We start from the raw sequence: 72,089 nt of genomic DNA on the forward strand, positions 1-72,089 counted from the left end.
ATTTTAAACATTAAATTTCTCTGTATTTCATCGCATATATTTTATTCTTTTTGTTGATTTTTGGATTATAAATTTTTGGGGAGAACACTAGGTGTCTAGTGGTTCAGGTTATTCTTACCAATCCCGGGACGACCTCGTTCGAGCCCGCTCCGACCCAGGTAATGATTTATCACCAGAACCAATCCTAGACGAGCCTCCACCGCGAATATCCAAGTTCGGGTTCATCGTGGTAAATCCAATTTGGGTCAAATTCAGGTTTTAAAAAGTGGAAAAAAGGAGAAAAATCGCCTGTTACAGCGATACTGAGGGGATTTAACAAGGAAGCTCAAAAGGGGAACCAAAAGGGATAAGAAAGAGGAACCGGGCGGAAAGAGCCTCCCGCGCAATGGGGAAGCTCCTCCAGGGTAGGGAGGTATGTGCCGTTGGACTCATTCGCCCGCTAGCTCTCATCTCCTCCGTCCCCCCTGTTTTTCCCGGACCTTTTCTCCGGAGATTGAGATCTGTGCTGATGCCGTCGGGACTCGTCCCGCCCGACGACTCTCAGATCCTCACTCGCTCCGTTCTCCCATTCCCCCTCGAGTCCCTCTAAGTCCTAGAAAATGGGGAGTGAGACGATCCATCACGTACGGCCGCTCGGTCCGGAGCGCCGATGGAGGACCGCGCCCTATGTCGCAATGCATCTCCTTTTAAAGCCTCGGTCTCCACAAGGGGAGTTTCATAACCGAAAGTCACATGTTTGTTCTCGAATGTTCTATCTCCTCCCAGTCACGAGGTTGCTTAGTCAATGATCTCATTTTCGCGTGATCTCGTGTTGTTCTGGAAAGTTCTGTCCCCTCTCAGGCAAGGAGGGGGGAGGTCGGGCCATCTTTATCTGGTTTGAACTGGTTGAGGGGACCTCAGGTCCCAGGCGAGGTCGAATCAGGACAGGTTGTGCAATCTCTTCTGCTTGAGATGACTTGGGTCAACCGGGGCAGCTCCTGTATCATGGTTCAGCCTCCCAATGATAGACAGTCTTTTTGCGCAGTATTCCAGTATTCTGCAGCTTGGTTATCATGTATACACATTAACACAATGCCTACTCTTGTTCTCCCGTAAGCACTAGGCTCATAACATTTGTTGCACATCATATGACATTACTTGGAGATAAAGCAATAGTCACAAGGTAACATTCTTCACTCAAAGCGGTTTCATAAGCTTTGCTTCAGCATTTTGATTTATATCTTTGGTCCTCTAAATATTGTCATTTTAGGAATGACTGAAAAGTCAAGAAAAATAAAATCACTTCAGCATTACATTACTACTGAAAGCATAATCATCAAATAAGGCTTTTTGTAGAGCATTGACTTTGGTAGGTGTTGTACTTTGGTAGGTGTTGTTAACCATTACGGGTTCTATTAATTTTTGATTACTTCATGGTTCAGGATCTGCGGGGCTGGCTCTTATAGCTTTTGTATTCTCTCTGCTGCTCTCTAGTGTTCGAATTAGGATTTTGCACCAGGACTTTAAACCATCCTATTCCTTCTTCTGACGTTTAATGTTTAATTTTCTGCGTGGCGAGGCGCGTTACCTTGACAGAAGCCAGCTCAATGGCAAGAATAAGACCCAGGCAATAAACAGCTATTCCCTGGCAGTGATCAGATACCCTGCAGGAATAATAAGGTGGCCAAAGGAAGAGATTCAGATCACGGACATTAAGAGCCGAAAGCTCCTAACCATGCATTGAGGGTTTCATCCCAAATCCAGCACCCTGAGACTGTACGCAAGCCGAAAGGAAGGAGGCCGGGGACTAGTGAGTGGGAGAGCCACTGTCCAGGATGAAACATCCAAGCTCCATGAATACATCAAGGAGAAGGCTCCAACGGATGACGTACTCAGAGAATGTCTCAGACAATGGGGAACAGAGGATGAGGCGCTGGAAGAGGGATCATCATGGAAGGACAAGCCCCTACACGGGATGTACCACCGGACCATAACTGAAGTGGCCGATCTCAAGAAGTCCTATCAGTGGCTAGAGAGGGCTGGCCTGAAGGACAGCACAGAGGCACTCATCCTGGCTGCTCAGGAGCAGGCCCTGAGCACCAGAGCCATTGAGGCCCAGATACACCACACCAGACAAGACCCAAGGTGTAGGTTGTGCAAAGAGGCACCTGAGACGATCCAACACATAACTGCAGGGTGTTAGATGCTGGCAGGGAAAGCCTACATGGAACGCCATAACCAGATGGCTGGCATAGTCTACCGAAACATCTGTGCAGAGTATGGACTGGAAACACCAAGGTCTAAATGGGATACACCTCCGAAGGTGCTGGGAATACCAAGGATACTGTGCAGGACCCTCAAGCTTCCTGGCCTCTGGTAGAGGACCCGAGCTGAATGAGGGACAGACACCACCCGAGGGGGGGCGGGGGGGGGGTGAGACGAGGATTTATATATATATATATACACACGGAAAGCCGTTGTAGTGGATGTAGCGGTCCCAAATGATGGAAGCATCAGAAAGAAGGAACACGAGAAACTCGAGAAATATCAAGGGCTCAGAGAGGAGCTGGAGAGAGCCTGGAAGGTAAAGGTGACAGTCGTGCCTGTGGTGGTCGTAGCACTCGGGGCAGTGACCCCCAAACTAGATGAGTGGTTGCAACAGATCCCGGGAACAACATCGGACATCTCAGTCCAGAAATGTGCAGTGCTGGGAACAGCAAGGATACTGCGCAGAACCCTCAAGCTTCCTGGTCTCTGGTAGAGGACCCGAGCTGAATGAGGGACGGACACCACCTGAGGGGTGAGATGAGGATTTTATATATATATATATATATAGACACACACACACACACACAGTAAGCACAATGACTCTGTAATCTTTGTCGTGCACGGTTGCACCACAGATAGTGTCGGGGTTATAAGATCGAACTTTATAATTCTTGTCAGGAGTCTAGCTGCAGCATTTTGCACTAACTGCAGACTTTCAATACAATACCTGTATATGGAAAGACAATATGTTTCAATAGTAATGCATAACAAAGGGATGAATGATGATTCCTGCGTCACTGGCATTGAATGGGACAGATCTTGGTGACGTCTTGGAGGTGAAAGAATGCTGTTCTAGTAATATTCTCAACGTTCATTTTCGATAGGAGATTTGAGTCAAATATCAAAGATTTTTCGCTAGATCCCTTCGGGGCATAATATATTTATTAAGATTCAGAGTAGTGTCCTTAAAGAGGTGCCAATGAGGAATAGGACCAATGATCAACATCTCGGTTTTATCAAGTTTAGTGTAACTGGCGCCAAGACTGAGTTGTTGGTTGCCATGACAACAAAAATACAATTTATTTTAGGCTTGTTGTTTTGCAAAAGTATTTCATATTTCTATGTGAACTTTCATATTTGTTTTTTCTTTAACTCCTCCTATTTGGAATGTTTTGTTATTCCAACAGTAATTTGGTGGGAGTGTAACTGGCACCAAGACTGAGTTGTTGGTAGCCATGACAACAAAAATACAATTTATTTTAGGCTTGTTGTTTTGTAAAAGTATTTCATATTTCTATGTGAACTTTCATATTTGTTTTTTCTTTAAATCCTCTGAATATGTTATTTGGAATGTTTTGTTAAAAATCACTTCCGGGTCACGTGCCGTGGATGGCGAGGAATAAGAGAAAGATCGAGAAGACAACTGGAGAGAGAGAGAGAAACGGAGACACCGTGTGGTCTACGTGATTTACTGTAATTTGATCTACTTTCGGTTTACCAAGGTGCACACGGTATGTCATTTTGTGTTTATTTATTTAATGTCCTGTTCAAGATATTGTAATTTTGATTGTTGTTAGAAAAACGATTAAACGTTTTGGACATCAGTTCGAGGCGTCATCCTAGACCGGGGTAGATACAGTGAAAACGTGTCCTCATCCATCCTTCTGGGGGCTTCGGCGCGCAGGTGTTTCCCCCACGGCAAGCTATCGGCTTCGGCGCACATCACGTAGCAAGCTACGAGCTACATCGAGCGTCGTCGCACTCGACCCGCGTGCCACGCAGCTATCCACGAGCTACTTCGAACGTCGTCGCACTCAACCCGCAGCAAAGTACAGGCCTCAGCATGCATCGTCGCTCCTCAACCGGCAGTAAGGCAAGATTTCAACGTGCGACGGTGCTTTTCATCCTGTAGCAGCTAAAGGTTTCGGTGGACATTAACCAGAGTTGGCAAAGGCCTATACAGCTTCCAGTAGCTCACAAAGTAGATGGATAGAACATAGGCGAAGATTATCATAAATGAGAACTAATGAATGTGAGTTCTTGAATATGTGAAAATATCTGTTGAATGTTTGACAAGCGCATCATTTTATTATTGCTTTGTAAAACTCAGGTTCTGAAGTTTGAAAGCTCCAAAAATGTCTCAAAATAGCGACAGTCAGTGTGATAAGATGCAAGAGCATGAAAATGTGGAAAAGGAGGCTGAGGCAAAAATAAGAAAATCCTCTCGTTTAAGACATTTGACACCTAAAATGCAGGAACTAAAAGAGAAAGAGTTCATTCAAAAGGAAGGCAAGTTGAATGTAACTTATGAGAAATGGAAAAGTCATGTTAGAGAAACCTGAAGAAAGTTAAAACAATGGTGCCCTGAGCAAGACATGTACGACATGATGGATGAAGTTGAGAAGCTTGACGGTGAGATAAAAGAAATATACGACAGTGTCCGAAGCCAGACAACACCAAGTCAAGAATTACGGCGAAAAGTTGATGCATGTTTAGCGGCAACAGCAGACTTACTGCAAGTAATGAGAATCCGTCTAACTGAAGATGAAGATGGTTTTGATGATGTGGCAGAAAACACAAAATTACACATGCTGCTAGATAATGAATATGCCAGGTCCATATATGGTTCCACTGCCTCGATAGTTAGAGCACCCAGTGCCAAGCCTTCCGGGCACCCGTCCGAATCACCAAGCATTTCAGTTAAGCGGGCCGAAATGGCTGCTCTTCTGGCTGCGAAGGAAGCTGAGATTAACATGGAAGAGGCTATTGAAGCTCAACGTCAGCAGTTGAAAAAACTTGAAAATCAGAGAGACAAGGAATTAATTAAGGCACAGTTAGGTGTATTTGAGGAAGAGGAAATTAAGGAAAGGAATGGGACAAGCAGCCCCGTACACACCAACGAGAATGTTGTATTTCCTTCTTCTGACCATGCTCGACGTCACGAACAGCAAACTGTACAAAATGAGACAACCTAGGTTCAGACATTACAGGAATCATTAGCACTCAGTCGCCTTCTAAACCCAGAGCCTACAGTATTCTCAGGTGATCCTCTGAACTTTATAGGGTGGAGTACAGGCTTCAAAGCTCTGATCGAGAGGCGATTCTCAAACCCTGCAGATAGGTTGTTTTATTTACAAAGGTACATAGCAGGGGAGGCAAAATCTTCCTTGAAGGCAGTTTTTATAGAAGAGATGAAAAAGCCTAACAGCAAGCCTGGGATCGACTCAACACCAGATATGGCAATTCCTTCATTGTGCAGAGGGCTTTCAGAGAAAAACTCAACGGATGGCCAAAGATTGGTGGGAAGGAATATTTCAAATTGAGGGAATTCAGCGATTTCCTCCAAACTTGTAGCAATGCTATGCCTTACATAAAGTGTCTGCAAGTTTTGAATGACTGTGAGGAGAACCAGAAAATGCTGGTGAAACTACCAGATTGGGTGACATCCAGGTGGAACCGTCATGTCACAGAGCAGCTAGATGAGGGTAAAGACTATGCACGTTTCCATAACTTTGCGACATTTATATCTAAAGAGGCACGCATCGCTTGCAATCCAGTGTCGTCTCTATACGCATTAAGACAATCTATTGAGATGACAGTAAAGGGAGGTAGTCACTCAAAAGCAAACACATTTGCTACAAAGGTGAGGATCCCAGATCCTCAAACCTCTACAGCTGATAGGGACCCCAATGAAAACAATTTACGAGATGCCGAAAATCCGGGTATATGTATATGCTGTGGAAAAGAACACTCTCTATATAAATGTAAGAAGCTTATGAAAATGTCTTCAGAGGAAAAGAGAAAATACATCTATGAAAATAAGCTATGTTTTACATGCCTGAGAAGGGGTCACAATTCTAAGGCATGTAGAAATAGAGCCATGTGTGGAGTATGCCGAAAGAGTCATCCAACCACATTACATGAAGATCGTTCTCCAACGGAGACAGCCTCAGCACAGAACACCACTGAAGAAAGCACATCCTCACTATCTTGTTGTGTCAAGGGAAGTGATGTTGAGAGTACATCAATGATTGTGCCCGTCTGGATCTCAGCACCTAACGCACCTGAGACAGAGGCCCTAGCTTATGTGCTGTTGGACACAAAAAGTAGCCACACGTTTGTTGATCAAGAATTGTGCGCAAAGCTTTAGGTAGACATGGACCCAGTTAAACTGAAACTCTCCACAATGATGGGAAATGATTCAGTGATGAAATAGAAAGAGTTTGTGGACTTAAAGTAAGAGGATTTTCCTCAAATATTTCCATTGACCTACCCTTCACAAGAGACTTCATTCCTCTTGACCGGACACATTTTCCTACCCGCAAAACAGCCACTTCATGGAAACATCTTGTTAACATAACTCAAGAGATACCCCAACCAATGGATTGTGGCGTTGGATTATTGATTGGCTATGACTGCCGTCTCTTGATTCCAAGAGATGTCATTACTGGAGGTGACTACGAGCCTTACGCTGTCAAAACCGATCTCGGCTGGAGTATTGTGGGTGGAGTAGCACAATGCGTAAATGCAGCCGATGTGACTGGACTTTGTCTTCAAGTATCTGTCAAAGATTTACCACCCGTAACACCATCAGCCGTCATTAAAGCCCTTGAGTCTGATTTTGCAGACACAAAAGCAAGTGAAAAAAGCATATCTCAAGATGACATTCTCTTTCTGCAAATATTAAAAGGAGGCTTCCAACAAAATGAACACGGCCACCTCGAAATGCCACTTCCTTTCAAAGCACGACCTCACCTCCCAAACAATAAGGTGCTCACTTTGGCACGACTGAAACAACTGAAAAGGAGGTTGGACAGAGGTTCACTTCAAAGGTGACTATCTGAAGTTTATGGAGGGCATCATTAAAGATACAATACAATACATGCTGATTTATATAGCGCTTTCACAACAGCGGCAGCTGTAACAAAGCACTTAACAAAACAGTTATGATGGTGATGCAGAGAAAGTAGACAGCCAACCAGAACTCGGCAATCTTTGGTTTATCCCTCATCAAGGTGTGTACCACCTTCGGAAACCGAACAAGATCTGCGTGGTGTTTGACTGTTCTGCAAAGTACAAAGGCACCTCACTGAATGACCATCTGTTAACAGGACCTGACCTTACAAATGGCCTCACAGCTGTACTATGTCGTTTCAGGAAACACTTTGTTGCAATTATGTGTGATGTAGAAAAAATGTTTCACAGGTTTCATGTTAGAAAGGAGGACAGAGATTATCTGCGTTTTCTCTGGTGGGAAAATGGAGATTCACAACCCACAGAATACCGTATGAAGGTGCATTTATTCGGAGCATCATCTTCCCCTGGCTGTGCCAATTATGCCATGAAATGCCTAGCCAACCTTAATGAGAAACAGTTCCCCAATGCAGCTAGTTTCATTCGGAAAAATTTCTGTTGATGATGGACTCATAACCGTGGAGTCGGTTGCTGAAGCGAAAGAGCTTGTGAAAAAGGCTCAAGCTCTGTGTGCAAGAGGAAACCTACACCTCCACAAATTCCTTTCCAATAACCGAGAAGTGCTAGATTCAATCAATGTAGCAGAATGTGCTGTGGACGTGAAGAATGTTGATTTCAGGCCTGACGACTTACCACTGCAAAGTGCGCTTGGGGTAAGACGGAAGATCGAAAGTGACAGTTTCTCCTTCAAGGTGTCACTTGATAAAAGACCCACCACACGAAGAGGGATTCTTTCTGTTGTAGCCTATTTATACGATCCTCTTGGATTTTTAGCTCCATCCATCCTTGAAGGAAAGAGGATACTACAAGAGATGTGTCACAGGATGGGACGATCTACTACCTATGGACTTAAAGTTAAGGTGGGAGATTTGGCTAGAGGATTTGGAGAACCTTGATCAAATCAACATTGCAAGATGTTTTATACCGGACAGGTTTGGCAAGGTACAGAGAGTTGAGCTTCACCACTTTTCTGACGCTAGCAGCCAAGGGTATGGTCAGTGTAGCTACATCAGGTTGTTAGGCAAAGAGAAGGTGAACTGCTCCTTTGTCATTGGCAAAGCGAGAGTGACTCCAACCAAAATACTCACCATAACAAGGCTGGAGCTAAGCGCTGCAGTAACCTCAGAAGTCGTGAGCAAGATGTTACGGGAGGAGTTGGAAGTCAAAATAGATGAAGAATATTTTTGGACAGACTCTCGAGTGGTTCTAGGATATATTAACAATGACGCTAAACGATTCCATGTCTTTGTTGCAAATCGGGTCCAGAGAATTTGAGAAAACAGTAATGCAAAGCGGTGGTACTACGTCGACACAGGAGACAACCCTGCAGACCATGCCTCCAGCGGCCTGAACGTGGCAGGTCTCATCAACTCAAATTGGCTCACCGGTCCAAGGTTTTTATGGGAGAGAGATATAGACATAAACGAGGTGACACCTGAGCTACTGGTGGGAGATCCGGAGGTGAGGATTGTACAAGTCGTAAAGACAGAGGCTGTAAGGCAATTTGACATTCAAGAGCTTCTGTCACAGACTTCAAAATGGGCAACAGCAGTTAATGTCATTGCTCACATCCAACGGCTAGCCAAAAGAATCAAAACCACAAAACCTTTAAATGTAGAAGACAAAAGGCAAGCTACACTGATCCTTGTTAAACTGACACAAAAGGATGTCTTCCAAAAGGAGATGAGCATGCTTAGCGAGAAATCAGGAAAACTGCCTTGTAACCATCAACTTTATCAGCTTGACCCGTGCCTTCAAGACGGCATATTGAGAGTAGGAGGAAGACTAAGAAAAGCAGCTGTGTCGCTTGAATTAAAACACCCAGTAATACTCCCTAAAGACGGTGCTCTCACAAACCTCATCATTAGTTATCATCACAACAAAATACAACATCAAGGCAGAGGACAAACTCTCAATAAGTTACGAAGTAATGGATTTTGGATTGTTGGTGGAAGTAAAGCTGTAGCTCAACACATCAGACGGTGTGTACAATGTAGAAGAATTCGCGCACCACCAGAGGAACAGCAGATGGCAGACTTACCCAGTGACCGTGTTGATGCAACACCACCATTCGGTTACTGTGGTATGGACTGCTTCGGCCCCTTCCACACTAAACAGGGACGGAAGGAGCAAAAAAGGTATGGCCTGCTCTTCACGTGTCTGTGCTCCAGGGCAGTGCATATTGAAATGCTTGAAGATATGACAACTGATGCCTTCATCAATGCCTTGAGATGCTTTGTGGCTATCCGTGGAGCCGTTAGATATATAAGATCTGATAAGGCACTAACTTTGTGAGGGCAAGAAATGAGATGGCCAAGTCGCTAAAAGAATTAAATCAAGAAAGAATAGCCTCCTGCTTTGCAGACAAACAATGTGATTTTCAGATGAACATGCAACACTCAAGTCACACTGACGGGGTATGGGAATGTCAAATCAGGACAGTGAGAAGTGTACTGAGCACTGTCTTGGCCCAAAGCGCTGGAAGGTTAAATGACTCTTCCCTAAGGACTTTCTTTTATGAAGCTATGTCCATTGTAAAAAAACGGCCCTTAACTGTTGACAACATCAGTGATCCCACAAGTTTGGAACCATCCATCCATCCATCATTTACCGCTTATCCGGGGCCGGGTCGCGGGGGCAACAGCTTTAGCAGGGAAGCCCAGACTTCCCTCTCCCTAGCTACTTCTTCCAGCTCTCCCCGGGGGATCCCGAGTCGTTCCCAGGCAAGCTGGGTGACATAGTCTCTCCAGCGTGTCCTGGGTCTTCCTCTGGGTCTCCTCCCGGTGGGACATGACTGGAACACCTCACCGGGGAGGCGCTCAGGAGGCATCCGAATCAGATGCCCAAGCCACCTCATCTGGCTCCTCTCGATGTGGAGGAGAAGCGGCTCGACTCTGAGCCCCTCCCGGATGACTGAGCTTCTCACCTTATCTCTAAGGGAGAGCCCGGACACCCTGCGAAGAAAACTCATTTCAGCCGCTTGTATCCGGGATCTCGACCGGTAAATTGAGAGCTTCGCCCTTTGGCTCAGCTCCTTCTTCACCACGACAGACCGATACAATGTCCGCATCACAGCAGACGCTGCACCGATCCGCCTGTCGATTTCCCGCTCCCTCCTACCCCCACTCGTGAACAAGACCCCAAGATACTTGAACTCCTCCACTTGGGGTAAGATCTCCTCCCCGACCCGGAGGGGGCACTCCACCCTTTTCCGACTGAGGACCATGGTTTCAGATTTGGAGGTGCTGATTTTCATCCCAACCGCTTCACACTCGGCTGCGAAACGCTCCAGTGAGAGTTGGAGAGCCCCGTTTGAAGGAGCCAACAGCACCACATCATCTGCAAAAAGCAGGGATGCAATACTGAGGCCCCTAAAACGGACCCCCTCAACGCTTCGGCTGCACCTAGAAATTCTGTCCATAAAGGTTATGAACAGAATCGGCGACAAAGGGCAGCCTTGGCGGAGTCCTACCCCCACTGGAAACGATTCCGAAACACTGCCGGCAATGCGAACCAAACTCTGACATTGGTGGTATAGTGACCGAACAGCCCGTATCAGGGGGTTCGGTACCCCATATCCACGAAGCACCCCCCCACAGAATTCCCCGAGGGACACGGTCAAACGCCTTCTCCAAATCTACAAAACACATGTAGACTGGTTGGGCGAATTCCCACATACCCTCAAGGACCCTGCTAAGGGTGTAGAGCTGGTCCACTGTTCCACGGCCGGGACGAAAACCACACTGCTCCTTCTCAATCTGAGGCTCGACTTCCTGACGGACCCTCCTCTCCAGCACCCCTGAATGGACCTTACCAGGGAGGCTGAGGAGTGTGATCCCTCTGTAGTTGGAACACACCCTCCGGTCCCCTTTTTTAAAAAAAGGGACTACCACCCCGGTCTGCTAATCCAGAGGCACTCTCCCTGTTCACCACGCGATGTTGCAGAGGCGTGTCAACCAGGACAGCCCCACAACATCCAGAGCCTTGAGGAACTCCGGGCGGATCTCATCCACCCCTGGGGCCTTGCCACCGAGGAGCTTTTTAACCACATCGGTGACTTCAACCACAGAGATAGGAGAGCCCACCTCAGAGTCCCCAGGCTCTGCTTCCTCCAAGGAGGGCGTGTTGGTGGAGTTGAGGAGGTCTTCGAAGTACACTGCCCACCGGTTCACAATGTCCCGAGTCGAAGTCAGCAGCGCCCCATCCCCACTGTACACAGTGTTAGTGGTGCACTGCTTCCCCCTCCTGAGACGTCGGATGGTGGACCAGAATTTCCTCGAAGCCGTCCGGAAGTCAGCTTCCATGGCCTCACCGAACTCTTCCCACGCTCGGGTTTTTGCCTCGGCGACCACCGAAGCCGCGGTCTGCTTGGCCAGACGATACCCGTCAGCTGCCTCTGGGGTCCCACAGGCCATAAAGGCTCGATAGGACTCCTTCTTCAGCTTGACGGAATCCCTTACTGCTGGTGTCCACCAGCGAGTACGGGGGTTGCCGCCACGACAGGCACCAACCACCGTACGGCCACAACTCAGATCGGCCGCCTCAACAATCGAGGCACGGAACATGGTCCACTCGGGCTCAATGTCCCCCGCCTCCCCCGGAACATGGGAAAAGGTCTGTCAGAGGTGGGAGTTGAAACTCCTTCTGACAGGGGATTCCGCCAGACGCTCCCAACAAACCCTCACTATACATTTGGGTCTGCCAGGACGGACCGGCATCTTCCCCCACCATCGGAGCCTACTCACCACCAGGTGGTGATCAGTTGACAGCTCCGCCCCTCTCTTCACCCGAGTGTCCAGAACATGCGGCCGCAAATCCGATTATACAACTACAAAGTCGATCATCAAACTGCGGCCCATGAGCCCATGGGAAGGGGGACCCACGTTGCCTCTTCGGGCTGTGCCCGGCCAGGCCCCATGGGTGTAGGCCCGGCCACCAGGCGCTTGCCAACGAGCCGCACCTCCAGGCCTGGCTCCAGAGGGGGGCTCTGGTGACCCGCGTCCGGGCAAGGGGAACCCAGATCCATTTATTGCAGTCATCATTGGGGTCTTTGAGCCGTGCTTTGTCTGGCCCCTCACCTAGAACCTGTTTGTCATGGGTGACCCTGCCAGGGGCATAAAGCCCCAGACAACTTAGCTTCTAGGATCATTGGGACACACAAACCCCTCCACCACGGTAAGGTGACGACTCACGGAGGGGTAGTTTGGAACCTCTCACGCCAAATCATTTGATTACAATGAAATCTTCTGTACCACTTCCCCCAACTGGCAAGTTTATCCAGGAAGATCTCTACGCCAAAAAACGGTGGAGAAGGATTCAATCTCTTTCCGAACAATTCTGGCACAGGTGGAGGAAGGAATACCTTGCAAACCTTACCCTGAGGCAACGATGGCTTACACCAAGGCGCAACATGGTAGTTGGTGATGTTGTGATCATCAAAGAGGATGATGTCCCTAGCAACGAATGGAAACTTGCTAAGGTTATTGAAGCAAATCAAGATGATGACGGACTGGTGCAAAAAGTAACCGTACAGATAAGAGAACAAAAGTTAGGAAGAAAGGGAGAGCGCCTCAATAAGCCTTCCGTCGTTCAAAGAGCCGTCCAGAAGTTAGTGGTTGTAGTTAAAGGCAACTAGGGAGAAAGCATCAGATGCTGTAAGTTAAGGTGTCAAATATTTAATCTAGAATAGGCCATTTTTTTAGAATATGTAAATTCCATTGTTTGTTTGAATGACATTAAATTTGTCTTGTTTAAGGACACAGAACAGGGGTGAAATTAATGTTGATAATTTTCAAGGGTGTAAAGTAATTTTTCATTTACAAATGTTATTCCAACAGTAATTTGGTGGGAGTGTAACTGGCACCAAGACTGAGTTGTTGGTAGCCATGACAACAAAAATACAATTTATTTTAGGCTTGTTGTTTTGTAAAAGTATTTCATATTTCTATGTGAACTTTCATATTTGTTTTTTCTTTAAATCCTCTGAATATGTTATTTGGAATGTTTTGTTAAAAATCACTTCCGGGTCACGTGCCGTGGATAGCGAGGAATGAGAGAAAAATCGAGAAGACAACTGGAGAGAGAGAGAGAGAGTCAGAGACAGAACTACGATACCGTGTGGTCTACGTGATTTACTGTAATTTGATCTACTTTCAGTTTACCAAGGTGCACACGGTATGTCATTTTGTGTTTATTTATTTAATGTCCTGTTCAAGATATTGTAATTTTGATTTTTGTTTGAAATGTGTTTTAGTTTTCACGGTGTTCCACGATTAAACGTTTTGGACATCAGTATGAGGCGTCATCCGTGACCGGGGTAGATACAGTTAGAAAACAAAGAGTTGAAAGACATCCATTCTTTTTTGGCAAGGCACACCTCTTAGGAAGTGCTAAGACAGTTGTACACAGCAGTCATCGAATCAATCCTGTGTTCTTCCATCACGATTGGGTTTGGGGCTGCCACAAAAAAGGACAAAATCTGACTGCAACGGACAGTTAGGACAGCGGTGGGTAAAAAAAAACATTGGCACCGCCCTACCCACTCTTGAGGACTTGCACACCTTAAGAACCAAGACAAGGGCACGGAAAATCAGACTGGACCCCCCACACCCTGCCCACCACCTTTTCCAGCTACTCCCCTCAGGAAATCGCTACCAATCCATGCGCACCAAATCCAGCAGACACTCAAACAACTTATTCCCTCTAGCCATAAACTCCCTAAACCAGGGTTCTCCAGGTCTCCCTGTTGCAACACAGCTGAGTCAAATGATCAGATCATCAGCAAGCTCTGCAAAGTCTGACATTGAACCTGTTCATTTGAATCAGGTGTGTTGCAACAGGGAGACTTGGAAAACATGCTCTCCCTAAACCAGGGGTGCCCAAACTTTTCGATCAACTAACATCTGCCCTCACCGGCGCGTGCGCGCGCACACACACACACACACACACACACACACACACACACACACACACACACACACACACACACACACACCATGATGAGAAACAGCCTGAAACTGAGGCGTGCTTTTGCAGCCTGTTAACTATCGTCGCTCACACGTACCGTTTTAAAGTGCTTCCCTGGGCCCTCCTAGATTCCTATTCTTTGCCCATGCCCTTGGTAAATTGTACACTCTGCAAACTCTGAATGAGAATAATGACGATAAAAGATGGAGCGCAACAGATCTGATCACACGCAGCAATTGCAGACTGCTGAGCGCTAACAACTTCCCGTGACGTAATCACGCACCACCGGAAATTCAAGATTTACCTGCTTTGTTTTATTTATTTATTCAAGGACATTTGCACAATTGGGCACTTGTTGTCCTACAAATACTGCTACTGGTCACTTTAAAATGGTGTAATGATTTTCTGCACCAACTGCACAACTGTTATAGTATTGTATTGTACCGCGGATCACTTTAGCTCTGCTTGATACTTTGCACATTATCTCACAGCTGTCATTGGGTGTTACCAACAACACTACCCTTACATTACGGAATGTCCTTCCATAATTATTTGTCATATTCTTGTTTATGATGATACTAGTGTAGCCTGTACTACTGGAGACAAATTCCTTGTGTGTTCTACATACTTGGTCAATAAAGTGATTCTGATTCTATATTATAGAAACTGGGCAAGTTTTTTTTTTCTGATGGCATACCTTATTGGCCCGAATATAAGATGGCCCTGATTATAAGACGACCCCCTTTTTCAAGATTCAAGTTTGAAAAAAAGACTTTTTGAAGACCAGATTAATTTTTATACAGAAAATAATTACAGTACATCTGCAACAAATGATAATAACAATATATTTGAGAGAAAAATCATGTTATTTTGCCTCATTCAAATCTAAAGTGCAATCATATTCATAAATGAATGGCTTCTGGTTCTTGAAATGTAAATTACATCATAACTACTCCTCAGCTGCCGGTTAACCCGGCTGATATTCGACCCACTTTTCTACAGATTGTCATTACGTTTCTCCATTTTCTGTGATCTCTTCTATTATTTCTTCTCTTTTCCTTCTTACCACTATTTTTTATTTTTCTTATTCGTGCTACCGCTATTTTTATTTTTATTTTCTTTGGCCTAGGGAGTCAAGTTCAGCCTCGCTTCATTGATATCTGGCGCCATCTACTGAATGGGGATAATGTCTAGACCCGTCTTCCTCAACTGACGGACCGCGATCCACGACCGTACCGCCGACCTCCTCTGTCCGGAACTCCTCGGACCCTCGGCAAATTGTATAAAATAATTAATTATAAAGTGATTTTTACGTTATACATTTTATATTTTTGGACTATAATCTGCGCATTACCGCGATCGCTAGTTAAAATTATTCGTTTTATTATTTATGTGCACGAACAGATGTATTGCAGAGGACGCAGCAGCGCGACTGTGTGTGTATAATGTTTGACGAAATGACTCATGCTCATGGCTGAGCAGGGCATGTCGGCGATAACGATGCGCTGATTGGCTCCTCTGAACTTAAGGTGTGCCCATACCTCAATCAATATTCTGACATTGAAGTCATTGAACGCATCACATGCTAAAGTGTGAGTTGCAACGCATTGCCGAGCGGAAAGAAGGAGCAGCAACAGCAAAGTCAACATTTCTCTCGTGTGAAGCTTTCCCACATTTGAAAGTGAAGAACAGAGCGAAACATGGTGGTAGCGCATGTGTCGAAATTGGCGACGTGAAGAGGGTGTTGGACGAAACGCTAGCTCGTTAGCACCGAAGCTAACCGCGGACGTTAGCACGGAAGCTAACTGCGAAAAGTCGCTACGCAGCTGGAAACCCACCACCAGAGACCAACCAGCCGAACGCCAGCGAGCGTGAGGGAGCCGGTAAACCCACTTGCCACTTTAGAAACACCCAGCAGCAAGCCCACTGGACACGTCACAAACTAGCATACCACCGGCTAGCAACGAGACCCGACAAAATGCCACCCAAAAAGAAGCAAGACACAAAGGAGGAAGAGGATTCCCTGACCCTCACTCAAGTAAACGAATTACTCCAGCAACAAAAAGAGCTTTTTACGGCGCTCTTGCAACAACAACAGGAACATTTCAAAGGATTTGTAAAGATGATAATAGACTCAACAAACTCACGACTTGACACTTTTACCAGGGAAGTCCAAGAAATAAAAACCAGCATCAACTTTACCCAAAAAGGGGTAGACAACATTAAAAAAAATCTAATCTGTCAAACTGGCCATTCCAAAGACATGCAAACAGAATTCTACAAAATATGTGACGGCATGCTTGTATTAACAGACAAGGTTGACTACTTGGAAGGACAGTCAAGAAGAAACAACTTAGTAATTGATGGAATTGAGGAAAAACCGGGAGAAACGTGGACTGAAACAGAGGAAAAAGTTCAAAAAATCCTCAAGGAGAAGCTGCTGATACAGGGGCAAATTGAGGTGGAGAGAGCTCACCGCACAGGAAGACAAGACCGTGGAAGACCTCGACCGAGGCCAGTTGTGGTGAAATTTCTAAGATACAAGGACAGATCAAGGATCCTACGAAAAGCAAAATACTTAAAAGGCTCCAAGATCTACATCAACCAAGACTTTACAGATGCTGTACAACAAAAAAGAAAAGAGCTCCTCCCAAAATTAAAAGCTGCATGTGACGGAGGGGAAACTGCCTACTTAAGACGTGACAAACTTATCGTCCACCCACGCACCAGTATTCCAACACAACAGGCTCGAGTTCAACACCATCAAGCAGCATACTGAGAATTATTCACCACCCGACGATAAAAACTCTGACCCTTCTGAAGCAGGAAATTCACATACCAAAAAACAGGGACTTCGAACCCTTTGATGACCCTTCCAACCCTTTAATGACTTCCAACCCTACTGACCACAAGACATTTGACCGTGAGAACAACTTGGACCCGGACAATAACTTTTTCAAGACCGACCGATCGCGAGGGAGCCGTTGACGACCGACCGTGAGGGAGCCAGTGATGACCGCGAGGAAGCCAGCGAAGACTGCAGGGAAGCCAGCGACTGTGAGGAAGCCGGAAGACAACCAGCCTGCGACCACCGCGAGGGAGCCAGCGACGACTGCAAGGGAGCCAGAGACGACCGAGAGGAAACCAGCGACAACTGCAGGGGAGTCAGTGACCGCGAGGGAGCCGGGAGACAGCGAGCCTGAGCCAGCCGGGAGACGGCGACCCTGAGGCAGCCGGGAGACAACCAGCCCACGCGTGTGAGACTGCCAGGAGGCAGCCAGCCAGCGAGCGTGAGGGAGTCGGCGACGACCGCAAGGGAGCCAGCGACCACGAGGGACCCAGTGATGACGGCGAGAGAGTGAGCGACGACAGCGAGGGAACCAACAACGACCGCGAGGGAGCCATCGACGACCGCGTCGGAGCGGGAAATTTACATCCCAAAAACATGGACTTCCAACCCTTTAAAGATATTGACTATATGCCATTCGATCCCGAGAACAATTTGGACCCGGACAATAACTTCTTCAAGAACAAACAAAGGGTAACAAACTCTGACTATTACACGGATGAACAATTCAACACTAATATAAAATTGGAAAATGCACTTTCAGTAATACACTTAAACAGTAGAACTCTCTATAAAAACTTCACAAAAATCAAAGAAAACCTGACTAAATTCAATAAATTTAAAATAATTGCCATATCAGAAACTTGATGAAGACAAAACAACTGAAATGGAAATAGAAGGTTATGAAATGTTTGCAACTAATAGAGAAAACAAAAAAGGAGGGGAGGGGTTGAATGCAGTTAAATGCAGTAAAATTGAGAGATTGACAAACAATAGAAAACCTAATGGAATGTCTAACCATTGAAATATATAATAAAAAGGCATCAAATATCATCATAAGTTGCGTCTATAGGACACCAGGATCATGTATTGACACATTCAATAAAAAACTAACAGATATGCTCAGTTACTACAACGATAAGAAAACATGAATAATATGTGGTGACTTTTACATTGACTTATTAAACCCAAATGGACACAAAAAAACAACTGACTTCATAAATAGTATGTACAGCAACAGCTTTTTCCCAGTAATCCTGAAACCTAGCAGAATAACAGGTGACACGGCCACATTAATGGATAACATATTTATAAGTAAGATTGAGCATAAAATGGAAAGTGGACTTCTCATTAATGACATAAGTTACCACATACCTGTTTTTGCAGTTTTTCATAATTATTTTGATGGAAAAGTTAAATCAACAACTCGTGTTACAGAAATAAGACCCATATAAACTGTTTTTAAAATTGAGAACTGAAGAAGCAGAAAAAAATATATGACCTATAAAAATAAACTAGTAAATATAAGAACCAGTAAAAGAGATCATTATCATGCACTATTAGAGCAGAATAAAAGTAACACACACGAAATATGGAAAATACTTAACCAAGTAATCAGAAATAGTCCTAAAAAAATGGATTATCCTGAGTATTTTATCAAAGGCAAAAATACTATTTTGGAAAAAACTGCAGAAATAGCAACTGAATTTAATGAGTATTTTGTCAACATCGGCAGTAACCTAGCAAAACAAATTCCCGATCCAACAAACTTGTTTGAAATAGATAGATACGTAGTAAAAAAAACTCCTCCTAGATGTTCCTTACTGCTGTAAAACAAGAAGTATCAAATATTATAAAAACTTTTAAAAATAAAAAGTCAACCGATTGCTTTAATATTGATATGACAATAATCAAGCAGATTATAGAATATTTAGTGCGACCTTTCACGCACATATGCAACCTGTCATACAAAGCTGGTATCTTTCCATCAAAACTGAAAATTGCTAAAGTTATTCCAATCTATAAAAGTGCAGAAAAACATCTGTTTACAAATTATAGACCAATATCACTACTACCACAAATTTCAAAAATATTAGAAAAACTATTTTCTCGCAGACTTGATAGCTTTATACAAAAGGATGCGCTGTTAAGTGAGAATCAATATGGCTTCAGGGAAAAACGGACCACCTCAATGGCAGTAATGGAGTTTGTGGAAGCAAAAGCCACGAATGAAACAAATTAAAAAACTGTTTCGACAGAAATAAATTGTCACTTAACCTGAAAAAAAAATCGAAGTTAATTGTTTTTGGCACAACACCAAACACCAAGCTAAAATTATGGTAAACTCAATTGAAATAGAAAGAGCGTATGAAACCAAGTTTCTCGGATTAGTAATAGACTCAAAACTATGTTGGAAACCACATATCGATAACGTAAAAAGAAAAATACCCAAGACCGTAGGGATCCTCTACAAAACCAAGGAAGTGCTAAATAAGAGATCTTTGTACACATTATACACTTCATTATTATTACCATATATGACCTACTGTGTGGAAATATGGGGAAATGCCTGCAAAGCAAACACACTCCCTATTGTCAAACTACAAAAAAAAAAGCAATTCGAATTATTAATAGATCAAAATATACAGAACCCACAAATCCACTATTTATCAAATTAAATACCGGTACTATGAAATTTTATGACCTGGTTGACTTTAAAATCGCCCAATTAACGTAGAAAGCACACATAACCAGCTCTGCCAAAACATTCAGAAGTTTTTCGAAATTCAAGAAAGCAACTATGAATTCAGAGGTACCAACTTATTCAAAAAACTCAAAACAAGAACAAACATCAAGCAAAGAAGTGTAACAAAGGTGTTAATCTGTGGAATAATCTCGAAACGCACCTGAAAATCAGTAAATCGCTTGCTGAGTTCAAAAACAAATTCAGAAAAATAGTACAAACAACCTACATCAATCAGTTAAAATGATAAATTCTAAACATTAAATATAATGATAAATCAGAACTAAGTTGATAAATAGAGAAAGGTATTGAAATATCCATTATGAATACAAGAGAAAATTGACACAAGAGTGCCAAGGTGTGGATGTTTATAATCCCGATACAAACCAAAAGTTGTAAAAATATCACGGTTAAGGGTAAAGTATGAGCCTTAATGGAGACTTCTTTCTTTTCTGATTGATATAAAAATGATTTAGTAGATATAAACACATAACGGGGTAGGACTAGATACGTTTTTTACTTCTTCCTACACCCTTGAACATAATAACTGTTTTGAATGAAGACTGATTTCTTTCTTTTTACTTTTTTATCTACCTTATTTTCTGTCAAATTATTACTGTATATGTTTTATGTTCAATAAAGAAACTCACAAGATAAGCGTCGGCATATACAATGCGCTGATTGGCTCCTCTGAACTTAAGGTGTGCCCATACATAAGCGTCACTCATTCAAAATAGATGATTGTGTCAGGAAACAGATGCATGCGCGACGCCACAGTGTGCTCACAGCTTCAGCACAGGAGAGCCGCACATAGACAATTAGACAAGACGAATCGCGGGAAGTTTCGATTGTGTGCAGTTTTGCTCTCGTCTACCTGGGGATCTTTGCAGCTGTTTAACAGCAGAACACCGCAACATGGTAAATGAACATCCCAATGGTGTCCTCAAATAATATTTGCATGCCTCAGACATTGCATTTACCTTAAGTGGAACAACAGCACTGCACATTCCTGTGCTCCCTTGTGTCCGTATTTATATATTTCAGTGATATCAGAGGGGATGTGAAAAGGGGAATTGTAAAATTGAAAATAATATTTTTGTTTTCATGTTTAGTATTTATTATGGTAAAATTAGTATTTTGTTTTGCTTTTGTTAAATTAAGGGGAAAAAGACAACTACTGTTTAACAAAGTTAAAGTAAAAATGTCTTATTTCCCTAACAGGGCTATTTCGATTATCAGGCAGGCACAACTTAACAAAATAAAACAATACAATACCACTCATTATTTGCTGTGTACTGGCAAAGTGAATAATTGTTATTTTCATGCACCCCATTATTGGTTGGTTGTGAGGAGTGTTGATTTGTATAAGCTTGGCTTGACCATACTAAATTGGCATATAGCCCTGCTCCCCATGACCGCCGGGACCGGACGTTGATCTTATAAAAAAAAAAAGAAAAAAAAAGTGAAGTGGACCTACAGCCTTTCTAGTTGAGGACCACTGGTCTAGACCCTGAATATAAGGCGACCCCCACTTTTTCAGTCTTATTTCAATGCAAAAAAACCCGTCTTATATTCGGGCCAATACGGTACATAATTGGGTATCATCAGCATAACAGTGAAAATGAATGTTCGATTTAAGTATACTGTAATATCACCAAGCAAAAATATTGTAGAGGGGAAACAAAGGATGAACTACCAATCCCTGGGGGATTCCACATGTAACTACAGTAATTCACAATTCACATTGCCATGGATTAGACAGTGTGTGCTAACTGAGTGGTAAGAACTAAACCAAGTACTGAGGCTAAAATATCAACACATGTTTTGAAGTGTTCTAATAGTATGTTATGATCCATGGTGTTAAAAGCAGCGCTAAGATCGAGTAATTATCGTATTGATGAGGTTTTGGAGTCCATAGCTCGGAGAAGATCATTCGTCACTTCAGCACAGGCCGTATAAGTCGAGTGGTCGGCACTAAATCCTGACTGAAGAGGTAATGTGAATCTGGACTATAATTACAAAGACTCTGTTTGCTTAAGTAGGCGCCAAATAACTGCGGTCTTAAAAGCTTATGGTACAGTACCAGAGGAGACTGATAAATGAATAATATTTAAGATAGAAGGTCCTAAGGGCATAAGCAATTATTTTCCCAGGAAGCAGGTTGAGCACACAGGTTGCCAGCTTTGCCGCACTGCCCAGTTGTGTAAGGATTTCAAGGTATACTTTGGGGAAATTAGAGAGCATTTTCAATACAATATATAATTTGCCAGTGGATTCTCAACTTTCTGATTGGCAGGACACAACAGATGAGGCTGGGGAGATCAACATCAACACGCACCATCAGCACTGACCCCCACAAGGTTGCATCCTCTCTCCACTGCTCTTCTTCCTCTACACGAGCGACACCTCAACACACACTGCAAGAATCAAAACAAGGAGACAGGAAATTCTCCTGGACACCCCACACCTTGGCCACCACCGCTTCCAGCTACTCCCTTTTGGTAAGCACTATTAAACCATGGGCATCAAAACCACCAGAGATTCAAACAACTTCTTTCCTCTTGCCATTAACTCCCTAAACAGAAACTCACATCTATAGTGGCTGTTTGCATTTTGCACACCTCTGGGGAACAGTATTACTGCACAGATCATGGTTGCTGAGACAGTTCTACACAGTCAATGAACCAGTCCTGTGTTACTCTATCACGGTCTGGCTTTGGGCCGCCCCAAAAAAGGACGAAATCCGACTGCAACTGACATTTAGGATGGCGGAAAAAAAAAAAAATTGGTACCACCTTACCCACTCTTAAGGACTTGCACACTGCAAGAACCAAGACAAGGGCACGGAAAATCCTTCTGGAATGTCACATACTGTAGGTGGTGAAGGACCCCAAAAAGCAGGCAGGAACGAGGAGCAGGGTGTACTTGACAAATTGTATTGATAATAACACAGAAAACTAAATCCAAAACAAACAAAGTCCAAAGAACAAAAATAATCCAAAGTATCGAACAAAAACCGTGGCTGAAGCTAAAAAAACTATCAGTGACCGAAACATGACAAACGTGACAGACAATCAATGACCCGACACTGAGCGGTCGTGCCGGGAGTTCTTTTAAACAACGTCTTACTGTTTATTGTATATGTTAAATCGCTCCATGTACAGCACTTTGTATGCAGCGATGGCTGTTTGAAAGTGCTCTATAAATACTGTTGACTTGACTTGACTTGACTAATGACATAATGACGAACAGGTGTGCAGCTACAGGCGGAGCCCTACAGTGCCACCTGTTGGCGACAAACAGAACCATGACACTGGACCCTCCACACCCTGCCCACCACCTCTTCCAGCTACTCCCTTTAAGTGAACCCTAATGAACCATTTGCACCAAAAACAACAGACATTAAAACAGCTTTTTAGCTCTCGCCATTAACTCCCGAAACAGTAGCTTATTATCATATCACATTTTTTACACACCCCTAGCGGACAGTATGACCGCACTGATCATTGTAGCTCCAGCTCTTTACATACTTGAACAATTGTCGTTGATCAATATTCCACAGCATCAGACACTTTAAAGCACTCAAGGACTTTCTGCATACACACCCAAAATTGTTTAACAATGAATGCTACTGGCCACTTAAAAATAGTGCAACGATTATCTGCACCAACTGCTGAACCGACATGGTATTGTATTACACCAGTGATCACTTAATCTCTGCTCGACGACTCTGCACATTGTAGGACAGCTCTCATCGGGTGGTACAATTGCACAATGATACCCTGATATAACAAAGTCTTTATATGTCATGGCTTGATTTATTGCAGTTGCTTGTTATTGTGTGTGGAGCCTATTCTACCGGAGACAAATTCCTTGTTTGTTTTACATAGCCAGTATAGATGATTCTGATTCTGATTATTTTAACCATGCCTCTTTCTCCTTTTCCTCTCTCTGCTGTATCTGTCCATGATCTATCATGGTGCAGTCAGACCAAAGTTAGCTTTCTTTTTCTACTTCTTCTCTTTGTCTTCTCTTTCTTCTTCTTCTACTTAATTGGTAGATTACAGCTCTTTGTTGCATACTGCCACCTACTGTGCAGGAACCGCTAAGAAAGTTGGCAGGCTATGTTATCCACTATAAGTCAATGTTGAGCATTTCCATTGACGCATTTCCATATATAGTCAATGCAGTCCTCTCGAAGCAACTCGTGTCTATATTCACCCCCGCAAATAAACACTCTAGATATGTGGCATGTGTTTCTGTCAGTTGAAAAGAGAGTCTGTTCGTGATGGACTGAGAAAGTCCATTGTCTTGACCCAGTTCGTGATGATTCTCATGACGGATGAAAGCCAGCTTCTTTCAGTGTCATTGTTTTTTTTTTTTTTTTTTTTTTGCCATCATTCATCTTTTACCAGTAAACTAGGTTTCTGTAAGTGACAGACTGACGGACCTCCCGTTAGTGCTGACTGAATGCCTACCTCTGGTCTTATGTCAGACAGGATGTTGGATTTATTATTTTTTAGTAATCATACATTCGCGTATTATTCGACTGATTCTCGCATCGTCAATTTATACACGCAAAGAAGAATGCTTCTGCCTGTCATGATAGTTTGATTTTGCCTGCAATGAAGAACGCTTACGCTTTCAATAAAGATATATCCTTTATTTACTCACATCTATAATCATCATATATGCTTTATTAAATGCTCACTTTTGCTTGCTGTACTGTGTGAAAGGTTAGGGTCTCAACCACCTTTCCGAGGACGTGGTTGGGAAGAGATAACTGTTAAGACTAAACAGTGAGCAAGGGTGAACAGTGAATGGAGACATCAACACCAGCTGCAACGTGATGTTTATGTGACATTTGCACACGTGTACGTAAATTGCACTCACATACACACACATAGTCAAACAAGTTCAGTGTGTGTTCAACAGCCCCCACCCTTTAGGTTGGACACACCTATGTAGTAGCTTTCCCAATAAATGAGGAGGTGAAGGGGGAGATTGTGAGGGTTACGTGCCGAGAACTGAAACCGAACGCTTCTCCTCGTTCCCTCCTGGTACCAGAATCGAGTCTCCTGTCTCCTCCTTTTGGTTATTCCTGAGTGTCAAATTGGACCAACGTGACACAGGAGTTATTTTTGAAATCATAAAATTTTGGTAAATATATCCTGAAAAATGAATGAATTAAGTATTGCGGTGTCAATCCTCTGTTTTTGTGGTTAGGGACCCAGCAATATCCCTGCAACAAACTGCCTCACTAAAATTCTAACGTGTGTCCAAAATATTAATTTCTCCTCGTATTATTATTCTGCAGCTTCTTTTAAGCCCTCACATCACTCATCGGATTTAAACTCAATCATGCCCCCACTTCAGGAGGGCGCAGACACTGTGATGCATTTGTGTGAGTTAGCATTTAGAGCACTGATAATGATGCAGTGTGAAATTTAAGCACATCTTAAGCCTATTGGAGTGCTTGTGGTTTGTGTCATCACTGATGTGAAGACTGGTCTTCTTTTTAAACTTTGGATTCATGGAGTGAAAATTACTTTGTGTGATGGCAGCGACTCATCCTGCAGAATAAAGTATTGCTCTTAGGGTAAGTTTTTCTTTTCAAGAAACCATCATACAGTTTGATTTGTCCAGCTCAACGGCGAATAGGATACTTTTTTTTTATGAAGTACTTTATTCGTGTGGCACGGTGGTTAACTTGTTAACACGTCTTCCCCACAGCGCAGAGGTCATGGGTTCCCGTGTGGAGTTTGCATGTTCTCCCCGTGCGTGCATGGATTTTCTCCAAGTCCTCCAGTTACCTCCTACCCTCCAAAAATGTGCATGGTAGGTTAATTGATCACTCAAAATTGTTCCTGGGTGTGTGTGTGAGTGTGAATGGTTGTTGTTTGTCTATATGTGACTTCTTATTGGCTGGCAACCAATTCAGGATGTACCTTGCCTACTGCCCAAAGACATCTGGGATAGGCTGCAGCACACCTGTGACCCTCATGAGAATAAAGCAGTTCAGATCATGCATAGATGAATGGATGGCTGCAGAGATGGACATTCCGTCCCTGGGACAGAACGGTCCATTTGGCCGTCCCGGATGTACACCCATTTTGGGGATGAAGTATGAGAAGTTTCTGAAAAATGACCGACTAAGCAAGGACAGACATGGGTTTCGTCCATCCCTTTAATCGTCCCAAACCGGGTCAAGGACCTACGGATGCTTGTTTCACTAAAACATGCCCAGCCTGTTACGTGTGTTATATCAGCTAATGCACTACTTCAGAGCAATTGCAACGCGCCACTAGTCTCATGAGTGTTCACCGTGTTTGGATGCAGGAGGGAGTGACTTTACTTCGCTTCAAGCAAACAAGAGAAGGAGCGCTCGTCCTCTGTCCAAAAAAGTTTTCATTACACCAGTGAGTCTGGTGACCGACGGTGGTTGTGTTGGCAGCAAAAAATGATTGACAGTGAAACAGTTGTAAATAATTCAATCCAGCTGGTGAAGAAAGTGTTTTAGTATGTTTCTCGGGGTCTGCCCACCAAGATGCTTATGCACCCTGAAACCATTTTAGGCATGGATTTGTAAAAGTAAACTTTTTAGTATTACTGATTAATTTTATCAAAGTAGCTATTTCTGTGTTGTGAAATACTAATGTCCCTTCCGTGAGCCGTCACCTTACCGTGGTAGAGGGGTTTGTGTGTCCCACTGATCCTAGGAGCTAAGTTGTCTGGGGTTTTATGCCCCTGGCAGGGTCACCCATGGCAAACAGGTTCTAGGCGAGGGACCAGACAAAGGACGGCTCAAAGACCCCTTATGATGATTGAAATTAATGGATCTAGGTTTTCCTTGCCCGGACGCGGATCACCGGGGCCCCCCTCTGGAGCCAGGCCTGGAGGTGGGGCTCGTTGGCGAGCGCCTGGGGGCCGGGCCTACACCCGTGTTTATTTGCTGGTGTGAATATAGACCTGAGTTGCTTCGAGAGGAATGCATTGACTATATATGGAAACACGTCACTGGCTCAGCCCCTAAGAGGCAACGTGGGTCAACCCTTCTCATGGGCTCACCACCCATGGGAGGGGCCAAAGGGGTCGGGTGCAATTTGAGCTGGGCAGCAGCCAAAGGCGGGGACCCTGGCGGTCCGACCCTCGGCTGCAAAAGCTAGCTCTAAGGACGTGGAATGTCACCTCTCTGGCAGGGAAGGAGCCCGAGCTAGTGTGTGAGGCAGAGAAGTTCCGACTGGATATAGTCAGACTTGCCTCCACACACAGCCTGGTTTCTGGTACCAGTTCTCTCGAGAGGGGTTGGACTCTGTTCCACTCTGGAGTTGCTCACGGTGAGAGGCGCAGAGCAGGTGTGGGCATACTCATTGCCCCCCGGCTCAGTTCCTGTACATTGGGGTTCACACCGGTAGACGAGAGGGTTGCCTCCCTCCGCCTTCGGGTGCATATGTATATGTATATGCACCAAACAGCAGCTCAGCATACCCACCCTTTTTGGACTGGGTACCGGCACCCCCGATCGGGAACTTGAGTGGTGTTTTGTTGTTATACTTCTGTGCTCGTCACAGATTGTCTGTGATGAACACCTTGTTCAAACATAAGGGTGTCCATTTCTGCACTTGGCACCAGGACACCCTAGGCCGCAGTTTGATGATTGACTTCATGGTTGTATCATCGGATTTGCGGCCGCATATTTTGGACACTCGGGTGAAGAGAGGGGCGGAGCTGTCAACTGATCACCACCTGGTGGTGAGTAGGCTCCAATGGTGGGGGAAGATGCCGGTCCGCACTGGCAGACCCAAACGTATTGTGAGGATTTGTTGGGAGCGTCTGGCGGAATCCCCTGTCAGAAAGAGTTTCAACTCCCACCTCCGGCAGAGGTTTTCCCATGTCCCTGGGGATGCAGGGGACATTGAGTCCGAATGTACCATGTTCCGTGCCTCTATTGTTGAAGCGGCCAATCTGAGTTGTGGACGTAAGGTGGTCAGTGCCTGTCGTGGCGGGAACCCCCGTATTCGCTGATGGACACCAGCAGTAAGGGATGCCGTCAAGCTGAAGAAGGAGTCCTATCGGGCCTTTATGGCCTGTGGGACCCCAGAGGCAGCTGACGGGTATCGACTAGCAAAGCGAAATGCAGCTTCAGTGATCGCCGAGGCAAAAACCCGGGCATGGGAAGAGTTCGGTGAGGGCATGGAAGCCGACTTCCCGACGGCTTAGAGGAAATTCTGGTCCACCATCCGACGTCTCAGGAGCAGTGCATCACTAACAATGTGTACAGTGGGGATGGGGCGCTACTGACTTCGACTTGGGACGTTGTGAACCGGTGGGCAGAGTACTTTGAAGACCTCCTCAACTCCACCAACACGCCTTCCTTGGAGGAAGCAGAGTCTGAGGACCCTGAGGTGGGCTCTCCTATCTCTGCGGTTGAAGTCACCGATGTGGTCAAAAAGCTCCTCGGTGGCAAGGCCCCAAGGGTGGATGAGATCCGCCCGGAGTTCCTCAAAGCTCTGGATGTTGTGGGGCTGTCCTGGTTGACACGCCTCTGCAACATCGCCTGTTCATTGGGGAGAGTGCCTCTGGATTGGCAGATCGGGGTGGTGGTCCCTCTTTTTAAAAAGTGGGACCAGAGGGTGTGTTCCAACTACAGAGGGATCACACTCCTCAGCCTCCCTGGTAAGGTCTATTCAGGGGTGCTGGAGAGGAGGGTCCGTCAGGAAGTCAAGCCTCAGATTGAGGAGGAACAGTGTGGTTTTCGTCTCGGCCGTGGAACTGTGGACCAGCTCGACACCCTTAGCAGGGTCCTTGAGGGTACGTGGGAACTCGCCCAAACAGGACTTGGAGAAGGCGTTTGACCGTGTTCTGTGGGACGTGTTTCGGGAGTATGGGGTACTGAGCCCCCTGATACAGGCTGTTCGGTCCCTATATTGCCAATGTCAGAGTTTGGTTCGCATTGCCGGCAATAAGTCAGAATCATTTCCAGTGAGGGTTGGACTCCGCCAAGGCTGCCCTTTTTCCCCGATTCTGTTCATCACCTTTATGGACCGAATTTCTAGGCGCAGCCGAAGCGTTGAGGGGGTCTGTTTTGGTGGCCTCAGTATTGCATCTCTGCTTTTTGCAGATGATGTGGTACTGTTGGCTCCTTCAAGCAGGGCTCTCCAACTCTCACTGGAACGTTTCGCAGCTGAGTGTGAAGCGGTCGGGATGAAGATCAGCACCCCCAAATCCGAAACAATGGTCCTCAGTCGGAAAAGGGTGAAGTGCCCTCTCTGGGTCGGGGAGATCTTGCCCCAAGTGGAGGAGTTTAAATAACGTCCTTCTGGATGGCGTCTTGTTCATGAGTGAGGGCAGGAGGAAGCGAGAGATCGACAGGCGTATCGGTGCAGCGTCTGCTGTGATGCAGACGCTGTATCGGTCTGTTGTGGTAAAGAAGGAGCTGAGCGAAAGGGCGAAGCTCTCAATTTACCGGTCGATCTACGTCCCAACCCTCATCTATGGTCACGAGCTATGGGTCTTGACCGAAAGAACGAGATCCCTGATACAAGCGGACGAAATTAGTTTTCTCCGCAGAGTGTCCGGGCGCTCCTTTGGGATAAGGTGAGAAGCTCGGTCATCCGGCAGGGGTTCAGAGTAGAGCCGCTTCTCCTCCACATCGAGAGGAGCCAGATGAGGTGGCTCGGGCATGTAATGTCCCACTGGCAGGAGACCCCGGGGACAACCCAGGACACGCTGGAGAGACTATGTCACCCAGCTGGCCTGGGAACGCCTCGGGATCTGCCAGGAAGAGCTAGAAGAAGTGGCTGGGGAGAGGGAAGTCTGGGCTTCCCTCCTAAAGCTGCTGCCCCAGCGACCTGACCCCGGATAAGCGGTGGGAAATGGATGGATGGATGGAAATACTAATGTTGAGGCGCATGTCACAAAGTAATTAAAAATACAAAGAAACAGTGATGTCATTTTTTATTTGATTGATGGCCAGTCTTTACTGCAAAAGCCAATCACAGCATGATTGAAAATGAGGTTCGGTACGCAGGTGTACATGTGATGAATATGTCAATGTTTGTATGTGAGAATCCTGCACGCAAGTGTAGCATTGTGGAGTATGGCAAGACATGCCATGTGTTTCGTATTTTATGGAAGACATGGTTCTCTCGTGAAGTGACGTAAGCTTTGTAGTGAGCACTTCTATGATGAGGAAAGTACCCTCAAATCCCAAGTATTTGTGCGACCATTGTTAGAGGTTGACGTGAGCATAAGTAAAGATGTCTACATTGACTTTGGTAACCATTGATCACTGTTTTGGCACATTTGACGACGTTGGGGTTCCTATGTCATGGGTTTAGGTGTCTTGGAGAGTCATGCATGTTTTTCAACTCCCCTTGTTGCAAAACACCTGATTGAAATGATCAGCTCATCAACAAGCTCTATAGGAGCTTGATAGTGATCCTGATCATTTCAATCGGGTGTATTGCAGCAGGGACACATAGAAAACATGCATGACACTGGCCCTCGAGGACCGAACTTTGACACCTGTGGTTAGACTGTCAGGGTGCATCAGAATCAGAATCATCTTTATCATCTTTATCAGTGTATGACAAATGAGGAGGGACATATTGCATGAGTGTCGGCACTCTTTCTGCTTGGCTGTCGACGAAGGCGGGCGCTTTTTGCACAGCTCCTGCCCTCACCCCCACCCTCTCCTTGCTCGCCACTTAGTCTTTGTGCTGTCTTTGTCGAACTTTTCCTAGCCTCCTACCGTATTTTCATCCGAAGAACTAACCATGGAATTAGTTGGCTGGTCTCTCAATGCAATCGACAAATGTTTTTCGACAAAAAGAGCAGGCAGTGGGGGGCCTGCTTGCCCTCCGAGGACATTTGCTGCCGGATACGCCCTGGATCCATGGAGAAAGTGGAGCTCGGTGTGTCTGGCAATACTGTCCGTGGAGGATGTGGATGACATCTACATTATTGGCCTTTTGATAACAGGTATGCTCCTGTTTGGTGTTGGCAGCTTTCTGTTCCATCGCAAAATTCAACCGATGGGAGCGGCTTCATTTGAAGTGAAGAAGCTGCCGGTCCTTCTGGATGGTTTGGCGCGAATGTCCAACACTCAGACTCAAGCGGTGACTGAGCTCAACCGGACCATTGATGCGGTTTTAGAGCGACTCCGCGCGATCGACAACATCATGGAGAAGTTGGAATCCGCGCTGCAGAAAGAGTTTTTGGATTCGGCTGATCGGCGCCAGTGAAGAGATACAAGCCACGGACTCAAGGCTGTCTGAAATTGTTGCCGGCCGTCCCTCCAAAACAAACAACGCTATCTGGCCCTTTCCCCTGGATGGAAGTAGGCATGGAATCTAGGGCCCTCACCATCACCCCCCTCCTTATCGGCCATGGACTGATAAGTCGGGACTGTCTTCATGATGAGCAGACCTCGACGAAGCAGCTATGACCTGTACATGCATACACATACACAACTGGACATCCACACGCACACACACACATCTTTATCACCGTCTTCATCGCTCCGATTCTTTTTCCCCCGTGACGTGGTTCGACATGCGGAGCGCTCGTGTGAATCCGTGCAGCTGGTCATTTCGGTCGCGTGGTTACCCCCCCCCCCCCCCATTTCCTATTTATCCTCCCCCTTATTACATGGTATGTCTTGTGACTTGTTGTAACTGTATGCTTATTTATGTGCTAGGGTCTTTTTTTATCCTGGACTTAAATTATCCTCAGAAGAGGATAGTTCGAGCGTGTTTTTTTTTTCCCCTCTCCCAATCCAGCGTTTTTCGTTTCTGAATTCGGATTGTAATTTCCCCATTGCGGGACAAATAAGGGATATCTTAACGAAAGAAGCATTTGAACTGTTTAATACAAGATTCCATGGGAGCTACAAAATCTTTGGAAAAATAAAATGAATATACTAATACAGGTACATATATATATATATATATATATATATATATATATATATATATATATATATATATATATATATATATATATATTGCCCGGGTCTTATTCTTGCCATTGAGCTGGCTTCTTAGGACGTGCCTCACTCGCTGGAGGTATTTGGCTGTAGCCGCTTTCCTTGTTGCCAGTTCGAGGCTGCCATTGGCTTGTGGTATACTGAGGTACTTGTAGCTGTCCTCAATGTCTGCTATTGTTCCTTCGGGGAGTGAGACCCCTTCAGTGCGGACTACCTTTCCTCTCTTAGTCACTATCCGACTACATTTCTCAAGCCCGAATGACATCCCGATGTCGCTGCTGTAGATCCTGGTTGTGTGGATCAGGGAGTCTATGTCCCTTTCGCTCTTAGCATACAGCTTTATGTCATCCATGTAGAGGGGGTGACTGACCGTAGCTCCATTTCTGAGGCGGTATCCATAGCCTGTCTTGGTGATTACTTGGCTTAGGGGGTTCAGTCCTATGAAGAACAGTAGTGGGGAGAGTGCATCACCTTGGCATATGCCACATTTGATGGACACTTGGGGAAGTGGCTTGCCATTGGCTTCAAGTGTGGTTTTCCACACCCTCATCGAGTTTGCAACAAAGGCTCTTAGGGTCCTGTTCACCTTATACAACTCCAAGCATTCTGTGATCCATGTATGTGGCATTGAGTCATAGGCTTTCTTGTAATCAATCCAAGCTGTGCACAGGTTGGTACGTCGGGACCTACAGTCTTGTGCGACTGTTCTGTCAACCAGGAGCTGATGTTTGGCTCCTCTGGTATCTCTACCAATGCCCTTCAGTGCTTCGCTCATGTCTTGATCCATGTGTCCACTTATCTTAGCCGCAATGATGCCTGACATGAGCTTCCATTTGTGAAGAGACAGGTTATTGGCCGATAGTTGGATGGGACTGCACCCTTTGAAGTATCCTTCATGATCAGGATCGTTCGCCCTTCGGTTAGCCATTCTGGGTGAGTCCCATCCCTCAGCAGCTGCTTCATTTGTGCTGCTAGGCGCTCATGGAGTGCTGCGAGTTTCTTTAGCCAGTAGGTGTGGACCATGTCCGGGCCTGGTGCTGTCCAGTTCTTAATATCCGAGACTCTTTCCTGCAAGTCTGCCACTGTTATGGTAACTGGGTTCTGTTCAGGGAGGTTGCTGTGCTCCTCCCTCAGGGTCACCAGCCATTGTGCACTGCTGTTATGTGCAACCTCCTTCTCCCATATGCCTTTCCAGTACCTTTCAGTTTCCAGTCTTGGTGGGTCAGCTCTGTTGTTAGGAACCTGCCACTGAGCGTACACTTTCGCAGGTTGTGTTGCGAACAGCCTGTTTTTCGTCTGGCCTCATTCTCTTTCGTGTACCGCTTTAGGCGGCTGGACAAGGCTTGGAGCCTTTGTTTGGCAGTTTCGAGTGCTTCAGGTATGGTCATCTGGATGTACCTCTCGGGTATCGGCCTTTTCATCACACCTCTCTGGGCCTCCGTCAATTGACTCACATTTTTTCGAGCCGCCTTGATCTTAGCCTCCGACCGTCTTTTCCATGGTGGGTAACGTATCTCATGTCTTCCATGGTTGCTCTTATAGCCCAGAGTCTCCAGGATCACTGATGCTGAAGCGTATATCAGCTCATTGGTTTCTGTGATCGTTATGGTATGGATCCCCCTTAGTGCTGCATTCACACTTTCTATGAGACTTTCAGATGGTACTTCACATAGCCGTTGTAATCGGTTTCTAGGTTGCCCAGCTTTCATTCTCGCCATGATCTTAGCTTTGAGGTCAGTTGCTGCCTCGCTCAGCATTTCATTCATTGGGGCTGGCCTCCCAATCTCATCATCTGCAGTCATTGGGGCTTGCCCCCCAATCTCTGGTCTGACCTCCTCCTCTGATCTGGCAGCCTGGGGCCCTTTACCATGGAACCTGCGTTGTACCTCATCAATCTCAAGTTGTGACAGCAGTTTCCGTTTGTGGACGTTGGAACACTGAGTTACTAGTCGTTTCGTGGGCAACCGTGACTGTGGGTACCAATTTAGCCCACATTCCCTGCATGTAACCCCTCTGACTAGCTTTGCTTGAGTAGTAGAATTCCAACAGAGCCATGTTATCGCATCTCGCCCATCTCCGCTTTGTTCCAGTAGCCCATTTTTCATCAAGGTGCTCTGGTTCCCCAGCACCTGACGCAGACCTTGTTTGGCCGGGCGACGTCTGAGCCAGCATGTCATTCATTTTATTGTCTCTCATCATTGTATGAGGTAGGCATTAGCGTGAAGGATCTTGCCCAAGGACCCACACTAAATGGTGTTATGTGCTCATTTTTGCCCCAAGCGTACCATACCATACCATACCATACCATATATGGTAATATGGTATGGTATGGTACCGCATACCATACCATATATGGTAATATGGTATGGTATGGTAATATGGTAATATGTCGACCCAAGATGGCTTCTTGCTGGAGACATGCTTACAATGTTTTAAGTTGCTGTTGGTTCAGTGAACTGTGTCGCTGCTTTATGAAATAAGTGTTTGTTGCAGCTCTGAAAAAATGAGAGCTGTGGTTGTTGTTTTTTTTAAAACACATTTTATTCATGGTTTTCACAGTCTCAACAAATACAAGTCCGTCTTTGTCCGTCTCAGTGCATTCTCTTCTTCCGTTCGACTCGAGAGGCGTTCATGACCGCCTCCGAAAAACATAAATTAACGATTCCTTCAATGAAACTATGAAAATTGTAAATAATGCATCAAAACAGAAAATCAAGCGAGGAAATCACAAAATAAATTCTCTCGTCCCCCTACAGAATTTGTTTTGTGATTTCCTCATTTGTGAATACACAACAAAGGCATAAATAACGAACACTTCTGAGACAGTGCAGTCTTCTACATTTTAATGACATCTGATCGTTCTGTTGTCGGTATAGAATTTGGTGCCCCCCCCAGGAGGAAGGGGGGGCCACCACCAAATTGCGAATTCTATAGCCCCTTTGGCTGTAGAATTTATTTTGTGATTTCCTGACTTGATTTTCTGTTTTGATGATTTATTTTCAATTTTTATAGTTTCATTGAAGTAATCGTAAATAGCAGTGTGCGAGCATGAATGTGTGTGTGTGAGAGAGATGTTGAAATGTAAGTGGAAAGCAGCAATAAAAAAATAGAAAAATAAAAGTGTGGTAATTGTACATACTTCTATAAATTACAGATTGTCCAACCAGAAGCCAAAAGATGATGACTCCTCGCTTTGGTGGTGGAAAGAAACGATTGCACCTCAACAGATCCAGCTGTCAAACTCATAAAGTTCGCAGACGACACCACGGTCATCCATGATGGTCCCTCTTCCAGAGCCTCATCTTCTGTTCCCCATTGTCTGAGACATTCTCTGAGTACGTCATCCGATGGAGCCTTCTTCTTGATGTATTCATGGAGCTTGGATGTTTCATCCTGGACCGTGGCTCTCACACTCACTTTTCCCCGGCCTCCTTCCTTTCGGCTTGCGTACAGTCTCAGGGTGCTGGATTTGGGATGGAACCCTCCATGCATGGTTAGGAGCTTTCGGGTCTTAACGTCCGTGGTCTGAATCTCTTCCTTTGGCCACCTTATTATTCCTGCAGGGTATCTGATCACTTGGCATATATATATATATATATATAAATAAAAAATCCTCATCTCACCCCTCGGGTGGTGTCCGTCCCTCATTCAGCTCGGGTCCTTTACCAGAGGCCAGGAGGCTTGAGGGTTCTGCGCAGTATCCTTGCTGTTCCCAGCACTGCACATTTCTGGACTGAGATGTCCGATGTTGTTTCCGGGATCTGTTGCAACCACTCATCTAGTTTGGGGGTCACTGCCCCGAGTGCTCCGACCACCACAGGCACGACTGTCACCTTTACCTTCCAGGCTCTCTCCAGCTCCTCTCTGAGCCCTTGGTATTTCTCGAGTTTCTCATGTTCCTTCTTCCTGATGTTTCCATCACTTGGGACCGCTACATCCACTACAACAGCTTTCCTCTGCCCTTTATCTATGATCACGATATCTGGTTGGTTCGCCATTACCATCTTGTCAGTCTGGATCTGGAAGTCCCACAGGATCTCGCTGTCATTTTCCACCACCTTCGGAGGTGTTTCCCATTTTGACCTTGGGGTTTGCAGTCCATACTCCGCACAAATGTTTCTGTAGACTATGCCAGGCACCTGGTTATGGCGTTCCATGTAGGCTTTCCCTGCCAGCATGCCTCCCAAGACATTGGGAGGCAAGCCCCAATAAATGCATATGATGAGATTGGGTGGCCAGCCCCAATGAATGAAATGCTGAGCGAGGCAGCAACTGACCTGAAAGCTAAGATCATGGCGAGAATGAAAGCTGGGCAACCTAGAAACCGATTACAACGGCTATGTGAAGTACCATCTGAAAGTCTCATAGAAAGTGTGAATGCAGCACTGACGGCTATCCCTACCGTAACGATCACAGAAACCAATGAGCTGATATACGCTTCAGCATCAGTGATCCTGGAGACTCTGGGCTATAAGAGCAACCATGGAAGACATGAGATACGTTACCCACCATGGAAAAGACGGTCGGAGGCTAAGATCAAGGCGGCTCGGAAAAATGTGAGTCAATTGACGGAGGCCCAGAGAGGTGTGATGAAAAGGCCGATACCCGAGAGGTACATCCAGATGACCATACCTGAAGCACTCGAAACTGCCAAACAAAGGCTCCAAGCCTTGTCCAGCCGCCTAAAGCGGTACACGAAAGAGAATGAGGCCAGACGAATAAACAGGCTGTTCGCAACACAACCTGCGAAAGTGTACGCTCAGTGGCAGGTTCCTAACAACAGAGCTGACCCACCAAGACTGGAAACTGAAAGGTACTGGAAAGGCATATGGGAGAAGGAGGTTGCACATAACAGCAGTGCACAATGGCTGGTGACCCTGAGGGAGGAGCACAGCAACCTCCCTGAACAGAACCCAGTTACCATAACAGTGGCAGACTTGCAGGAAAGAGTCTCGGATATTAAGAACTGGACAGCACCAGGCCCGGACATGGTCCACACCTACTGGCTAAAGAAACTCGCAGCACTCCATGAGCGCCTAGCAGCACAAATGAACCAGCTGCTGAGGGATGGGACTCACCCAGAATGGCTAACCGAAGGGCGAACGATCCTGATCATGAAGGATACTTCAAAGGGTGCAGTCCCATCCAACTATCGGCCAATAACCTGTCTCTTCACAAATGGAAGCTCATGTCAGGCATCATTGCGGCTAAGATAAGTGGACACATGGATCAAGACATGAGCGAAGCACTGAAGGGCATTGGTAGAGATACCAGAGGAGCCAAACATCAGCTCCTGGTTGACAGAACAGTCGCACAAGACTGTAGGTCCCGACGTACCAACCTGTGCACAGCTTGGATTGATTACAAGAAAGCCTATGACTCAATGCCACATACATGGATCACAGAATGCTTGGAGTTGTATAAGGTGAACAGGACCCTAAGAGCCTTTGTTGCAAACTCGATGAGGGTGTGGAAAACCACACTTGAAGCCAATGGCAAGCCACTTCCCCAAGTGTCCATCAAATGTGGCATATGCCAAGGTGATGCACTCTCCCCACTACTGTTCTTCATAGGACTGAACCCCCTAAGCCAAGTAATCACCAAGACAGGCTATGGATACCGCCTCAGAAATGGAGCTACGGTCAGTCACCCCCTCTACATGGATGACATAAAGCTGTATGCTAAGAGCGAAAGGGACATAGACTCCCTGATCCACACAACCAGGATCTACAGCAGCGACATCGGGATGTCATTCGGGCTTGAGAAATGTAGTCGGATAGTGACTAAGAGAGGAAAGGTAGTCCGCACTGAAGGGGTCTCACTCCCCGAAGGAACAATAGCAGACATTGAGGACAGCTACAAGTACCTCAGTATACCACAAGCCAATGGCAGCCTCGAACTGGCAACAAGGAAAGCGGCTACAGCCAAATACCTCCAGCGAGTGAGGCAAGTCCTAAGAAGCCAGCTCAATGGCAAGAATAAGACCCAGTTTATAAACAGCTATTCCCTGGCAGTGATCAGATACCCTGCAGGAATAATAAGGTGGCCAAAGGAAGAGATTCAGACCACGGACGTTCAGACCCGAAAGCTCCTAACCATGCATGGAGGGTTCCATTCCAAATCCAGCACCCTGAGACTAGCACGGGGACCAGTGAGTGTGAGAGCCACTGTCCAGGATGAAACATCCAAGCTCCATGATTACATCAAGAAGAAGGCTCCAACCGATGACGTACTCAGAGAATGTCTCAGACAATGGGGAACAGAAGATGAGGCTCTGGAAGAGGGACCATCATGAGAAGACAACCCCCTACACGGGATGTACCACCGGACCATAACTGGAGTGGCTGATCTCAAGAAGTCCTATCAGTGGCTAGAGATCGCTGGCCTGAAGGACAGCACAGAGGCAAGGTCAAAATGGGAAACACCTCCGAAGGTGGTGGAGAATGACAGAGCGAAGATCCTGTGGGACTTCCAGATCCAGACTGACAAGATGGTAATGGCGGACCAACCAGATATCGTGATCATAGATAAAGGGCAGAGGAAAGCTGTTGTAGTGGATGTCGCGGTCCCAAGTGATGGAAACATCAGGAAGAAGGAACATGAGAAACTCGAGAAATACCAAGGGCTCAGAGAGGAGCTGGAGAGAGCCTGGAAGGTAAAGGTGACAGTCGTGCCTGTGGTGGTCGGAGCACTCGGGGCAGTGACCCCCAAACTAGATGAGTGGTTGCAACAGATCCCGGGAACAACATCGGACATCTCAGTCCAGATATGTGCAGTGCTGGGAACAGCATGGATACTGCGCAGAACCCTCAAGCTTCCTGGCTTCATGCTTCCTGACCCGAGCTGAATGAGGGACGGACACCACCCGAGGGGTGAGACGAGGATTTTTTTTTAAAATTCCAACCAAGACAATGATGCTCTTAATGGAGCTGCTATACGACTATGTTCAATATTTTTTTAAGCGAAAACCAACCGTTTTGATGAATACCAAAGAGTCACAGAAAATCCAGTGTTTTGCTCATTCATAATAATGGGGTTGAGTGAACGCTGGCACGTTTGGCTGCCGCTGCTCACTCCCAATTTTTTTGCTTTGTAGAGTTTTTTACGGTTTACTGTCACTCCTCGTCCTTCCAGGAGGTGCATCCGCTGCGGATCTCGTCGAGGCTTCCACCTTGATTGCTCCAGGGGCATCGCCTCTTTTTGGTCGTCCTACTGCTGGCCACGCAGAGACAACGGCAGAAACAGCGGTTGGCCCGCGGACCACGACGAGTTGGCCAGCCTGGCTGGGTCGGCTAATGCTCCTCGCGAGGGCGATGTTGCCGCCGTCAACTTCAGACTGCTCGGCATCCATTCGCTTGCTGGGAAGGGTTGTCTTGTCTGGGATATCCTCAAAGAACATCTTCATCCTCCCTCCACCACTTTGCATCCTCTGCCCATCTCAACACGATGGGGTGCAGAGCTTTCAGCCGCTCTGCCCCAAACTCTAGAACTCACTCCCACTCAACATCTGAAATACTGATTCTCTTCCCACATTCAAATCACATCTCAAAACCCACTCAAAATCGCATACTCAGTTCAAATTCATCTCTCCTTTTATTATTTATAATTTTATTTGTGGTATTATTGTTCTTGTTTTGATTGTAAAGTCCATGAGTGTTTTGAAAGGCCCTTATAAATGAAATGTATTATTATTATTGTTGTCATATATTGCTTTTCCTTTTTTTTTTTTTTTTGTGAGGTTCATAAATCTTGCATATGGCTGCAAGAAAATTGAACAATCAAAGAGGGTCCGAATAATGTTAATTCACTGTCTCTACTTTGACTGACTGAAATCCATCAAGGGAAACAAGATAATCCACCCAAAAACCTACTTCACATTCTTCTTCTCCTTTCGGCTTGTCCCTTTTCAGGGGTTGCCACAGCGACACATTAATTTCCATCTTTCCCCGTTCTCTGCATCCTCTACTCTGACTCCAACTACCTGCATGTCTTCCCTCACGGCATCCATGAATCTATTCTCTGTCTCCTACCTGGTAGCTCCATCTCTAACATTCTCCTGCCAATGTATCCACTGTCCCTCCTCTGTAGATGTCGAAACCATCTCAGTCTGGCCTCTCTAACATTTTCTCCAAACTTTCCTGTCTGAGTTGTCCCTCTGATGACCTCATTTCTCATACTGTACATCCTTGTTACTCCTAAGGAGAATCTCAGCAACTTTAACTCTAGCCACCTCTAACTCTGCCTCCTGTCTTTTGCCAATTGCTAGTCTGTGTGTCTCTAGTTTAGACCGTACATCATGGCTGGTCTCACAACTGTTCTGTAAACTTTTCCCTTCACCTTAGCCGACACCCTTTTATCACAAATCACTCCTGACACTTTTCTCCAGCTGTTAATTATTAAACATACAAAAACATACATCACATTGTTTCTTGTCGATGTACAAATACAATAAAACTGGCTATTCCGCCTATTAAGGATATGAAAATGTTGTCATGTTATGGTGACCACTGTCCCTTACCGTTGTTTAGCATGCATACGCTGGAGGATCCTGAGGGAGTTTTTCAGAGTTTAATTTAAGCGAGAGTTATCGCTGGTCGGGTGAAAGGTTTTACGCGTAGTGGTATGTGCAAATCACAGTGTTCCAAACACTTTCTGAATAATTAGAATTGGTGCTTAAAAAAAGCTAGTCTCGTTTAAACCACATTGCAGCCATGTGAAACCTCGTTCCAATTACAGCCAGCTCATTAAGTGTTCTCACGGATCGCAGAAAAAAAAAGAATCACCTTTGTTCGCAGTAGAACACAGATGTTTAATCATACAACAATTTAAATTGAGTTTGACGGGTATCACAGCTGAGTCAATGATGAGGCAATGAAGTGAGGCGCAACAATCATATTAAGTAAATAATGACAAACGTTTATGAAATAAATATTCTGAAGAAAATTAATCTTTTTAAAAAAAAATCTGAAATGCAAGCAAACTTTTCTTGATTGATTCTGAACCTGCGCTTGTTTTTTACTCTTGCACATCAGGTTTTAATCAAAATAATAATAATAATAATAATAATACACTCGTAGTCACAGGTTTTCCACCATAATCCGTTCCAGAAGGCTGTTCGAAAACCAAAACCACGCTCTTTAAAAAAAAAAATCGTTATTGAACATGACTGTTCACAATGGAACGCTATACGAGGAAGCATCACTTCCTCGTGTAAGGAAGGGAAGAGGAGTCAAGTGACGCATTCAAGTGCGCTCAGTTTGTTCGAGAACCGAAATTCGGTCGTCATCCGAGGCATAAAAAACTCGAAATTTTTGGTCGAAAACCGATTTGGTCGAGAACCGAGACGTTCGAAAACTGAGGTTTGACTGTATGTAATCAATCCATCAATCCATCCATTCATTTTCTGAACCGCTTTATCCTCACAAGGGGGACGGGGGGTGCTGGAGTCTATCCCAGCTGTTTTTGAGCAGTAGGCAGGGTACACCCTGAGCTGGTTGCCAGCCAATCGCATAGACGAACAACCATCCGCGCTAACATTCACACCTAGGGACAATTTAGGGCAGGGGTCGGGAACCTATGGCTTGCAAGCCAGGTGTGGCTCTTTTGATGATTGTATCGGGCTCACAGATAAAACAAAATATTCTCGCATGTTTCATCAATCCATCGATTTTTCACTGCTAATGTCCTATTCGGGGCAGCAGTTGGCAGCAGGAGCACTTTTAATTGGATGATACTGGGCTACGCTGGCTGTTGCTGGGGAAACAGGTAAACGACCCTATTTGAATCAGCCCGCTCGTCCATTAACTCAAAGCTAATCCTTCGAAGAATAAGACGACGGAAAAAAAAATGTCGATGAGTATGGTACACTTCAGGACGAATGGATTCACATTTGTGGAGAGAACAGGTTCTGCGGTGTTTCTAATTTGCAATGACAAAATACCATCGATGAAACGGTCGAGTGTAAAGCGACACTTTCACACGCATCATGGTACGTTCGCATCAAAATACACAGCGGGAGACAGCAGAAATTCATTCAGAATTCATTGTCTGACTGGCTTTGTACACAAATAATAATGCTTCAGACCATGATGTAAATATCTAACTGAAATTGTGTTGGTGAAGATAACGGTGCAAGTGTGCAGTATTTATCATTTTAAATGCAATTTTTGTGAATCACTGTTATGCCTAATTAACCTTCGGACTTCTCAGAAATGCTCTGCGTATAGGTTAAATTTTACAAAGTTAATTCAGTTTGAAATTCCTCATGGCTCTTCAAAACGTAAATGGCCGACAGCTTGCTGGAATGGAAAGAATCAACATTAAAGGTCATTGTGATGCGAGATGCCATTTTTATATTATTATGCCATTTTATTTTGTCTCCTGTGGTAAGGAAACAATGTAGTCAATGTACTTCAATAATACAAAAAAAAAAACCTGATTACACAGTTTGATTGTACAGAGGGTGAATAGAAAGTACCGTATTTTCACAACTATTCGATGCACCATACGGTTGGGCGCAGTCTCATTAATGGGTGCTATTTCTGTATTTTACACATAGACAGACCGCACTGTACCAATGGGCGCAGTTTTACAGTGGTAAAACATACGCCAGCTTAAACATACGGCATTCATGCGTGCACGCTAACACGTTAGCTTGAAGCATACGGTAGCATGCCAAGACATAATAATAATAATAATAATACATTTTATTTGTGGGCGCCTTTCGAGAAACTCAAGGGCACCTTACAACGAGCAGTTAAAATCACAAGTACAATGTTAAAAACTACATCAAATAAGATAAGAAAAAATACAACAAACATAAATAAATAAATAAAATAATGGCTTTATGGTCTGAGTGAATAGGCTTGTCGAAACAGATGTGTTTTGAGGCGGGATTTGAAATGTGTTAGTGAGTCTGATTTACGAAGGTCAGCTGGGAGTGAGTTCCAAAGCTGGGGAGCAGAGCGACTTAAGGCTCTATTTCCCATGGTGACGAGGCGAGCAGGGGGGACAGAGAGGAGGACAGAGGAGGAGGAGCGGACAGGCGTAGGAATATGGATGAGGTCAGATAGGTATGGAGGGGCTAGGTTATGAATGGATTTGAATGTGAGGAGCAGGATTTTATATTGAATGCGGTGTAAAATGGGGAGCCAGTGGAGATGTTGAAGGACAGGTGTGATATGGTTTATGTATGGCGTGAGTGTGATAATGCGGGCGGCTGAATTTTGGACCAGCTGAAGCTTATGGAGGGTTTTTTGAGGGAGACCAAACAGAAGGGAATTACAGTAATCGAGTCGCGAGGTGACGAGGGTGTGTACAAGTATCGCAGTGGACTGAGAGGTGAGAGAAGAGCGGAGCCGGTGGATGTTTCGAAGATGATAATATGCAGAACGAGTGATGTGGTTGATATGTGAGGTGAAGGAGAGGGTGCTATCAAGGATGACACCCAGACTCTTGACCTGAGGGGAGGGGGAGATGGAAGAGCTTTCGAAGGGAATGGAGAAATTGTTTATTTTGTTTGGATTGGATTTAGTGCCAATAAGGAGGAATTCAGTTTTATTGCTATTCAGTTTGAGGAAATTTGAGGTGAACCAAGATTTTAATTCCTGCAGGCAGTTGGTTAGGGAGGATGGTGGAAGTATGGTATTAGGTTTGGTAGAGATGTAGAGCTGGGTGTCATCCGCGTAGCAATGAAAGTGAATGTGATGTTTCCTGAAGATATTACCAAGGGGAAGAAGATAGATTAGAAATAGCAATGGGCCAAGGACAGAACCCTGAGGAACACCCGAAGTGAGGGGAAAGGGGTGAGATCTAAAACGTTTGAGCTGGATAAACTGGGTGCGGTCAGAAAGATAGGAGCGGAACCAGGAGAGGGGGATGCTGGTGATGCCAATGGAGGAGAGTCTGTCGAGGAGGATGGAGTGAGAGATGGTGTCAAAGGCTGCACTGAGGTCAAGCAGGAGGAGGATGGCGAGTGAACCGGAGTCAGCAGAGAGAAGAAGGTCATTGCATATTTTGAGGAGGGCAGTTTCGGTACTATGGAGGGGACGGAAGCCAGATTGAAATTGTTCGTAGAGCTTATTGGAGGAAAGATGGGTGTGAAGTTGAGCAGCTACTGTTTTCTCTAGAAGTTTGGAGATGAACGGAAGGTTTGATATGGGACGAAAGTTGTTCAAGTCGGAGGGATCAGAGCCAGGTTTCTTCAGTATGGGAGTGACAGCAGCAGTTTTGAGATGAGATGGTACAATGCCAGTAGAGAGGGAAGTTTGAATAATGTTAGTGATGAGAGGGGAGAGGGCCGGGATAGAAGCTTTGACTAAAACAGTAGGGAGAGGGTCAAGTTGACAAGTAGAGGATTTGGACTTCTGGATTAAGATGGAGATTTGGTGGACAGATGGGGATGTGAATGCAGAGAATAGGTGGGTAGGAACCGGGGAGAATGGAGAAGGAGGGTTAGGAGCAGCTGAAAGGGTGAGTTGCTGGTGGATAAGTTGGATTTTGGATGTAAAAAATGAGGCCAGAGTATTACAAAAATCAGTGGAATAGAGATGTGAGGGAAGAGTGTCAGCAGGTTTAGTGAGTTTAGAAATGAGTGAAAAGAGTGATCTGGGGTTGCCTTCATTGGAACTGATTAATCCAGAGTAGAAGATTGATTTGGCTTTGGATATTGAGTCCTTGTAATGGAGAAAGTGGGTAGTGTACATTTCTTTATGAATGGCGAGTCCAGTTTTTCTATATAATCTTTCAAGTTGATGGCCTTTTGATTTAAGTTGTCTGAGGGTAGGGGTAAACCAGGGTGCTGTTTGGTTGAAGGAGACAGTTCGGGTTTTGAGTGGGGCCAGGATATTGAGAATGTTATGGAGATTTGTATTGTAGTGCGTCAAAAATCTGTTGTAGAAAGACAATCAGTACTGGGGAGGTTGTTGATAAGTGATTCTAAATTGTCCGGGTTAATGTCCTTGATTTTACGGAAATGTATAATGCGTTGTGGGTTGGATTTGAAAAATGACAGGTTAACATTGAATGAAAGCAATAGATGATCTGTGTATGGGAGGAGATCGGTTTTACAGTTTGTTGGTGATAATCCAATACAGCAGATCAAGTCCAGAATATGTCATTTACTGTGTATGGGAAAGTTGACATACTGTTGAAAACCAAAACTGTCCAGACAGGAGGTAAAGTCTTTGGTGAGTGAGTTATTGATATTGTCCATGTGTATATTAAAATCTCAGAGAATCACATTTGGTGATAGTGTATACAGATGGATCCACAAGGATCCTTCCACAAGGATCGCGTTGTTAAACGCCCGGTCGCTGACGAACAAGACCCATATTCTGAGGGAGTATTTTCTTTCCAATGACTTGGATTTTCTGTGTCTGACGGAGACTTGGGCAGGTACCGGTGAGTACAAAGCTTTGATTGAATTGTTACCACCTGACTGTGATTTCCTCGATACCCCGAGGACATCAGGACGTGGTGGAGGTACGGTAAGCATTTTTAAGAACAATTTCAAATGTAAACGGTGCACATTCACCACATCTGCCAACAGCTTTGAAGCAACCTTCTTTGAAGTTGGTCGCGTTTTCCCGGTGCTTTGTGCTGTCATTTACCGTCCTCCTAAATACAACAAAGACTTTTTAAGCGACTTTTCAAGCTTTCTTGCGGAAATCAGGCTGAGATATGATCGTATTCTCCTAATGGGGGATTTTAATATCCATGTATGTTGTCCGGAAAAAACGCTAGCAAAAGACTTCTTAAGACTTATCGACTCTTTTAATTTTGTGCAGTATGTGACCAGCCCGACACACGAACAAGGACATATTTTAGACCTTGTCCTTGCTCATGGTATAACGGTGTCAAATCTGGAAGTCCTTGAAAATGGAATTTCTGATCACATGGCAGTTTTATTTGACGTAGTCTTATCGCATGCTGCTGTGAAATCTGGCGCTCCTAGTTGTAAACGCCGAATTTTTAACCCTCACACTGCTAGTCGTTTCTCTGATGCCTTTAATAACCTTTGCGTACCCTCGTCTAACACAGAGGAACTCACCTCTTGGTTCGACTCGTCATGCCGGGCCATCCTGGATTTGGTGGCTCCTTCAAAAATTGTGCTGCCAAAGCCTAAACCCGAGCCATGGTTTAACGACATTACCCGCGCAGCTAGGCAGGAGTGTCGCAAAGCTGAACGCAAGTGGAAAAGAGACAAATTGCATGTCTCTTCTCAAATTTGGAAAGACAGCTGGCGTAACTACCAGCTCACAGTAAAAGAGGCCAAAAGAGAATATCTGTCGGACCTTATTCTAGCCAACCGTCACAACCCTCGTGCACTATTTAAAACGATAGATTCTGTACTCAAACCCCCTCTGCCAACTTGCTCGGATTCTTCAGCCGAGATGTGCAACAGATTCCTTCAGTTCTTTATTGATAAGGTCTCTACAGCTAGGATTCCGGTCCCAAATACCGCATCTGACCCCTCTGTCCATGTTCCATGTTCAGCTGTCCTAAATTCTTTTGATACTGTGTCCTTGGCGCTTTTGGAGGATGTAGTTCGCCAGACGAAGCCATCTGGCTCCCCTTGCGACTCTCTTCCCCCACGCTTCTTTCAGGAGGTTCTCCCGAGTGTTGGTGCATCGGTCTTGGATATCATCAACAGCAGCCTTTCTTCTGGTGTAGTTCCCCAACAGTTTAAACATGCTGAGGTCCAACCCTTGATCAAGAAACCTGGTCTTGATCCAGATGAGCTGTCAAGTTACAGACCCATTTCCAAACTGCCTTTCATTTCCAAAATTCTGGAAAAAGTGGTGCACATGCAGTTGAAACTTTTCTTGGATGAACATAACATCTTGGAAGTCTTCCAGTCAGGTTTCAAGACGATGCATAGCACGGAGTCAGCCCTGTTACGCGTTTCTAATGACATCCTCCTGGCAAATGACTCTGGAGACCACGTGTGTCTGGTTTTATTGGACTTAACTGCAGCATTTGATACAGTGGATCACAGTATTCTGCTGACTCGTTTGCAGCACTTGGTGGGCATTGGCGGGAGTGCTCTTGATTGGTTTAGGTCCTATCTAGCTGACAGGACCTTTTGTGTCAGCCTTGGCTGCTCTGAATCACGCACTGCTCCCCTGTCATGTGGTGTTCCACAGGGCTCAATTCTGGGGCCTCTGCTGTTCTCGCTGTATCTGCTCCCATTGGGTTCCATCTTAAGGAAACATGGTATTCCTTTCCACTGCTATGCAGATGACTGCCAGATCTATGTCCCACTGAGCAAGAAAGACACCTTCTCATTAAGGCCACTCCTATCCTGTCTGGAAGAAATCAAAACCTGGATGGCACAAAATTTCTTGAAGTTCAACGAAAAGAAGACAGAGGTGATATTGTTTGGCCCGAGTGGACCTTGTACATTCCATCCTGTAGACTTGGGCCCCCTATCTCCTTATCTGAAATCAACGGTCTCAAACTTGGGACTTAAACTGGACAGTGATTTCAAACTCGATCGGCAAATTGGTGCCGTTGTTAAATCCAGCTTCTTTCACCTTAGACAGCTGGCCAAAATAAAACCTTTCCTCTCACATGAACACTTTGAGACAGTAATTCATGCCTTTGTCACATCCCGGCTCGATTACTGCAACGCCCTGTACTTTGGAGTCAGCCAGTCCTCCATCAAGCGCCTTCAGCTGGTACAGAATGCTGCTGCTCGCCTCTTGACTGGTACTCGTAAGAGGGAGCATATAACTCCTACTTTGGCATCCCTTCACTGGCTCCCCATTCATTTTAGAATTATTTTCAAGATCCTCCTCTTTGTTTTCAAATCTCTGAATAATCTCGCGCCACCTTACCTCTCTGAGCTCATACGCCCCTACACCCCTGCCCGGCGCCTCAGGTCTGTGGACCAGTCTTTGCTAGACGTACCAAGAACTAAACTGAGGCTCAGAGGGGATCGAGCCTTTTCTGTTGCTGGTCCATCTCTCTGGAATGACCTCCCACTGAACATTCGGCAAGCCTCCTCGCTGCCCATCTTTAAAGCCCTCCTCAAAACTCACTTGTATTCTTTGGCGTTTGACTCAGCATGACTTAGATTTGCTCTTGATTTTACTGCTTGGTGCTTTCTACCGCTTTATTACTTATTACTTATTACTGATTCGTCTTACTGTTTATTGTATATGTTAAATCGCTCCATGTACAGCACTTTGTATGCAGCGATGGCTGTTTGAAAGTGCTCTATAAATACTGTTGACTTGACTTGACTTGACAGATGAGTGAGGAGTGTAGTAATGTCAGTGATAAAATTCTTGTTTGGTTTTGGTGGACGGTAAATAGTGGCAATCAGTGTGGGAGTTGATCCAGAGAGCTGTATAACTGTCGCTTCAAAAGATAAAAAAGCAGGCACATTTACAGGTGCAAATTTCCAATCCTCGCGCAGAATCATCGCGAGGCAGCCTCCCCTCCCAGTCGTGCGCGGCACAGCGTGATAAACAAAGCCCGGTGGGGTAGCTTCATTAAGAGTACCATAATCATTTGGCTGCTGCCAGGTCTCAGTCAGACACAGAATGTCAAACTCACGGTCTGTCAGGAGGTCGTGGACGAACTGGCCCTTGCTCGTAAGGGAGCGGATGTTCAGTAGGCCAACGTTGACAGCAGTGCAGCTGCGAGCGACCGCGATGCTATCCGACCTCGGGACGCGTGTCAACACAGAGGCTTCCGCACGGCGTCCGGTGTTCTTCCGTGGGCGGCGAGCGGTGGACCAGAACGACCTGATGGAGCTGGAGTTGTCGTATTGATAGTTTCGGCGTGAGCCCGGGTGAGTGCACCTTCGCCGGGGCACGTAAAGGATGTCCGGGTGTTGGAGCAGAGCAGGCGGTGGTGGACCGTGTGGATTAAAGTTGAGTTTGAGCTCAGTGGCTGCATATTGGTGAAGCGCTTCCAATGGGTGGTGGAAAACACACAGAGCGAACCAGCAAAAAGCAAGACACTCACAGCTGATCGACATAGCCGGACCGGAGTAATGAAGTCGGGAAGCAGCAACAGGTAGTGGGTAAGCTAGCCGCTAGCCGCAACTCAACGACAACTCAATAGTCGATGACAGGTAATGACAGTTCGGCCGATCGAGTGTGGATTGATCATTGTTCACTCGGTGACCATAAAAGCAGGTCGACATAAAATATGTCGGCTATAAAAGATAATAAAAATTACATAAAAATGGACTTAAAAATAAAAAAATCACGGGCAGTAGCGGCGTCCAAAATTCGCCAGCGTTCACTCCGGAAGTGACGTCGGAGTTTACATCGTTGCGGCTCTTGTGATTCAAGGTTACTTTCTGGCATACCTGTCATACATACAGATACAAGCTAAAAACACGTTTTTAAAAAGGCAACGAAAGCAGAACTGAGTTCGGGTGTATTTTATTTAGCCATCGTACAATGTTCTCACGTTTTTCGATTAATCATTCTTTCTTTCTTTTTCTTGTTTATTGAACATAATACAATACAATACAATACATGCTGATTTATATAGAGCTTTCACAACAGCGGCAGCTGTAACAAAGCGCTTAACAAAACAGTTAACATAAAGTAAAATAATAAACACAACACATAACAAAACACGGACAGTCATGCAGTTCTAACCACTTTTCCATCACACGCTTTGTTGTTTGAAGCAGTTTGAGATGAAAGAGGAGAGAATCAAAGTGTCCTTTAACCAGTGGATCAGAGACGTCATGCTCAAAATGTGCACACGTCGGCTACAAGCTAAGTTTCAAAGTCAACAAGAAGCTGTAGAATCCATTGACGAAAAAAAGAGATTGGTTCACTTCTCCTGTCCCATGGAAATCCATTTCAATTCCAAGCGGCGACTCACGGTTCCAAATACGCGTCGGCGCTCTTCGCCAACGCTCCTCTCTCCTCACCCTCAACTTCAGCAGCCATCCATCCAGCCGCACCAATGCCGACTGTCCAACAGCGCTGACATAGCCACTGAACAAATCGGGGTTGTGAAAAATGCTGCCCATCACTGGCGCAAAAAACACAAGCGCCCCAGGTCTGTCCAGCACCGACAGTCAATGGCGCCGACATTCCTCCCAATCAAAATCTGTGCTGGTACAGGCGTGCTGCCGAGAAGGTGCAACCACCAAGCACAGATACTGCTCCTTTGACGAATGTCGTGGCCAAGAAGCGCTGAAAACAGTCCATATCAGGTCCACACAATGAAACAACAAACAACATGTGACAAAACAAAAGACAAAAACAGCAAAAAAGAACAAAAAAGCAAGGCTCTTGAAGAGCACTTGCCGAAGGCTGCCTACTCGGGCGCCATCTTGAAAAGTGATAATTTGACAGAAAATAAGGTAGATAAAAAAGTAAAAAGAAAGAAATCAGTCTTCATTCAACACAGTTATTATGTTCAAGGGAGTAGGATGAAGTAAAAAACTTATCTAGTCCTACCCCGTTATGTGTTTATATCTACTAAATCATTTTTATATCAATCAGAAAAGAAAAAGTAAGAAGAAGTCTCCATTAAGGCTCATACTTTACCCTTAACCGTGATATTTTTACAACTTTTGGTTTGTATCGGGATTATATACATCCACACCCTGGCACTCTTGTGTCTATTTTCTCTTGTATTCATAATGGATATTTCAATACCTTTCTCTATTTAATGTTTAGAATGTATCATTTTAACTCTGATTGATGTAGGTTGTTTGTACTATTTTTTTGAATTTGTTTTTGAGCTCGGCAAGCGATTTACTGATTTTTAGGTCCGTTTCGAGATTATTCCACAGATTAACACCTTTGCTAGATACACTTCTTTGCTTGATGTTTGTTCTTGTTTTGAGTTTTTTGAATAAGTTGGTACCTCTTAATTCATAGTTGCTTTCTCGAATTTCGAAAAACTTCTGAATGTTTTGGCAGAGCAGGTTATTGTGTGCTTTGTACATTAATTGGGCGATTTTAAAGTCAACCAGGTCATAAAATTTCATCGTATTTAATTTGATAAATAGTGGATTTGTGGGTTCCGTATGTTTTGATCCATTAATAATTCGAATTGCTTTTTTTTGTAGTTTGAGAATAGCGAGTGTGTTTGTTTTGCAGGCATTTCCCCATATTTCCACACAGTAGGTCATATATGGTAATAAAAATGAAGTGTATAATGTGTACAAAGATCTCTTATTTAGCACTTCCTTGGTTTTGTAGAGGATCCCTACGGTCTTGGGTATTTTTCTTTTTACGTTATCGATATGTGGTTTCCAACATAGTTTTGAGTCTATTACTAATCCGAGAAACTTGGTTTCATACGCTCTATTTCAATTGAGTTTACCATAATTTTAGCTTGGTGTTTGATTGGTGTTGTGCCAAAAACAATTAACTTCGATTTTTTTCAGGTTTAGTGACAATTTATTTCTGTCGAACCAGTTTTTTAATTTGTTTAATTCGTTTTCTACGGTTGTCAGGAGTTGTTTCAGATTTATTCCAGAACAGTAGAAAGTTGTATCGTCAGCAAATAGGACACATTTAAATAGTTTTGAGACCTTGCAGATATCATTTATATATAAGATGAATAGTTTTGGACCAATTACTGACCCCTGAGGAACTCCGTGAGTGATTTTCTGTTGATTCTTTTTTTTTATTGTTGAGTTGCATGTACTGATATCTGTTTTCTAAATAACTTTTTATCCATTTATAAGCTACACCTCTAATGCCATATCTTTCTAGTTTTTTCAATAATATACTGTGATCTATTGTGTCAAAAGCTTTTTTTTAGATCATCACCCAGAAATGCATCAAAGTCCTCCTCTGTATCAGAAGCAGAGGAATGCACATCCCAGTTGTCATTGAACGCATCACATGCTAGTGTGAGTTGCTACGCATTGCCGAGCGGAAAGAAGGAGCAGCAACAGCAAAGTCAACATTTCTCTCGTGTGAAGCTTTCCCACATTTGAAAGTAAAGAACAGAGCGAAACATGGTGGCAGCGCGTGTGTGTGTAGAAAGAATTGAACAATTGTGCAAGTACCGTAATCCATCAAAAACGCCGCGTTCCCTCTCGTTGTTGCGTATTGTGGCGTAACTCGCCCAGCGCTGCCTCTCACTCTTTGTAAAGTTGTGTTTGCCATCGATCATCCATTGTTCCCATGCCGTTCGCAACTTTACTTTGAACGCCCGGTTGATGCCAATGTCCAGCGGTTGGAGTTCTTTAGTCAAGCCTCCGGGAATAACGGCAAGCTCAGAGTTCATTTGCTTGACTTGGTTTTTCACCGCTGCTGTGAGATGGGCACACATGCCAAAAGCATAACCGGTGGCTTTAAGTTTGAACTGAGCTTCGTAGGCGTGTCTCTTTGTTGAATTTATTTTCAGGGTTCTTAGAAACCAAAACCGGAGTTGTTTTGCAACAATGCACATTGCCACACTCTATACAGGTGTTGGTGCCTGCTTGCGGCGTCCCTTTAGCGACTTACACGCCCACCCTTCACCATTGGCCGACTGCTCCCCAGCTTGCCTGTCCTGTCCTGTCCTGTCCTGTCCTCTCTCTCTCTCTCTCTCTCTCTCTCTCTCTCTCTCTCTCTCTCTCCCTCTCCATATATGTATATATACAAGCCCACCCTTCCCTGATTGGCCGACTTCTTTCCCGCATGCCTGGCCACAGTCACTTCCGCCTTTTCTCTATATAAACAGCCTGTCGGCTGTCAGTCAGATTTTGGAACTCAGCGCATACAAAGGACGCTCCGCACCATAAGGCGTCCTGTCCATTTTGGAGAAAATTTAAGACTTTTAATGGCGCCTTATAGTCGTGAAAATACGGTATGCCATATTCGCAATTAGTGCTTACAATAATCACGCAGTGTCTTTGTGTGGGAGGTAGCTCTTATTAGGAGATACGATTGGGTAATCGTGCATGTCGAAAAAGCGAACGCATGCACAATTTCACGTGGTTTGAAACCCTCGCTGTCACCGGCAGAGTCCCCTGTGACACTGCATCAAGGATTTAATATTCAGTTGGCATAATGGCAAGAGCATATTTTTGTATTTGTGTAAAGATTGCCTCTCTTTTTAAATATATATAAGATGTACTGGCTCTTGAGAGTGAAAAGACTGACTGCTGCCGTTTCAGCTGGATAGCTTCAATCATTGTAAATGGATTTTCTTAATGCCCAAGTAGCCACTTCATAGATGTGGCTTCCGAGGAGGCGCAGCAAACCCAGTTAGTCAAAATGTTGCTGACTTACCAGACACCTCCATGCATTAACACACAATTTTCCCCGCATCCCCGGCCATGAGCCGGCAATCTTTGACACATTATTTCAGAGCCGTGTTGACGGTATACTGTTTTGTTTTGTTTTTTTCTGAATTTCAACACGCCACCTTTCTCCTGTGGAGAGTCCCACAGAGGGAAGGCTAACTGTTCATGCGCCACTTGTTGTTCTTTGATTTCATTCAACTAACCAGTGGGCACAGATTATCACATATTTTTTTACCTGTTCCTTTGTTATCCGTCAATTCAGATGCCTATTCGTTTCTGTGTCTATCAATGGATTCAATTATCCACCCAATCATACATCATCTGTCAGCTACTCATTTGAACATCTGACTAGGTCACGATCATGAGTAGAACCCAAATGCAGTACATCAGACTATGGTGATTGTTGGGGATGAATTTTAGGACTCTGTTTTTATTCGTTTTTTTTTTTTATTGTTTTAAATATCGGCACATGCCAAGTGCTGGTGTATCCTGATTTTTGGGGAGGTACTAAGCTTTGCAGCGCACATTTGGACACATGAATGATCAAGGGTGGGTAGAAATGCATGAGGAGGTCCGTTGACACATAAGTCGCCAGCAGTTGTCAGCACCTCATTTAATTTGAGCACCTGCTTGCCACACCGGCCAAGCATGGTAGCAATGTTCTGGTCGCGCACGGATTCCTGCATCCTTTTACACATAAAGATGCTCTTGTTATGCTGATGATACCCAATTATAAATGCCGTTAGAAATAACTAATCCACACAGGAGCTGTAATCTAGAGCTAATCTAGCTGTAAATGTATCTAGCTGAAATTAAACAATTGACTTCATACACTTTTTTTGGTTCCCAACCCCGATAAAACCAAGATGTTGATCCTGCTTGTCATGGGCACCTATTTAAGGACACAACAATCAACCCTTGCTTTTCAAATGCACATTAAGGATATAAGTAGAACTGCGTATTTTTTTTCCCGCCTTTGCAATATTGCTAAAATCTGTCCCTGTTGGAGCTCCTGCTGCGGAAGTCTCTCGCTGTTCATGTGTAGGCATCATTGCTGGTGGCTAGACTCGGTTCGAGGCACAAGACTGGAGACGTTTCTTATTTTTCTGTGGTCGTTACCACTGAGTCGCTGAACACCCGACGTGCCTCAGTGCTTCGTCACTGCCAGAAGCGAACTGCAGGGAAGCTCCACCCCCTTTATTTATATACACCCCATAATACGGTATCCCTCCACACAAAATAGTACCAAACATTTAGTCATAATGCCAGTGGCATACATCGTCACTCAACACCCCCACTCGATGGTGCCACATACACTAACATTGCATTAGTTACCGAACATATGGGGTCAAAACTTTTCAACTTTTGCCCTTGTAGCAGATTTAGTAAACACTTCTGCTACCATAATATCTGTTGGACAATACATCAAAACAATTCTTTTCAGCAAAACATTGGACCTGATGAAATGGTATTTAATGTCCACATGCTTTCTTCTTTGGCGATACAATGGGTTCTTCGCAAGGCGTATCGTTCCCTGATTGTCTTCGAATATCTTCGTGGATTGTTCAAATCCTGGATGGAAGTCTTTCAAAACTTCTGTAAGATATAGTGCTTCCTAAATAGTAGCCGCCAGTGCAACATATTCAGCCTCACAAGTTGAAAGTGCAACTGTCTGTTGTTTCTTTGTCTTTGGTATATTAAGATATTTTATGATGTTTTCTTTAACCAATGTATATCTTCTCAGAGGTAAACTCTTGAACCTGCTTTGGAATAATTGCAAGTAAATGATTACAAGTCCGTGCCACTTGGTTACACAACAAACAGTGTGGCATAGGAAGGGATGAGAATGGCCACTCACCCCTCCCGATGCACACACTTTAGAGGATAAAGGGAGGGGAGCGATGCTCCTCAGCAGAGTCCGCTATGGGTTACCGTACGAACGCCTAACTCGTATTGAAGCTCACTCTGCTGAGGGTGTTGGCTCTCCATCCTACTGGCACACGGTAAGAGTTCTTTAGCTTCATACAACTTGTTTGAACTGTGTTATCATTTCTGTGTGGGACCAATAAAGTGCCTATTGTTGGTAGCCAGAAGTGTCTTGTCGTTATTTCTGAGTGCCTATCTCCGACGATCCTTTATAAAACTTGATGTTCATTCAAATTGAGTATCAGAAGTGTTTCGAAACAGTCTTCCATGAGACAATAGCACCCCCTTGTGACAGACTAAAGCAATAGCCTGTGGTGCTCTTTCTGTCCTCTATCATTTGCCCAGTCGGCATCGGAGTAACCTACCAACTCTAATTGTGTGTCACTCCTTTTTCTAACATAGTACCTGGTTCTTAGTTCATTTTAAGTACCTGTACACATATTTTAATGCAGTCAAGTGCTTTTCTCTTGGATCAAACATATACTGAGATAGTCTACTCACAATCCAGCTAATATCAGGCCTAGTGCAGGTCATGATGTATACGAGGCTGCCCAGCATTGCTCTGTATTTCCTCTGATCGGTTTTGTCCCATTCTGGAGCCAGGTCACATTTGATTTCACTTGGAGTGGCTCTTGCTTTGCATTCAGACATGCCAAACTTCTCCAATATTTTCTCAATATATCTGGATTGGTTTAATGTGATTGAGCCCACATTTTGCTTGAAATCAATCCCAATGAAATGAGTAAGGCATCCGAGGTCCTTCATCTGAAACTTACTCTTGTGTTTCTCTTTGATCTCGTATAAACACCTCTCATTGCTGGCAGCCACAATGATATCATCGACCCACACTAACAACATCACTTTTTCTTTGTCAGGCATTTTGGTGTAGATACAGTGGTCTGCTTGACTCTGTACAAACTCGTTCGCAATGAAAAACTCATGCAGCATCATGTTCCAATTTCTCCCAGACTGTTTGAGGCCATATATGGATTTGTTTAACTTACACACAGGTTGTACACCATCCTTTTGTTTCACACAAAAACCTTCAGGTTGATCCATGTATAGTTCGCAGTCAATAGGTGCATGTAAGTATGCTGCCTTCACGTCCATTTGGTTTAAGAGCAAGTCATACTGTGCAGCAAGCTGTGTCAGTAGTCGCAGTGATGTCAAATTAGCGGTCGGCGAAAACGTCTCAGAATAGTCAAGTCCTTCTCTCTGACTGTACCCTTTGGCTACATATCTCGCTTTATATGTTTCATTGCGTCACGTTGTGCCCGAAGCGATAGAAAGATCGCTTCGTGCACAACAAAATAAGGAAGTGTATCCCCGAAATGGCAGACAAAAAAAGATTTTGTCAGATAACAAAAGGAGTCTTTAATAACGAACACAAAATACCCGACAGGGAGGATAACACAAAACGCTGGTCAAAATAAGGACCAGGAATAGAATAAAGAGAACAACAGAAAACGCTTGCGGAAAACAAATGGCAAGGAAGGTCTGATTAGACAATTATATAAATCTCATACGCAAGAGGAACAATGGCGCGTAATAACAGCCACAAGGCTAAGAGGCAACGAATAATCTGAATAGGAATTTGAGCGAAAGAGTATTGGCGCGGCGTGGAATTCTCCGGCAGTGAGTAGACTGCCAGAGCGTCCTAATAAAGGCAGAGTAATCATTCACAAATGAGTAACAGGTGTGCAGGCGGCGGAGAGAAAGCCGGTGATCCGTCTTCCATCAGCCAGCTGCATGATGTGATCTTTAGGCCGGAAACTCTCATCAAATCGGGTGAATGCGGTCTTGTCGGTGATTATGTGGGCAGAAGCACCGCTGTCCACGAGTAGTCCATATTGCAGCGCTCACTTGGGTTGCCATTCACTCACCCGGAGCAATATCGTTTCCTCTTCTTCCCTCGAAGATTTGGCCTGGTCTCTGCCACGGAAAACTTTTTCCGCATCGTCCATAACTGCAGCCACTTTGTTGTTCTTATCAGCATTTGTCCTTCGCTTGTGTTGTTTCTTATCCTTACTCATGCAGTCTCTTGCTTTATGCCCCACTTTATCACAAATGAAGCATTCTCCATTGAAGACGCATTTCTTGTCTTTTTCCTTGGGCTTCGGCTTGAATGAGTTAGCGGTCATTACTTCATCTGGTCTGGGCCTGCTTCGGTAGCAGAGGGTGCATTCAACACTTCTCAGCCTAGTCTTGAATTCAGCAAAGGTTAACACTTCCCTCATTTGAGTCACATGCACAGAAAATGGGTTGTATTCATCCGTGAGTCCTTTCAACACCATAGCCACCAATAGTGCATCGCTTAGGCTCTCCTTAGCCCTTTGTAGCGCAGCCACTAGCTTCTCGACACTTGCTAGATAGCCCGCTAGCTCCTCGCCGTTAGCCATTAGCATATTGGTTAGCTCTGTGTACAGCCCGACAATTCGCGGCTTTTCTTCGTACTCAAAATGGCGTCTCAATATTTCCAGACTTTTCTTACCATCTTCTGGTGCTTCATACAGGATGAATGTCAATTTTTTATCATCCAAGCAGCCGCACAGTTCAGCATATGCCAGTTCGTTTTTCCACTCGGTGTCACGTTGTGCACGAAGCGATAGGATAATTGCTTCGCGCAGAACAACAAAAATAAGGAAGTGGATCCCCGAAATGCAGACACCAAACAAGGTCTCCGTAGCAAAAGGGTTTAATACAAAAATTCGCACCGACAAAGTAGTAACAAAGTGCTGGTCAAAACAAGGACCAGAGGGCACAAAAACGAATAACAAAAAGCGCTTGCACAAAAAGGCAAGGGGGGAAAATAAGAATCGCGAAGGCAAACAAAAAACAATGTAACCACTACACGCAAGCGAGAGCCAAATCACAAATTAAGAACCATACTTACAAAATACTGAGCACCGAGAGTTCAAAAAGCAAAACACGACGAGGTCTGTAGCAATAGCAGTCAATGAGCAAAGAAGTAGCAAGGCAAAATTCAATACCCCAGCGATATGTGCATGTCAGAGGGCTCCTTAAATACAGACTGAGACTAATCATAGATTGGCAGCAGGTGTGCACAAAAGTCCGCTGATGCCGCCTGCTGGCCAGACTGACACAGAACCGTGACACTCGGTTTCTGTTGCGGCCTGTTCGCTGGATCCTGCAGCTACGTCATACCCAAGGATAGCATCTTTTAGCATCTTTCAGGTTGGTCCAATCCATTGGACACTCAGGAATAACCAAAAGGAGGAGACAGGAGACTTGATTCTGGTACCAGGAGGGAACGAGGAGAAGCGTTCGGTTTCAGTTCTCGGCACATAACCCTAACGATCTCCCCCTTCACCTCCTCATTTATGGGAAAGCTACTACATAGGTGTGTCCAACCTAAAGGACGGGGGCTGTTGAACACACACTGAACTTGTTTGACTATGTGTGTGTATGTGAGTGCAAATTACGTACATGTGTGCAAATGTCACATAAACCTCACGTTGCAGCTGGTGTTGATGTCTTCATTCACTGTTCACCCTTGCTCACTGTTTAGTCTTAACAGTTATCTCTTCCGAACCACGTCCTCGGAAAGGTGGTTGCGACCCTAACCTTTCACACAGTACAGCAAGCAAAAGTGAGCATATAATGAAGAATATATAATGATTATAGATGTGAGTAAATAATAAAGCATATATCTTTATTGAAAGCATAAGCGTTCTTCATTGCAGGCAAAACCAACTAATGATTGCAAGCATAAGCATTCTTCTTTGCAAGCAAAATCAAACTATCATGACAGGCAGAAGCGTTCTTCTTTGCGAGCATAAATTGACGATCGAATAATACGCGAATGTATGCTTACTAAAAAATAATAAATACAACATTCCCGCCTGTTCATCCTACATTTCCTCGTATCATCACACAGAACCTTCCCGACGGACTTTATTCAGTGGAGTCATGCCGCACACGCAAACATAGTTACCCCTAGGGGCAGGGAGCAAAACGACTAAAAACCATCCATGACCCCCTGATGCCGAAGTGAAACCACGTCATCACCTGAAGAGGCATAATCAACCCCAGAATCACTGCCATCAAACAACAACAGAGGATACATCTCATTCACTTTAGACGTCGTGGGCGCGACAGCTGTAGTAATAAGCCGGATAAGCAGCACTCTGATACAGGGAATGCAACAGCATCCACACAACGTCAAGACAGCTGCAAAAAGAACAAAACAGATTTGTACATAAAACACCAAATCCTTGTACTCTCCGAAGGCCTTATGCCACCACTGCGCCCAGAAGGACGTATTCACGGCGGAATGAGCCCTTATTTTGTGATTCAGGGTGCGGAGGCCTTCAATGGCCTTGGTGAGGGCGCCATCAGGCGCGGTGTTGTTAGGTATGAACGTACAACACTGGTCACCAAACATCGCGCATACTCCATTGGTCTCTGCCAAGAGCATATCAACCGCGATGCGGTTCTGAAACGCCATCAGGGAGGTGACCGCCAATTGCTCTTTTATAGCCAAAACGGCTTCCTCAATAAAATTTCCGAGCTTCTGGACATTGTAGTGGAGGTAGTTGATCCTGTCAACATTCTTATTAGGGGTAACCCAAATGAAAATGGATTCCCAGCCGGCAGCGATCTGGTTAACCAACTTATACTCATCTGGCACGCCACGAGGAACCCCAATTGCGTCTATAAAGGTGGGATCGCCATCCCTCCAGGAGGCGTCACGCCGGAACCGGAGAAGGCTACTCTCCGTCATCGACGATAACGCAGCCCCCTGTATATCCTCCGCTGTTGATGGAAACACAGTTACTGGCAAAAGCAAGTGATACCAATGCGCAAACACCAGAAAATGAAAAACTCTCGTCCGCGATAACCATCAATTACCTTCAAAATCAGTAGAAGTACCGTATTTTCACGACTATAAGGCGGCATTAAAAGTCTTCAATTTTCTCCAAAATGGACAGGACGCCTTATGGTGCGGAGCGTCCTTTATATGCGCCGAGTTCCAAAATCTGACTGACAGCCGACACGCTGTTTATATAGAGAAAAGGCGAAAGTGACTGTGGCCAGGCTTGCGGGAAAGAAGTCGGCCAATCAGGGAAGGGTGGGCGTGTATATATACATATATGGGGAGAGAGAGAGAGAGAGACAGAGACAGAGACAGAGACACAGAGAGACAGAGACACAGAGAGACAGAGACACAGAGAGACAGAGACACAGAGACAGAGAGAGAGAGAACAGGCAAGCTAGTCCGCCAATGGTGAAGGGTGGGCGTGTACGTGGACGCTAAAGGGACGCTTCAAGCCAGTACCAACACTTGTATAGAGTGTGGCAATGTGCATTGTTGCAAAACAACTCCGGTTTTGGTTTCTAAGAACCCCTGAAAATAAATTCGACAAAAAGACACGCCTACGAAGCTCAGTTCAAACTTAAAGCCACCGGTTATGCTTTTGGCATGCGTGCCCATCTCACAGCAGCGGTGAAAAAACAAGTCAAGCAAATGAACTCTGAGCTTGCCGTTATTCCCGGAGGCTTGACTAAAGAACTCCAACCGCTGGACATTGGCATCAACCGGGCGTTCAAAGTAAAGTTGCAAACGGAATGGGAACAATGGATGATCGGTTGCAAACACAACTTTACAAAGAGTGAGACGCAGCGCTTGGCGAGTTACGCCACAATACGCAACAACGAGAGGGAACGCAGCGTTTTTGATGGATTACGGTACTTGCACAATTGTTTAATTCTTTCTACACACACACGCGCTGCCACCATGTTTCGCTCTGTTCTTTACTTTCAAATGTGGGAAAGCTTCACACGAGAGAAATGTTGACTTTGCTGTTGCTACTCCTTCTTTCCGCTCGACAATGCGTAGCAACTCACACTAGCATGTGATGCATTCAATGACAACTGAGATGTGCAGTCCTCTGCTTCTGATACAGAGGATGAGGACTTTGATGGATTTATGGGTGATGATTGATCGAAAAACGTGAGAACATTGTACGATGGCTAAATAAAATACACCCGAACTCAGTTCTGCTTTCGTTGCCTTTTTAAAACCGTGTTTTTAGCTTATCTGTATGTCTTGGTGTCTTGGCATGCTACCGTATGCTTCAAGCTTACGTGTTAGAGTGCGCGCATGCATGCCGTATGTTTAAGCTGGCGTATGTTTTACCACTGTAAAACTGCGGCCATTCGTACGGTGCGTCCTGTGTATGTGTAAAATACAGAAATGTCACCCATTAATGAGACTGCGGCCATTAGTACGGTGCGTCGAATAGTCGTGAAAATACGGTACACTACTGCATCACACTGTATCCGCAGTAACATAAAATAAAAATAAAATAACAAAAGAATGAAACATAGCTCAGCTTTCAGCAGAGAATAACTATATTACTGTCGGGTTGTTTTCCTTTTACCACCAAAGAAAAGATCCTAAAATCACCTAAGAAATATTATTTAAAATCCATATCTGAACCATTACGACCAAATTAATGCACCATTTGAACTAGAAATAAATCAATAAACGGTAATAAATTCAATTTCAGCCGAGCAACATCACCAGAGGAGCACAGTACACAAATCACTTCAACCTCCAAAACAAACCCAAATAAAACAAGTTGTGCTCTTTTCTATCACTCATGGTGTGTTCACTTCTCAATTTGTATTTTTTATTTTCATAATGAGATCGACTAGATCGATTATAAATAAAATACTTTTGCCGCCAAAACAAAAAAAGTATACAACAATTTGTGCCGAAATGTGTTTCTTCATTTCCCTTCCCTAGATCATCTAGATCACAGGTGTCAAAGTCGAAACCCCATGTACTTATGTGGCCCGTGAAAGCAATTGACGCGCATCAACTGCCATAAACCCTGCTAAAATCTGTACCGAAATGCCAAAATTCTATCTGAATAATGTCGAGATTTTGTGATAATTTCGTTACCTGTTAAAACACTCAACCAAACAATAATTCGTCGTTTGATGTTCCCAGTAACTAAAATACTGTGCCCATCGCGTCACCGGACTTCGCTCACCTTCCTCAGTGGATGTTTCTATCGAGATGACCTTTATACAATGTCCATCAATCGGTGTGGTCATCAACACTTCAAAGAAGCACAATGTTTCTTTTTCATGTTTCGAATCAGAGCCATGTCTGCTGGAACCTGCTGTGAAAAAGCACAATCGTCCTACGGCAATCTCAGTTCATTTTTTTTTCTAAACGTTCTCACATATTGTCAACCGAATCAGCTTCATTTCCTAGTTCACAATTTTGTAGAAATTATCAGTAATTTATATAGTCTCCCAAACAATATTTCAAACAAAGAAGAAAACAAAATTCTCGTAATATTAACATATAAGTCAATTCAATTTCTTTAATTGAATTTTAACCACTTTCAGCTACCAATCCAGCAGATTGTGGATGGCAGGAGCAATAGTGTCTCAAATAAAATGTGAAACATGCATTCCATTTTATCAATTTCCGACCCATTTGGAAAAGCCTCAACCAAAACCGACAATATGGCATCCCCTCATTAATTCAACGAAAACCATGTACATTATCTGAAATGGAAATGTAGTTCAAAATGTACCGTATTACAACATTGGTTAAAACCATAGGTTGTATCATGTTTCCGAACCAGAGACACCATTCCCCCTGCCAATGCGTGAGATAATCCATGACACAAAAAAGAAGTTTGGGTTCGCTGCCCAATTTGTTTCCGCATATAAAACAGAAGTGAACTGAACCCAAAACGTTATCATGATGCTGTTAGTCAGCAAGTCCCCCCTCACAAAAAAATAAATCGCTGCCGTGTGAGGCGCGTAAATATCACAACTTGATACAACAACGAACAACATTCGTCACACTGAATTAACAATACTTCACGTGTCATACAACATACTCTAATTCACAAGGCGCATTCACAACAACCGCTACCTTAACAAAGAAAGTAAAAAGAAATTTTTCATGTCTTTGTCAAAAAGACCTTCAAGCATTAGAAAGAAAAGCCAAATGAGCTCCTGCTGCGGGCATCGCACGTCAAATCTCGAGTCGCTTGACAGTATGGACCCTGACGACTTGGACATCAAGATGGCCGTTGGCCACCACGCCGACCAGAAAATGTGCGACCCACCTGCTCTGTCCAAAAAGAGGTTCAAAAGCAAACCGCAAAAGAACTATACAAATCAGTTTTAAGCCAATAAACTGATGAGATGCCGTAATGTAACGGGGCACCAATTTTGAAAAGCGACGCATAAATATGCTCCCGTATATGCTCAAACAGTACGTGCACAAACCGAAAGTCGCACAAACCTACCTAAATATAGCCCGCAAAACGTGCTTGTTTATATCTAGATTCCTCCCTTCGCCCGTTAAACCGAGATGCACCGGTACACAAAAAACGACCCAGTACTATATTAAGCAATTCACTCAATCATCCATTCCCCGATCCGCCGTACCCTCACGAGGTTCGCAGGGGTGGGTGGAGCTTATTCCAGCCATATCCGGGCAGTAGGAGGGGGACACCCTGAACCGGTGGCCAACCAATTACAGGGCACACAGTAAGGGTGTGGAAAATAATCGATACATCGATGCGCACATGCGCGATCCGAGTGCATCGGTTCATTCACTGGGTACGACGCGATTGACGGGTGAAATCGCGATTCATCACGATGCATTGATGGGTATCGGTAAAATCCGATTCAAGCGCCGTTTTATTCATGTTCAACGTCACATATCTGCCCTTTCCTAGGCGCAATGAATGCACCATAATTGCTTTGCGTTTTGTGTTGAATACGGACGGTAGCCGTGCGTCACATACAGTCCAGTTCAGTACACAACTAGCGAAACATTATGGAAGTTAGCGCAAGCAGCAGCAATGAAACTACTATATTTAATGCAGCCGCAACATTCAAATCTTATGTTTGGAAATACTACGGCTTCGAAAAGAAAGACGGAAAGCTTGATAAAACCTCCGTAATTTGCAAGGAATGTCGCACTAAGAAGCCATACAACGGCAGCACCACAAATATGCAGACCACTTAAAACGATGGCACCAGATCACCGACAAGTTTCCCTCCCGCTCCCCTGCTTCCCCGCCCAGTTCCTCGTCGGACACCGGAGAAACTCTTGGTAAACCAGGTCAGGATCAGAAAAAAATTGCCTCTTATTTTGGGAGTCCCCTTGCAACTCACTGTGACCGCGCAATGGCTATAACTAAGGCCACTGCTTATTTCATATGCAAAGACCTCCAGCCTTAGCGTGGTGGACAACGAGGGTTTCAGACAGCTTGTGCACGTTTTGGAACCCAGGTATAAAATACCAGACAGGTCTGTGTTCACTTACAAACATATTCCCGATGTGTACAACAAAGTGAGAAGTGAGATTACTGTGTCGCTGAACAGTGCGCAAAGAGTTGCACTTACAGTGGATGGATGGACATCTTGCGCTATAGATTCATATATATATATATATATATATATATATATATTATATTTCATATAAGACACTCAGTGAGAATAGTCTGTTTGTGTTTACACTATAGCAACAGCTGTGAGTCTCAGGTGCCAAATTGTTTACATTTTCTTTGCACAAAACCCAATTGTGAAAGGGCTCAAATAAGTTGTTTTACACGTTCTACTGTTTATAAGGAATAAAGTGGTATCCTTTTTGTAATACCATACTGAATTCCATCTTTTTAAAAGCTTTTTTTCTTTGCTTATTTGCATCATGTTTAATGGCACAATATCGCAACAAATTGCATTGTATCGGATCGCATTGATTTGAACTTAATGTGTATCGAATCGTATCACATCGTGACGACGGTGAAACGTATCGCATCGTATCGCCAGAAAATTCCGTGTATCGTTTAAGTATCGCATCGCTGGCAGTGGATTGTGATGTGTATCGAATCGTCCTCAGTGTTGAGATTCACATCCCTAGCACACAGACACAAGCACAACCACCCAAGCCCATGCTCACACCAAGGGACAATTGAGATTTTCCAATCAGCCCGTCATGCATGTTATCGCAATATTAATATTAAACAAATCAACACACACACAAAACGGGAGATAAGACGTGATGAGTTTGTTGTACTTCCCCCTCCAACCTCTCAAATCACAATTACCTGTTTACATTCCAACAAACAAACAAACAAACAATCACCCATCAGGAAGCAATAACAAAGTAGCACGGTTAAGCACTGTGCATTTTTCCAGCGTTAAAGAGGATCGACATAACAACATAGACATGCAAAATAAATGCCAACCAGGTGACAAAAAAATTGTCATGCTAGTGTGCAACAGCTCATCCCTTTTTTTTCCTAGCACTCTTCCATCATGCAGAGTTCGCACCATACACTGCTCAAGGCTGCCAAAAGGCTTATCTATGCCGCAACTGTCTTTGGTTCTCAAAAATGCCACTGTTGACCTTAAAACGTGCAGTCATTCTAAGTTAACAAAGCCAATTGCAAATTATTCACACGTGACCCTGAAACATGCTGATTAAAGCTGGAAGATTTTGCTCTTGTGACGAACGAAATTAGAAAACCAGCCCGTGTATGCACAAATGAGACATGTCTTAAAATCTGACGGGTTTTTTTATGACTCAAACCAACAAGAATTTATATGTTCGACGATAGCTTCAACTCTAGTCATTAAATTTCATAATGACAAAAGGCACAACACAATCCAAGGACAGCAAAGTTGTAACTGAATTTACAAAATTTTATGAGACAAGACCATCATTTCTCCCACATCAGGAGCCGTGATGGCTCTTCTCATGTTTCAAGAGAAATGTGCATCTTATGAACGTAATCTAAAAAACATAGGAACATAGTCGGAACATTCTGGCAATTAGCAGCATAACAGAAGCATTTATAAAACAAATAAGATAATTGAAACCCACAGACATTAACATTTACAAATCATCCAAATCAAGGCCTTCACTGTATACTTACAGTCTAGCTCCTCCCAGAAAGTTAACAACGTCCCACACACGTCCACTGACGACCACTCAACACAAACGAAAAATTGTGTTTATGACTTACAACCATCTAAGCATCTCGTGTTTCTCGAGCCTGTGTACAAACCCCTGGTGCACAGGCAGCCAACTGTGACCAGAATGGTCAAGAAATGGTCATCGGAAGCTGAAGATGCTCTGCGGGACTGCTTCGCGACAACCAGGTGGGAACTCTTCAGCGAGGTTCATGGGGAGGACATTGATGCACTCACTGACACCATCACGGATTATATAAACTTCTGTGAGGAGAACACCGTACCCACCAGAACTCTGCGGTGTTTTTCCAACAACAAACCATGGATTAATCCTGACATAAAGACCCTGCTGAAGGAGAAGAAGAGAGCGTTTCGGTCGAGAAACAGAGAGGAGCTGAAGGCCGTGCAGATTCGGCTGAGAAGAAAGATCAGGGAGGGGAAGAAGATATACAGGATGAAATTGGAGGACCAGTTACAGGCCAGCAATGTCACTGGTGTCTGGAGGGGCCTGAAAACCATCTCAGGCCATGACAGCCCAAAGACAGTGATCGAGAAGGACAAGGACTGGGCAGATGGACTGAACCATTTTTTCAACCATTTTGACCAGTCGTCTATCCCTTCCCCCGACCACAAACTGCAACCTCTCTCACTGAGGACTTCTTCTCCTCCCCCTCCTCTTTCGACCAGCTCTCATCAACCCAGTATGTCACCTGGTTCCTGCCTGTCCATCACAACAGAGCAGGTAAGGAACCAACTGAGGAAGATGAATGTGAGGAAGGCAGCAGGTCCGGACAAGATCAGTTCCCGGCTCCTCAGGACCTGCTCTGACCAGCTGTGTAACATTGTCCAGCACATCTTCAACCTGAGCCTGAAGCTGGGCAGAGCTTCACAGCTGTGGAAAACTTCATGCCTGGTCCCAGTGCCCAAGACCCTACACCCTAAGGAGCTGAACAGCTACAGACCGGTGGCGCTGACGTCTCACCTGATGAAGACGCTGGAGAGACTCATCCTCGCCCACCTTCGACCGCTGGTGAGCCCGTCACTGGACCCGCTGCAGTTTGCCTATCAGCCTGGCATCGGCGTGGATGACGCCATTATCTACCTCCTCCACTCAGTGCTGTCACACTTGGAGAAGGCTGGGAGCACTGTGAGAATCATGTTCTTTGATTTCTCCAGTGCCTTCAACACCATCCAGCCCAATTTGCTGGGAGGCAAACTGCAGAACGCCGGAGTGGACCACCATCTCACAGCATGGATCATAGACTACCTCACAAATCAGCCGCAGTACGTGAGATTGCAGAGCTGTGAGTCGGACCGGCTTCTCTGCAGCACTGGAGCGCCGCAGGGGACTGTTCTGGCTCCATTCCTGTTCATCCTCTACACCTCGGACTTCAGACACGACACTCCAAACTGCCACCTTCAGAAGTTCTCCGATGACTCTGCGATTGTTGGCCTCATTACAGAAGGGGACGATCGGGAGTACAGGGGACTGACAAAGGACTTTGTGGACTGGTGCCAGCAGAATCTCCTCCAGATCAACCCTAGGAAAACTAAGGAGTTGGTTGTGGATTTCTGCAGGAAAAAGTCCTCACCAGCACCGATGAACATCCAGGGTATGGACATAGAGAGGGTGACCTCCTACAAGTACCTTGGTGTTCTTCTCAACGACAAACTGGACTGGTCTACAAACACGGACACCCTGATTAGGAAAGGACAGAGCTGACTCTTCCTACTCAGGAAACTGAGGTCTTTTGGGGTTCAGGGATCACTCCTTAAGACGTTCTATAACTCGGTGGTGGCCTCGGCCATCCATTATGGCATTGTCTGCTGGTCAGGCAGCATCTCAGCCCGGGACAGAAAGAGACTGGAGCGACTGGTCAGGAAGGCCAGTTCTGTCCTGGGCTGCTCCCTTGACACTCTGGAGGAGGTGGGCAACAGAAGGATGCTAACTAAGCTAAAAGCTATGATGGCCAGTCCCTCCCACCCCCTCCAGCCCGCCCCGACAGCACTTGGTAGCTCCTTCAGCCAGAGACTGTTACACCCACGCTGCAAGAAGGAGAGATACCGACGCACGTTCCTACCGACTGCCGTCAGGCTGATGAATAAAAAATAACAATAATAATAATAATAATTTTTATCCATTTGTGTTCATATTGTATTTAATTGAAAGATGTTTGTGGTTTTTTTTTTTCTCTTTCTCCGTTCTACATACATTCTTGCTGTTGGAGGCTGTAAATTTCCCCTTGTGGGACGAATAAAGGATATCTTATCTTATCTTCAACCTGAACACACGGTGACCTCCTCATTCGTAGCATCACTGTGTCAAACCTCACCTGCCTGTGCCTTTCTTTATTCTCAACATACTCAACTTCCATCATCACCTTACGTCTCACCATCAATATTTTCACTTACCTTTCACACACTATAAGTATCCAAAACTCTGTGTCACCACACCCATACTCAACCATTTTACTTCTTTACCAGATTTACACATACTTCATGTAGCCCCGGTTGAAATAATGAAGCTGAAGTGGCATTAGGAATTATAATAAAAACAGTTACAATTACAAGTAATTATAATAGATGCCATACAAACCTTCTACACTGCAAAAGCCAGAAAACAAAACAAACAAGAATCCATGAGTCGCGCCAAGAGTCACGCTGATCTACACACCCACACGCAAAGACTAATCCAACACATAATCGCAGACACAACCCTACAGACAAACCAAAATATTCACCTTGCTACAGCTCTCAACCAAGTTAAGCATATCCAAACTTTTAATTTTGTCATCCGCGAGAAGGCTGCACCCCATCCAAATATCGATACAGTATACACCATCAATTTACTGTCAAACAAGCCGCCATCCAAACTTGTTGCACCTCAGCTCCATTTAGATGATATGATTTTCGCAGATCCTCCATTTCCTGAACGAATTTTACCACATCAATTTTATGTGATGTAATGCCATCTACGGCTTTTTTTTACATCTTCTTGTGTCCATGTTCTATAAACAAGAATGACAGGCGACTCATCTCTTATGTCTGGATTTGCAACTTCAATCATGGGAAAAGCGTCTCGTACCTCGCTCCCGGATGAGTCAACCTTCGTTGCAACAGGGGAAAAATCACTACCCCAATTCTTTGAAAATTCCACACCCAAATCTCCTTTTCCCCTGGTGGCCATCGGATGGCCCCCTCTGTAAGAGGTTGGAGGGGATGGTCGAAAAGGAGATGTCGGAAGAGTCGGATATAATGATGGTGTAACAACAGTATTTGTGGATGCCATCTCCAACGCATTTTCTCTTTCTTCTTTGTGCTCCAATGCACTCTCTCTTTCTACTTTCTGTTTTCCCCCTGTCAGTATACCTACCGGACCCGAGTCATCTTCTTCTTTTCTGTGAAACATAACGTCTCCCTCATTCTTTTCAAACTCACTTACACAATCCCCTCTTTCCACTTTCTCTAAACCCATCTTTACTTTCACTTTCCGACGCTTTTCAGCCAAGAACATCCAGAAATCAATGTCTCCAAACCCATCCTTATCCATTTTCGTTTTGTCATTCTTGCACATTGATCTAATATCATCCTGCAGGCGCATCGTTTGTGTATTCAGCTGTCCAGCAAATTTGTATTTTTCTATCCACGTATCTAAATGTTTTATCTTCGAAGGACATTGGCTCTCTACGAATCTCCAGTCCTTACATGTTAACTTCTTTTTGGGATCACCTCTCTCCACGGTCTTACTATTTTGCACCCCCATTGTGAACTTGGGGGTGGAACTGAGAATTTGAGAATTTTTGAGAGTCAGCGATTTACCTAGGGTAACTAGGCTAAAGTTTCCCCTGAACAGGGTGGCAATTTTTCCAACTGAAGTAATTTCCAACCTTCTACCACCAAGGTGGCGGGAAATTCTTGCATCTGCTTCCTCAGACAGTTGCCACAACAAATGTCCTGTTCAGATGAGGTAGCGAACCTCCACTCACACAGTTACACAGTCATTCATTTATGCGCATTTAATTTGCTTTTATCCGACTACCTTAACCAGAGGTAACGCACTATATACACATTATTTATACCCGGAGTTTAATACACATTATTTACACACGGAGTTTAAGCACGTGCAGGACACTGTCGCCCTCACCAGTTTATACAATACAATACAATACATGCTGATTTATATAGCGCTTTCACAACAGCGGCAGCTGTAACAAAGCGCTTTACAAAACAGTTAACATAAGGTAAAATAATAAACACAACACATAACATAAAACACAGACAGTCGTGCAGTCCTAACCACTTTTCCGTCACACGCTTTGTTGTTTGAAGCGGTTTGAGATGAAAGAGGAGAGAATCAAAGTGTCCTTTAACCAGTGGATCAGAGACGTCATGCTCAAAATGTGCACACGTCGGCTACAAGCTAAGTTTCAAAGTCAACAAGAAGCTGTAGCATCCATTGACGAAAAAAGAGATTGGTTAACTTCTCCTGTCCCAATGAAATCCATTTCAAATTCCAAGCGGCGACTCACGGTTCCAAATATGCATCGGCGCTCTTCGCCAACGCTCCTCTCTCCTCATCCTCAACTTCAGCGGCCATCCATCCAGCCGCACCAACGCCAACTGTCCAACAGCGCTGACATAGCCACTGAACAAATCGGGGTTGTGAAAAATGCTGCCCATTACTGGCGCAAAAAACACAAGCGCCCCAGGTCTGTCCAGCACCGACAGTCAATGGCGCCGACATTCCTCCCAATCAAAATCTGTGCTGGTACAGGCGTGCTGCCGAGAAGGCGCAACCACCAAGCACAGATACTGCTCCTTTGACGAATGTCGTGGCCAAAAAGCGCTGAAAACAGTCCATATCAGGTCCACACAATGAAACAACAAACAACATGTGACAAAAGACAAAAACAGCAAAAAAGAACAAAATAGCAAGGCTCTTGAAGAGCACTTGCCGAAGGCTGCCTACTCGGGCGCCATCTTGGAAAAAAAAAGTTTATGAGACTTGCATGTCTGTATGCCTGATAGGGACCTGTATGGCTCAGGGCTTTGCGGCTTAAAAAGACCACGTCCTTTTTTGCCGGCGCGCAAACACTCAATCAACGTTGAAAGAGTCCCTTTTCAACAAACCCCTCTCAGGCTCAAATAGGTTCTCGAACCAGGTGTAGTCTAGGTATTCGGATGTCGCAAACTGCAACACCTGTCCTGAGAGGGTTTCAATTAAAAACAGGTTTAAAGACCACCCCGACCTGGGAATCACAGTCTCCCAGGACATGAAGTGGGAAGTCAACACCATCTCCATCCTGAAAAGGGCCCGGCAGCGGATGTACTTCCTGAGGCTGCTGAGGAAGCATGGCCTGCCACAGGAGGTGCTACGACAGTTCTACACGGCAGTCATCGAATCAATCCTGTGTTCTTCCATCACGGTTTGGTTTGGGGCCGCCACAAAAAAGGACAAAATCCGACTTCAACGGACAGTTAGGACGGCAGAAAAAATCGTTGGCACCGCCCGACCCACTCTTGAGGATTTGCACACTGCAAGAATCAAGACAAGGGCACGGAAAATCCTCCTGGATCCCCCGCACCCTGCCCACCACCTTTTTCAGCCACTTCCCTCAGGCAGACGCTACAGATCCATGCGCACCAAATCCAGTAGACACTTAAACAGCTTCAGTTTACAGTTTACGATGATACTAGTGCAGCGTGTTATACCGGAGACAAATTCCTTGTGTGTTCTACATACTTGGCCAATAAAGATGATTCTGATTCTGACCTCTGTCTTTACAAACCCGGCGCGCAAACACTCACCTAGAGTGTTGATGCGGAGTTTAAGTACGTACAGGACACCACCGCCCTACTTACCACCAAGAGTAGTCCTCTCTCCTCTGGGATTCGCTTCAACCCTCAGCCCAAACGACGAGGAGCCGAAACCCAGTCCCAGAAAGGGTGTCTTTGCCGTGGCCACGGTCTTCCTGGCCGTCGACTCAGCGTCTGGAGGCGTCAGGTATGTTGCGATCCCGGACGAGCCCCCAAAAATGCCAGGTTGGTCCAATTTGACACTGAGGAATAACCAAAAGGAGGAGACAGGAGACTCGATTCTGGTACCAGGAGGGAACGAGGAGAAGCGTTCGGTTTCAGTTCTCGGAAAGTAACCCTAACGATCTCCCGCTTCACCTCCTCA

The sequence above is a fragment of the Hippocampus zosterae genome, chromosome 12, assembly GCF_025434085.1.
Source record: "Hippocampus zosterae strain Florida chromosome 12, ASM2543408v3, whole genome shotgun sequence".
Classification (NCBI taxonomy): Eukaryota; Metazoa; Chordata; class Actinopteri; order Syngnathiformes; family Syngnathidae; genus Hippocampus; species Hippocampus zosterae.